The sequence below is a fragment of the Lissotriton vulgaris genome, chromosome 9, assembly GCF_964263255.1.
Source record: "Lissotriton vulgaris chromosome 9, aLisVul1.2, whole genome shotgun sequence".
NCBI classification, from domain to species: domain Eukaryota; kingdom Metazoa; phylum Chordata; class Amphibia; order Caudata; family Salamandridae; genus Lissotriton; species Lissotriton vulgaris.
This window is the reverse complement of record NC_141697.1, coordinates 985,572,140-985,644,228: the sequence shown is the minus strand read 5'-3', so window position 1 is coordinate 985,644,228 and position 72,089 is coordinate 985,572,140.

The following is a 72,089-nucleotide window of genomic DNA, read 5'->3' as shown; positions in this document are numbered from 1 at the left end:
CTTTTTTTTAAAATTTTTTTTAAAACCTTTATTGTAAGAAAGCACACAGCTATTCAGCCTAACATCCCGGAGGCAAGGCAGCAAAGTATCAGAACGGTCATAGTGCCTAACGATTCATGTCAGGACAATGCAGGTTGTTTTTTATTTATTCACACAGAAACTTAAACGAAGCGCCCGAGGGCGCGGAAAAGGCAATGGAGGAAAAGAAGACCACGAGTCGGTAGGAGGCGGCAGGGGCTAGAGAAGTTGTAGAAAGAACTGAGACAGAATGTAGCAAAAGCGGGGGGGGGAGGAAGAACAGGAGAATCAATACAAGAGTAACATAGCTGTAGTCAACGTCTATGGCGACAAGCGTTCATCCCGTGGCAACGGTGCAGGTGGTAGGCACAAATCCCCTCTATAGGCATTCCAGGCACCCCATACCTTGTTCCACGTCTGAGGCCGCCCCCTGGCATTATACACAGTCTTTTCGCGCAACATACACCAGTCCATGTTGGCCTTCCATTGTACCACCAGGGGGGCCACATCAGAACCCCACCTCTGTGCTATGTCCCGCTTAGCGACCATATTGCCCAGTGTGGCCCAGCGGGTCTGCGCCGTATCATAGTCATTAGGCTCCCAAACATTCAGGAGGCACCTACGCGCCTCCGCAGCTAACTCCACTCCAGTCACCTCCCGCATCACTCTATGGATCCTCTCCCAGTAAGGGGCAATAACGGGGCACTCCCACAATATATGCAGAAAGGTGGCAAGGGCTCCGCAGCCACGACGACAGAGGCCATCCGGCGAGAAGCCCATGTGCACAAGCCTGGGGCCGGTGACATACACTCGGTGGAGAATTTTAAACTGGACTAATCTCAGACGTGAGGAAATGGCTACCTCCTTAGGGGAGGACACAGCACTCTGCCAGTCCTCATCATCCAGTTCCAGCCCATCGGCCACCCACTGCTCTCGCAAGCGCTGGAGGAGGTCCACCTGAACGTTGATCAGCTTCTTGTAGGACAGAGAGATGGCGCTATCCGGCATATGCCCGTCCAACACCCTGTCCTCCAAAGGCGAGCTCTCGGGGATGTCACCCTCCTCCGGCCTGGCAGCAGCTATTGCGTGCTGCAGCTGGGCGTAGCGGAAAAACTCCGTACCACTCAATTTATACTCCGCCTGCAGCTGTGGGAAAGTCTTGACCACCCCCCTGGAGAGCATGTCCTCAACCCTCGAGATGCCTATGAGATCCCACTTCTCAAAGCCCTTGGTGTGCCAAAGCTTGCCCAAAATGTCGGAATCAAAGAGAGGGGTAAATCTCGTCAGTCTGCCCTGCCAGCCCTGTATCTTAGTGACCGTTCGCCACGTATGGACCGCCGCCTTGGTCGGGCCTGTGAGGTTCCGATCAAAGGATCTAGAATATAGGGCGCGGTAGTAATTGCCTCCGTGTAAAAGCCAGCGGTCCATGGCATAACCGGGGTTGTCCACGGGACCGTAAAAACCATGATTGATGGCGGTAAGTTGAGAGGCCCAGTAGTATCTCCGCACGTCCGGCAACGCAATGCCCCCATCATACCATGGCATGGTAAGCTTCCGGACAGCGACACGGGGTCGTCCATCCCAAAGAAGGGCACGCTGCAGGCTCTCAACCTCCCTAAAATAGCGGGCCGGGACAAGGTCCTGAGTATTCTGCAAGGCATACAGGAACCTGGGCAGGGACATCATTTTAAATAACGCCGCCCGGCCCAGCAACGAGAGAGGGAGCTTACGCCAACCCTCCACATCTCGCCGCAATCGGTGGAGCGGGGGGAGCAAGTTGTGGTCGTACCTTGCCTTAGGGTTGTGTGAAATGTAAATCCCCAAGTACTTAAAGCCTTGTCCCGCCAGTTGGATGTTGCAACCTCTAGGGAGGCGCGGCGTGTCACCCTTGAGGATGTAAAGGGAGGATTTGGCCCAGTTAATAATCAGGCCGGAGTAGCGCCCAAACTGCCTGAGCACATCGCACGCCACGATAAGCGACTTGCAAGGGGAGGTGAGATATAGCAGGATGTCGTCTGCGTACAGGGAGACCCTGTCCTCAAAGCCCGGGGACCAGGAGATCCCATGCAAGTCAGGGTGCGAGCGCAGCATCGCCGCGAGGGGCTCCAGAGCCAGCGCAAACAGGAGCGGAGACAAGGGACAGCCCTGTCTGGTGCCTCGTTGAAGCGCGAAGGGAGCAGACATGCGACCGTTCACCGTAACAGCAGCCAGGGGGCTAGCATAAAGGAGTTGCACCCAGCCCAGGAAACCCGGTCCAAATCCAAGTTTCGTCAAAACTGCCCACAAATAATTCCATTCCAAGGAATCAAAGGCCATTGTGGCATCAAGGGAGGCCAACACCGCCGGTTCCGTAAGGGCGTGAACCCTGGCCATAACGCCGTGCAAGCGTCTCAGGTTAAGGGCAGTATTACGGCGGGGTATAAAACCGGACTGGTCCGGGTGCACCAGGTCGCTAATAACCCCGATCAATCGATTAGCCAACAGTTTGGCCAGGATCTTGGGTTCAGCGTTGAGGAGGGAAATAGGGCGGTAGGACCTACAAACATCCCGCGGCTTGCCATCCTTGTGAATAACCACTATAGTGGCCAGTCGCTGGTCCAGGGGGAAGACGCCATCTTCACGGGCACGGAGGAACATGTCCTTCAAGTGAGGGGAGATCACGTCCGGCCGGATCTTGTATAGTTCAACCGGTATGCCATTGGGTCCGGTTGCTTTACCCGCACGCAGAGCGCGGATCGCCTGGGCGATCTCGTCCGCAGTGATGTCCCGGTCAATGTCCTCCCTGTCCTCCTCAGAGAGGCAAGGAAGGTCTATCGCCGAGAGGAATTCAGCCGAGTCAGCCTCGGAGCGATCTGAACCGGAGGTATAGACCCCCCGGAAATAGTCAGCAAAAGACTCGGCGATGGCGCTCGGATCAGTAACCACCACTCCGTCCTCACACAGGATCTCCGGAACCACTCGGCTTGCCATTTCCCGCCTGTCCAGCCAGGCCAGTAATTTACCAGCCTTGTCCCCGACGTCATAAATGCGGCCTTGCTGCTCCTTCGCTAAGATCAGAGCTGCGTTCGTGGCGAGATCGTGATACTCCGATTGCTTCAGAGAGAGTTCATGCAGGAGAGAGGGTTCGGGCTCGGGCCCCAGACGGGACTCGAGGTCCAAGACCTCCTCCTCAACCTGCATGAGATCCGCATCACGAGTTCGTTTGGCCGCCGCGATGAGAGTCAGGGCCTCACCCCGCAACACCGTTTTGAAGGCCTCCCAAAGGGTGACCGCAGAGCCCACTGAGCCAGTATTTTCCGTAAAATATAGGTCGATGGCTTTGGCCAAAAGTGCTCGCGTGTTGTGGTTGCGGAAATACCAGGGATTCACCGCTGCCGGGCGGCTGGACAAAAGGACACCGAAGTCAAATGAGATCCACAACGGCGAGTGGTCGGAAACGCCCCTCGCCAAAAAACGCGCCTCAGAGACGGCAGGCGATTGCGCCGCCGGGGTGAGGACATAGTCCAGGCGGGACAGACTTCCATGGGCACCGGAGAGGAACGAAAACTGGCGAAGCGCCGGATGTAATAGCCGCCAACAATCTACCAGACCCATAGAGTCAAGGAAGGTCGGCAGCCACGTTTGGGAACCCGGGAGGTCTCTCGGTGGCTGACGATCTAGAGCGCCAGAGCAGACTGAATTGAAATCACCCCCTAGGATCAGCAGGCCCGAGGGCAGGGACAAAATGGCGCCACCAAGGTCCCGGAAGGTGCTAGATTGGAGACCAGGGGGAACATAAACCGACAACAGGGCCAGGGAACGCCCCTCCCACCTCCCCGCCACAGCTGCGTAGCGCCCCCTATAATCTAGCAGGGTGACGTCTATCTCAAGCGGAAGGGACGCACGTACAAGGATGCCCGCCCCCCGGGAGCCCGAGGAGAACCCAGAGTGGGCGACCATTTTGTAGCCCTTACGGTTCAGGGCCCTACAAGAGTTACCCACTAAGTGCGTTTCCTGCAGTAACACAATATCAGGCATGTTCCTTTTTATCAGCTGGAGCACCACCCCTCTCTTAACCCTATCACCTAATCCATTGACATTCCAGCTAAGCACTTTTAGTTTCCTACCCCCCATCCCCGAGCAACCCGCCCCACCCGACTCCGTCCAACCCAAACGTCCATTGTACAGTAATACACACAGTCCATTGCCTCAAGGAAGAAAAAGAGATAGAACAAACAAACAACAAAACTCGCAAAATTGCACCCCCCACCCTGCACCCCTGCATGTGACTAAACAGCCCCCCCAACCAGCAGTGTGCCTGTCGCCCCATAACTACTCTACAAAAAGACACCCAGGGGAGTAATGAATCTCCGCGAACACCTCCCGCCACCCTCCATGTACTGACAGGAAAGATAGTACGGCATCTAAGAGCAACATTAGATAGCCACTGAGGCAAGCAAGAGAATCAATTAGTCACCCAATACAGAACCAAGTCTCATGGGTCCGGGCCGCCAGCCGCGCCACCCTCATGGTCCTCCTGTGCTTCTCGGCGCGGTGGTAGAGTGTCCAGCCAGTCACTGACGTTCTCAGCGAAGTCGAAGAACAGGGCACGGCCGTCGTATTCGATCCGGAGCTTAGCAGGGAACATCATAGAGTACTTGAGGCCTAGGTCCCGTAGTCGTCGCTTCACCCCAGAATAGCTTTGGCGCTGTCGCTGAACTGTCCTGGTGAAATCCGGGTAGAAATGGACATCAGCGTTTTGAAATTTAAGTGGGCCATGTCGCCTGGAAGCCTGCAGGACAGCATCCCTGTCGCGGAAGTTAAGCAGCCGGGCCACGATGGGTCTAGGTGCCACGCCAGTCTTCGGCGGGCCACCCGGTACCCGGTGGGCACGCTCCACCGAGAAAAAGTTGCTGAGGCCAGGCGGGGCCAGATGTGTTCTGATCAATTCTTCAACGAGGAGGTCCGTCGCCGCCTCCTCCGAACCCTCCGGTACGCCGGCAATGCGGACGTTCTGCCGCCTGGCCCGGCTTTCGAAATCATCCAGCCGCCTCGCGAAGTGCTCCGCTGTCCTGTGCAGGTTCCGGACCTCCGTTTGCAAATCCGAAACGTCTTCCGTGAGACTGGCCGTCTTTATGTCCAGATTCTTAACCCTGTCATTGGTTTTGCCCAAGTCGGCTCTGATGAGGGACAGATCAACGGCCATGCCATCCACCTTGTGCGTGAGGACTTCATGTTGTTGCTGCATGTCCCTCCGGAAACTAGTAATGGCTCCCAAAATGTCGGTCAGAGTGGGCTCAGAGCCGTCCGGCGAGCCCGAATGTGGGATGCCCTTGGCAGAGGGACCTGCAACAGGCGGTGTTTTCAGCTGAGTGTAGCGCTCAATTCGATTCTGTTGCTGTTGTTGCGATTTACTGCGCCCTCCTCTATTAGATGGCTTGTCGAGGTCCCCCTTGCCCGCCATGTTAGGTCTCAGAGAACAAAGGGCTATGCCAGGCAAGTCCAAGCCCAGAGACCCGGAATGATCTTCGGGACGTCAATGGGAGACAGTTCCAGGTGTGCCCCGCCGTCCAACCAGCACCGCTGTGAGGCACACTTCTCCGTTGACGAAGGCAGGCTGGCACTCCGCAGTTCAGCAAGACGTAGCAGCGGAGTCCGTAGAGACAATGGCACCGAGCTTGCACGGAGTCCCACTCGACGTAGCTCCGCGTAGGAGACACCGATTTGAAATCTGAAAACGGTGCTCGCCTCAGGGGGCCATCAGCAACGAGTATCCACCCTCGTGGATCAGGATTACGGGCAGGATTGTTGCGGAGGATCGGAAGGTCCGCGGAGCTCCGAGCTTACGCGGCCATCTTGGTTGCCCGCGAAGCTCCTCCTCTATATTTCCTTTTTCAAGATAAAGGGCGTTTCTTCCTTCCATGACGGAGCCGTTGAGTAAAAGAGATTCGGCCTGCTGTCTTAGTCGCCGATACGCCTGATTATCAGATTCTTATCGATCACTTTATGTTGCAGACATGAAAAACACAACTGCCCTTGACCATTTATCTTTACTGCGTTCCTACATATTATACCTTTTATCCGTCATGTAATTGGACTGCTTTATTTCACTTGCCTTTTACTGATTCGAAAACAGTGACTAAAAGTAAAAACTTTACCAATGTAAATACTACTACCGTGTTTTGTTTTAAAAACCTTTATTGTGAAAATGTCAGTATACAAATACGGGCCTATAACCACGTGGGCCGGCCACGGAGCAAACTGAAATCGTATATGATGAGGAGCAAATAAGCTTCAGACAGTCTTACAAGCACTGCTCAGAACTCTCAACTGAGGCACTCAACATCCAGGACTTGCCATTCGGATCTTGGCGCCTTGTGCTGGTTCCGACCTATTCACACATCGGTCCGCTACTGACATCACCTCATAAGCCAACGGGGCACCCCACGCCGACTTTCGGCGCAGCATTGTAGGATGGCCACACCAGTGCGGCAACTTGCTGGACACAACATCGGGGCCATCCAGATCTCAGCGCGTTCGACTCACTGTACCGCAACAGTGACCGCAACTCAGCTGGACACGCCGTCTTTCGGCGCAGGATTGTAGGATGGCCACACCAGTGCGGCAATTTGCTGGACACCACCTCGGTGCCATCCGGATCTCGGCGCGTTCGAGTCACTGTACCGCAACAGTGACCGCAACTCAGCTGGATACGCCGTCTTTCGGCGCAGCATTGTAGGATGGCCACACCAGTGCGGCAATTTGCTGGACACCACCTCGGTGCCATCCGGATCTCGGCGCGTTCGAGTCACTGTACCGCAACAGTGACCGCAACTCAGCTGGACACGCCGTCTTTCGGCGCAGCATTGTAGGATGGCCACACCAGTGCGGCAATTTGCTGGACACCACCTCGGTACCATCCGGATCTCGGCCCGTTGTGCTGCCTTCGGCCTATTCGCACATCGGTCCGCTACTGACGCCGCCTCACGTGCCAACGGATTTTCTACGCTTTTTGTAGCCCTATGCCGCATAACAGGTCATGTGACTTGTTTATAAAACTTTTCATTGGTTCATTTTACTTTTGGTTTCCTAAAGATGGAAGGCTTGGTCATATGACCTAAAACTAACACTTTTCATTGGTTTAGAACATTTTTTTTTCCCAAACGATGAAAGCCCCACCTTGTTTCTGGATCATTCAGACTGAAGCTGGCGTCAGCATGAGAGCACCACCATCTCGTGGCTCCGTCGTGGTCATTCCGCGAGCAATCATGGCAGCCGCTCCCCACCGGAAGCCTACGGGAGTCGGGGGCCCCCAAGACTTTTGTAGAATCTTCACGGCTGAAGGGACGCTTTTCGAGAATGCAGCCCAAGCCCTAGCAGGCAAGCGTCCGAGTTCCAAGGTGTCCCAGGGCCATTTCAGTGGACCAGGCCCAAAACCGAGGAGCCGTCCGCCATTTTGACAGCCATGTGGCAGCCGCCTATCGCTGCACTGCAAGAGTGGGAGCAACTCAACAACATGGTGAGCGAGACGCTGTAGCCGCAAGAGCGGGCGCAACTCAGCTAGATGGCCGCCACCTGGGGAGGCCCGTTCACGCCGCCTCCCCCACCCCCGGGCCGCCGCACGCCAATTTTTGGAGCAGCATTGTAGGATACCAAAACCAGTGCGGCAGTGTACTGGACATCACCTGGGTGCCTGTCGTACATGTTGTGTCAGCCATGTGACACTGGACACAGTCCCATCAACATCTCAACGCGTTCTGCTGCCTTGGGACTATTCGCACAACAGACCGCTACTGACGAGGCCTCCCCCCGCACCACCCGGGACGCCCCACGCTGTTTTTCTGTGCTGCATTGTAGGATCCCTAAACCAGTGCGGCACCCAGGCGACATCACCTGGGTGCCGTCCAGAACTCTGCACGTTGTGCTGCCTTGGGACTATTCGCACAAAAGACAGCTTCTAACCATTGTTGCTTTTTGTGTTGAAAAATGTTTAAATGTTTTTAGTTTTTGTTCCGTTCGTTAAAGTTAATAGTTAATAAAGTTTTATAATCTTACTTTGTTGGAGTGTTATCTATTTTTTTTAAAACGGGTGAATGGGGCCTTGAATCGGGTTATTGTCATGTGTGGGCTTTGGAAGTGTGCTGCTGCAGGATCGGGCATTTCAAACTCAAATGCACGTTCTTTTTCTTACCTTTCCGAAGCATGGAGCGCAATAGCAGGCAGAGAAAGGGTGATGCACGTGTTGAACACTACCTGACCTGGCAAGTTGCTGGCAGTGCCCCCCCGCCCGCTCCTGAAAGAGGGCACACACACACCCCCGCCCCGAGTACTTCACAAATCTTTAAAAGACCATGCGCTTGTTCATGAGGCTTAAATGGTTTATCACCTCTTCTAGAACCCCTGCATCGACCCTCTGACGTTTCCTGGAAAAATTACCATGTAACACAATACCAAGCCCTGTCAGCTGAAACCCCCAAGGAATCGTGGGGCATATTATCAAGGGGGTTTATCTCCGCTTTTTTGGCTTTAAAAGCCATGAAAGCGGAGATAAAATTATCTCCCTATTACCAAGCTGTCGCTAACACCAGTTAGTGACAGCTAAAAGGAGATAGCGACCATCTTGGGCCCCGCTTTGCATGTCAGTGATACTTATCACTAATGACATGCAAAGTGGCGTGCCAAGATGTTAGCGACTGGAAACAGTCCCTAACATCGCTATCTTCTATTACCAACTTTTGGAGATATTCGCGCTAAGCGCGAATATCTCCAAAATCTAACACCTGCACTGAGCAGTTCTTAGCCATGTTATCCAATGGGAGGTGGATAACATGGCTAAGAGCATTTGCTCGATAATACATGAATATCGCTGACTTTTCTGCGATAATAGCAAGGTTTATCTGCGATAAAAATCGCCGATGTGCGGCGATAATTTTTGTCTCTAAACAAGTTAGAGACAAAAATTATCGCTAGTTGTTCGTAATATGCCCCCGGGTTTTTGCTTGCAGAAATCGGGAGGCGGGAGACTAGCACTGAAATCAGTAGTCACACGCCTGAATCGGGAGGGTTGGCATGTCTGAATTCTCTACAGCTGGGGCCATAAACTACATCCGCAGGGGTAGGTGATAGCCTGGGACCAGCCTGGCATCTAAAATGGCTGCCGTGCACGACAAAATTGTGGCATTGGAAAAAAGGCAAGATGGCGCAGCCGCTGGAAGAGATGTATCAACATATATCAGCCTCCTCAGCCACCCTCAGGAAACATAGGGGATTAGGATACGTCTCCCGCACCCCCTTATACCTAGTAATTTAATTAACGAAGCACAAAATGGCGAATTCCCGTTTCGCTACCAGTTCGCGGCCCGTGAAGCGCTTCTACCATGAAAAATCTTTTTTTTTTCTTTTCCCCACGGAACCCTTTAATAACCCCAACAACATTCCTAGGGGGTCAAGAGGGGGATACCTTGCCCCCTTTCATTAAATTCCCCTTTCATTTTTCACCTCTTCTTCTCTCTCGATCCTACCGAGAGACAAGATGGCGGCCGCTCCGGACTGTCACGCAGCAAAAAAAAAAAAAGCTCACGCACAGCCGCTGGAAGAGATGTATCAACATATATCAGCCTCCTCAGCCACCCTCAGGAAACATAGGGGATTAGGATACGTCTCCCGCACCCCCTTATACCTAGTAATTTAATTAACGAAGCACAAAATGGCGAATTCCCGTTTCGCTACCAGTTTGCGGCCCAGTTCGCGGCCCGGGAAGCGCTTCTACCGTGAAAAATCATTTTTTTTTTCTTTTCCCCACGGGACCCTTTAATAACCCCAACAACATTCCTAGGGGGTCAAGAGGGGGATACCTTGCCCCCTTTCATTAAATTCCCCTTTCGTTTTTCACCTCTTCTTCTCTCTCGATCCTACCGAGAGACAAGATGGCGGCCGCTCCGGACTGTTTAGAATGTTGACAGACACCGGAGAGCCAATCAGCTTTCTGCGCGCAAAGTTCCGAAACGCGAAAAGTAAGCGGACCGGATCGCTGCCCGGAGCGCTGTTACAGATATATATCTTGATTTAAACGTTAATTTCTCAAAATCCACTGAAGCACATATATTGAGACCTAGCAAAGGCACATCGGGCTAACAGTCCCTACAATTTTGCCAAGTTTCGTGCAAATCCATTCAGCCGTTCGAGCTAAAAGTGAGTCCAACCGCCCTATGGAAAACTCAATGTAAAAAACGCGTTTTGGGACCCCCCTTTTTTCTCAGCCCCCCCTTGACGAAACCCCACCAAATTTTCAGGGGCTGCTCAGAAACAAAATGTGCCATTTTCCTGAAAATTTCAGCCGATTCCGTCCACAAACGCCAAAGTTATTAGACATAGAATTTTCAGAAATCCCATAGGGAATTAATCCTAACTATATATACCTACTGGCGATAGCCAGTAGGTAATATATATATATATATATATATATATATATATATATTTGTAATATATTGTGATGGTGTTGTATAGAAGGACGTCTGTATGATAATACATTACAGAAAAATTTCATGCATAGACTGCATCCAACCTCAACACTATTTTGAAAGTCCTAAATAAACAAGCATATGATACATAACACACAGTCACATGTAGTAACATAAGGACGTCCCCTTATTATGCATCCATTTCTTTTAAATACATAGTGATTTGGTTGATTGGACGCATAAGAAACATCCCTGACTTGATTTTTGAGTGTTAAAACAACAGTTTGTTACTCTTGCTTTAAAAGGGTTGCATTAACATGATATGCTTGGAGTCCTTTGTAAATACGTAATAATGTGATACCGCCCTACTTAGTAATAGTGGCCCTCTGTATAGTATAACAGAAATAAGTGCATTGTCATTGTGGCTTAGTTCCATATTCCATAATATGCACAAGTCAATGTGGTTGAAACCCATAATGAACTGTATGTAGTGTAAATGTAGGACATGCTACTGAAATGCCATTTTACAAATCATCTTGTTCGAACTTCTTAGAATAAAGCGGGCGCCATTGTGAAAATCCCAGAGTTAAAGAATAGTAAATACTATTTTTATGTAATGGTACATTCATGATAATATAATTATGTAGACAGGCATCTCAGATCATTGCGTATAATGATTATCTACATGCAACCCGTATAATGTGACTCTGACTATTAACTGTGACAAGAAAAGATTTAAAAAATAGCTAATGAAAGAATAAAATGCAAGATGTTTTGAAAAAACATCTGCCAGCAACAGTGTCTCCAACGCTATAAGTTCTCACTATGTAATTAAGAGCATACCATATTGAAAGATTCTTGGAGCGCTGAGTAATAGTACTCAATATTATGATTATGAAATAAATGTTGCACTACTAAGATATCGATTTCAGACCAGGGGGTTTAAGGATTACGCCGTACTACACAAACAGTCATGAAAGAAAAGCAACTTAAGAGAAGTAAAACTTTGAAAATACAAGATGTGCTAAACAATCGCCCTTAGCCTTTGTCTACATATTATAGATTAATAATGACCTCTTCAAAGCAATGAGAAGACATTTCCTCTTACTTAGTGAGGCACTGGGAATCACCATGAGATCTCAGGCAGCCTAGAATCTCTTATCGCACTACTATGAGAACAGCAAGAAGGAAGAATGACAATTGATTAGTATCCAAACTTAATGGACACTATATCAACTATCATAGCATGGTTACACTTTTTTTTCATGGTAGTAAACATGTAGGAACTAATGTAAGGGGTTGGAGACAAGGGGTAACATCTTGGATGAACTGAAACTAAATGGAGCAGCCGCATGAGATGGGTCATAATACAGATCACAAATTGCACTATTTTTTGTGCTATGTATTTTGAATATTCCCTTTTGTAGATATAGTAAAGCAAGGTTGTGTGCATAAAATCAATGTATTTTGTGTATAGTTTTATATAGTGTTTTTTGAGTATAGGAAGGCTTGTTAACATTTATTTTGCTTCCGCCCCCCCCCACCCCCCAACTGGTCATTTTAATGAATGACCAAAGAACAGCAGTCGGGGTAATGTACTTATTGTGAGGTTTTTTTCTAATGAGTGAATACCACAATTATAATGTTCTTTAAAAGATGATCTCAAGGTCTTTAATAGACATACAGATAATCGGTTTTATAGGAAATAGCTGATAACCATGCCTCCTCTATGGTGAGCAATCTTGCTGTTAGCAGTTTTAGTTTAATGAATTGTAGGGACTGTGTTTCCGTGCTTGTGTATTCTTTAATTCAAGGACATTTAAAGTAGCATCCTAGTTAAGTACCTAAATAAACTAATTTATATTATGAAGTTTCACTAGCCTGTCCCATACATACAACATATACAGCTCCATATTGTTTCCAAACAAAATTACTTGGTCATATTAGTGATTATGTCAGTAATCCACAATGACAATGTATATCCAATTTACCAAATCATTGTATATTTTAAATAAGGCGGCTTTTAAAATGGTGACTAGCTAGTACATCCCATACTTACTATACTGACACTCCGTTCGAATTTTCGTCCAACCACGTTTGTCTACATTCAATGATATGATTATTTTTTTTAAACAAATTTTATTGAAGTTCACAAATCGGTGCAAACACCAAGCATTCAAAGTTCCATGGGCATCAACATAACAATTAAGAAAACAACGATATGAGCATAAAGAAAAATGCTGCAATAAAGTATCCATTATTGATGTTCCCCCCCTCTTCCCGCCCCCTCACAAAATTAATAAAGCAAGAAAAACGAAACTGCTAACGTGTCATATTTACCCAGCACTCGTTTAAAATACATTTAATAATATGATGGATCAAATTAATAATGACAGCAATGTATTAACTTTTACTATGTTGTTTAGAGGGGATGTCATTATTTCATCACAAATTACTGTTATGTTGTTATTTATTATAATTCTTATCTATGCTTCTAACATGAGATTCTTACCTTGTGACTATTCCCTGTCAGACTGGTGCCGGAAACTTTAAAGCCGTACTTCTGTCTGCCATTAGGTAGCAACTGTCAACCTGTTCCGGAAGTGACAAACAGAGCTGTATATAACCACCACACATGCTCGCGGACATCAGTTTATTTCTTCTGCACCTTCACACGTGGGTTTATAGCTACTACTTCCCCTTTTGATGAACCAATTTCTTCTCATTTCGACTTTGTCCTATGCCCTATGGAATATGTCACCGCCTAACCATTCTCGTAGGGACTGTCAGAAACGTATGCCTATGACAGGTCCTCATGAGGTATACCTTTGGAGCCTGGGTTTGGAAGATGACTCCTGGGTCTGCGACCACTGCACCAGGATGAATCCTAAGGCTATATGAGATCTTCAGGCAAAACTTTACGTCGACAAACATCTAAAGACTCCATGTCATTACTGATCTAAAGGAAGATCCAATTCCCACTCCCAAAGTTGTTTCTGTTGCAGATCTCTGTCCAGAAGTCCAAGACGAAATATAGTTAGTCCAAGCAAGACTTGGCCCCTTCCTGCCAATCTCAAACTCTAAGGAAGTGCAAGGGCATCATCGGTCTCACTCCCAATCTCATTTTGAGCCGATTCTGAACCTGTTCCTGATGCACTCTAAATATTCAGGTCCTTTGATGATGCTGCAGCATGTTGAGGCCATTCTGCGGATATTGGGTCCTGTATTAGTTCCAGTTACTTGAGCCCCAAGGATTTTCAGGGTTCTCCAGTGAGATGTCCAGGAGTGTCCACTCCTGGCCCGTCTCTTCTCCCCGCTCCCGCCTCCCAGCTGACCCTCCCTCCCACAGATAGAGAAGGCTCGCCCCTTCCATAGTAACGCTGTGACCACCTGGGCTTGCCCCGAAGCGGTCGCTCCCCACGCTCCCTGACACAGCGCTTCGCCTCCTTGCTGCCTGATACCTTGCTGCCTGGATTTGTGATCGCTTGAATTTACATAGCGCCTGGTATCGTAGCCTGCTCATATCAAATAGTGCTCATTTGCGCAGCATTGCAGAGTCATAATAATCGTAGCCTGCTCATTTTAAAATTAAAATTGTGCCTGCTCATTTGTAATTGTGCTCATTTGCGCTGCATTGTCGTGATTTATTTATCGTAGCCTGCTAATTATTCTTCATTGCTTGTCCTTCGGCTGTGCCCCCGTTTTGCTTTCTGTTTATCAGCCATTTTGTTGTTGTGTCCACTCCTGGCCCGTCTCTCCTCCCCGCTCCCGCCTCCCAGCTGACCCTCCCTCGCCCCCGCCCCCTCCACTATCCATATATGACAGATGCCTTTGCACGCAGCGGTCGCGCCCCATGCGCGCCGAAGGTGCGCCAAAGGTAAGCCCGTCTACGCCCGTCCGCGCCCGGACCGCGCCCAGCGCCAGACCCCCTGGCCCCCACAAAAACCTCTCCACCCGCATAACGTACGTCGCCGATACCCTCCTTTCCCTCAACCCCGGACGCACACCACAATGCTGTGAAGCCACCCCAGGACACTCCCATGGACCATTCGCCTGCCACTCCTGCAAGTTTACCTGCATCAGGACACACACCAAATCCACTTCCTCCAAACACACCTCTGACTCTAACCACCTGAAGTGCATCCTGCTGAACACCCGCTCGGTCCACAGACACGCCACCGAACTCTGGGATCTACTCGACACTACATCACCGGACGTCGATTTCCTTACTGAAACATGGATGAATGCCTCATCAGCACCCGACATCGCCATAGCCATCCCGGACAATTACAAGATCATACGAAAAGACCGCCCCATCCAAACAGGAGGAGGTATCGCCATCGTCCATAAGAACACCATCCGAATCACGACCAGCTCCGACGTCAACCTTGCGGCCGCCGAACACCTTCACTTCCAGATCTACACCGACCCCAGGACCACACTTAGAGGCACCCTCATCTACAGACCACCAGGAACCCACACACAATTCAACGAAGACATCACTGACTTCATCAGCCCACATGCCCTCACATCCGAGAACTACATCCTACTGGGAGACCTCAACTTCCACCTGGAAAAGAAAAACAACAGCAACAGCAGCACCCTTCTGGACAACCTGGCCAATCTCGGACTCAAACAACTTGTTGACACTCCCACCCACCTAGCCGGACACACGCTCGACCCTATCTTCACCTCCAGCAAGCACATCTCCTTCGATCACACCACAGCTCGCCATTGGAAGGACCACAGCTGCGTCCACTTCAGCTACAAAAAGACCTCGACTCACAACCCCCCACAACCTATTCCTCGAAGATATTGGAACAAAATCACCACCGACCAACTCTTCACATCGCTTAACCAAAACACTCCTGCCATATCATCGGATCCAAACCAAGCTGCCACCAAACTCACACAATGGATCACCCACAGCGCTGACGAATTAGCACCCTTGAAAAACCACCAGATCAAACATGGTAGCAAAAATGCCCCCTAGTTCAACGATGACCTTAAGAAATCCAAAAAATTACGTTGTACCCTCGAGAAAACCTGGAGAAAAAACCCAACCATTGACAACCTGACCACCTTCAAGGACGCCACCCACAAACACCACCAATTGATCCGATCTCCAAGAAATCCGCATTCAAGGATCGACTCGACAACAACGCCCACAACAACAAGGAACTATTCAACATCGTCAAAGAATTTACCAACCCCATCACCGGCACCAACGACATCACTCCCTCCCAAGACCTCTGCAACTCTTTATCCTCTTTCTTCCACAACAAAATCGCCGACATACATAACCGCTTTGAAAACCAGACCGATCAACAGACCACTCCACCCACCTCCGAACCAAAACAGCACTCTCACAACCTTTACGCCTGGAACCCAATCACTACTGAAGACACCATCCGCCTGATGAACTCCATCCACTCAGGTTCACCAACCGACCCATGTCCCCACCACATTTTCAACAAAGCAGACTCCATCATCGCACCCAATCTCTGCGATGTCGTCAACTGCTCCCTCAACTCCGCAACCTTCCAGGAAAGCTGGAAACATGCCGAACTCAGCGCCCTCCTGAAGAAACCCACAGCAGACCCCTCGGAACTTAAGAACTACCGCCCCATCTCACTCCTCCCTTTCCCGGCCAAAGTCATTGAGAAAGCCGTCAATAGTCAGCTCGCCGCCTTCCTCGAATCCAACAAATTGCTCGACCCATCACAATCCGGTTTCCGAGCCAAACACAGCACCGAAACCGCCCTCATCGCAGCTAAAGACGACATCCGAACACTACTGGACAACGGAGAAACAGTTGCCCTCATCTTACTTGACTTCTCCGCAGCCTTCAACACAGTCTGTCATAGCACCCTCATACAACGCCTCAGCAACGTCAGAATACAAGGAAAAGCTCTGGACTGGATCATCTCGTTCCTCGCCGGAAGAACCCAGAGAGTCCGCCTCCCCCCATTCAAATCAGAGGCCACCGAAGTCATCTGCGGCGTACCTCAAGGATCATCACTCAGTCCCACCCTCTTCAACGTATACATGAGTCCCCTCGCATCCATCGCGCGCCAACACAACCTCAACATCATCTCCTACGTCAACGACACCCAGCTGATCCTCTCCCTCACCAGACACCGCCAAAACCAATCTACACGAAGGAATGAAACAAGTAGCCGATTGGATGAAGAACAGTCGCTTAAAACTAAACTCGGACAAAACGGAAGTCCTCATCTTAGGATCATCCCCCTCTGCCTGGGACGACTCATGGTGGCCACCGGCCCTGGGCACAGCACCCATACCTACAGATCACGCACGTAACCTGGGCTTCATCCTAGACTCCTCCCTCTCGATGACCAGACAAGTCAACGCCGTCTCATCTTCATGCTTCAACATCCTACGCATGCTCAAAAAAATATTCAGTTGGATCCCCACCGAAACAAGAAAGACAGTCACCCACGCACTGCTCACTAGTCGACTGGATTATGGAAATACCCTTTACGCCGGAACCACAGCCAAACTACAGAAAAAACTCCAACGCATCCAAAACGCCTCAGCCAGACTCATACTGGACATCCCTCGTCATACCCACATTTCCGGTCACCTGAAAGACCTCCACTGGCTTCCCGTAAACAAGAGAATCACATTCCGTCTCCTCACCCACGCACACAAAGCCCTCTACGACCTAGGACCAGAATGCCTCAACACACAACTATCCTTCTACACACCCACCCGCCAACTACGATCATCCAATCAAGCCCTCGCCGCAATTCCGCGCATCCATAGATCCACCATGGGAGGAAGATCCTTCTCCTACTTAGCGGCCAAGACTTGGAATTCTCTCCCCACTCACCTCTGTCTTACACAGAACCACCTCTCCTTCAGAAAACAGCTAAAAACCTGGCTTTTCGATAAGTAACGCACCGATCAATCAATCAATCAATCAATCAATGACATTTATAAAGCGCACTACATACCCGTAGGGTCTCAAGGCGCTGGGGGTGGGGGGGGTGCCGCTACTGCTCGAACAGCCAGGTCTTCAGCTTCTTCCTGAAGGAGAGGTGGTCTTGGGTCAGGCGCAGGTCGGTCGGGAGGGAGTTCCAGGTCTTGGCGGCCAGGTAGGAGAAGGACCTTCCTCCTGTAGTCGCTCGTCGGATGCGGGGGACGGCGGCGAGGGCGTGGTTGGCTGATCGGAGGTGGCGTTTGGGAGCGTAGAAGTTGATTCGGCTGTTGAGGTAGCTCGGGCCTTGGTCGTGTAGGGCTTTGTGTGCGTGGGTGAGGAGGCGGAAGGTGATTCTTTTGTTGACGGGGAGCCAGTGAAGGTCTCTCAGATGTCCGGATGTCTGGTTCGTGGGATGTCGAGGATGAGTCTGGCTGAGGCGTTCTGGATCCGCTGGAGTCTCTTCTGGAGCTTGGCGGTGGTACCGGCGTAGAGGGCGTTGCCGTAGTCCAGTCGGCTAGTGACGAGGGCCTGGGTGACGGTCTTCCTGGTCTCGGTGGGGATCCACCAGAAGATCTTCCGTAGCATGCGTAGGATGTTGAAGCACGCCGAGGAAACGTTGTTGACTTGCCTGGTCATGGAGAGGGAGGAGTCCAGGATGAAGCCCAGGTTGCGTGCATGGTCTGTCGGTTTGGGTGCGGTGCCCAGGGCGGGAGGCCACCAGGAGTCGTCCCAGGCGGAGGGTGAGGAGCCCAGGATGAGGACCTCCGTCTTGTCCGAGTTCAGTTTCAGGCGGCTGGTCGTCATCCACTCGGCTACCTCTTTCATCCCTTCGTGCAGGTTGGCTCTGGCGGCGGCGGGGTCGTTGGTCAGGGAGAGGATCAGCTGGGTGTCGTCGGCGTAGGAGATTATGTTGAGGTTGTGTTGGCGTGCGATGGCCGCGAGGGGGCTCATGTAGACGTTGAAGAGGGTGGGGCTCAGAGAGGATCCTTGAGGGACGCCGCAGATGACTTTGGTGGCTTCTGACTTGTACGGTGGTAGGCGGACTCTCTGTGTTCTTCCGTCGAGGAAGGAGATGACCCATTCCAGCGCCTTGTCCTGGATTCCGACGTTGCTGAGGCGCTGTACTAGGGTGCGGTGGCAGACAGTGTTGAATGCCGTGGAGAGGTCTAGGAGGATGAGGGCCGCTGTTTCTCCGTTGTCCATCAGGGCTCGGATGTCATCGGTGGCGGCGATGAGGGCGGTCTCGGTGCTGTGATTGGCTCGGAAGCCGGACTGTGAGGGGTCGAGGGATCCATTCGACTCAAGGAAGGCGGCCATCTGCTTGTTGACGGTCTTCTCGATGACTTTGGCTGGAAACGGGAGGAGCGAGATGGGGCGGTAGTTCTTGAGTTCGGTGGGGTCCGCTGTGGGTTTCTTGAGTAGAGCGCTGAGTTCGGCGTGCTTCCAGCTCTCAGGGAAGGTGGCGGTGTCGAAGGATGTGTTGATGATGTCTCGCAGGTGGGGTGCGATGACAGCGTCAGCCTTGTTGAAGACGTGGTGAGGGCAGGGGTCGGTCGGTGATCCGGAGTGGATGGAGTTCATCGTGCGGATGGTGTCTTCGGTGCTGATCGGGGTCCAGGCGTGGAGGGTGGTGGTGGGGGGTGGTTGTTCGGTCTTGGTGTGTGTTGGTTGGTTGTTGAAGCTGTTGTGTATGTCCGCGATCTTGTTGTGGAAGTATGAAGCGAGGGAGTTGCAGAGGTCTTGCGATGGGGTGATGTCGTTGTTTCCTGCGCTGGGGTTGGATAGCTCTTTCACGATGTTGAAGAGTTCCTTGCAGTTGTGTGCGTTGTTGTCCAGCCGGTCCTTGAATGCAGTTTTCTTGGCGGCACGGATAAGCTGGTGGTGCTTCCGGGTGGCCAGCTTGAAGGTGGTCCTGTTGTCCGGTGTAGGTTCCCTTCTCCAGACTTTCTCGAGGGCTCAGCAGTTCTTCTTGGAGCTCTTGAGTTCGTCGGTGAACCACGGGGCTTTCTTGCTGCCGGGTCTGCTGGGCGGGGTCCTCAGCGGGGCGAGTTCGTCCGCGCAGTTGCTGATCCACTTCGTGAGGTTGTCGGCGGCCTGGCTGGGGTTCGCTGAGCTGGCAGGAGGGTGCTGGCTCAGGGAGGTGGCGAGCTGGTCTGCTGTGATCTTGTTCCAGCTTCTGCGGGCGGCCTGTTGCTGGTGGTGGTGGGTCGTCGTTCTCTTGAAGGTGAAGTGGACGCAGCTGTGGTCCGTCCATTGAAGCTCTGTGGCGTGGCTGAAGTCGATGTCTGTGCTGGAAGAGAAGACTGCGTCGAGTGTGTGTCCGGCGAGGTGGGTGGGGGTGGACACCAGCTGCTTGAGTCCAAGATTGGCGAGGTTGTCGAGCAGGGTGCTGGTGTTGCGGTCGTTGTTGTTCTCCAGGTGGAAGTTGAGGTCCCCCAGGAGGATGTAGTCGGCGGAGGGGAGGGCATGCGGGCTGACGAAGTCGGCGATGTCCTCGCTGAATTGTGCGCGTGGTCCCGGGGGTCGGTAGATCAGGGTGCCTCTGAGGGTGGTGTTCGGGTCGGTGTGGATCTGGAAATGCAGGTGTTCGGCGGTGGTCAGGGTGTTGTCGGTGCTGGTCGTGAGACGGATGGTGTTCCTGTGGATGATGGCGATGCCTCCTCCCATCTGGTTGGCGTTGCGGTCCCTCCGGACGATCTTGTAGCCCTCTGGGATAGCGATGGCGATGTCGGGAGCTGAAGAGGCGTTCATCCAGGTCTCTGTGAGGAAGGCAACGTCTGGGGCTGTGGCGTCTAGGAGGTTCCAGAGTTCGATGGCGTGTCTGTGGACGGAGCGGGTGTTGAGCAGGATGCACTTGAGGTGGGTGCTGCTGGTGTTCGACTTGGCGGGTGCTGGTGCGAGGCAGGTCCGGATGCAGGTGAATTTGCAGGCGTGGCAGCTGAAAGGTCCGTGGGTGCGTCGTGGTGTGGCTTGGTGGCATTCTGGGAGTCGGCCGGTGTTGAGTGTGATGAGGGTGGCGGCGGAGTACGTCAGGCGGGTAGGTCGGGGTCTTCGTGGGCCAGGGGTCCTGGCGCTGGTCGCGATCCGGTCGCGGACGGGCGCAGACGGGCTTACCTTTGGCGCGCCTTCGGCGCACAATCGGCGCGCCCGCTGCGCGTGACCGCTGTGCGTTCGCACGGTCGCCATATAAGGCGAAGTGCGCGGGTGGGCGGAGCAGCTGGGAGGCGGGAGCGGGGAGGGAACAGAAGGAAAAAAGGGGCGGGGTCTGCGGTGGTGGCGGGAAGCGGGGAGGGAAGACGGAGGGCGGCGAGGTAGGCGGGCAAACAGGAAGGAAAACGCTGACACGGCAACAAAATAACAATAACAATACAAATGGAGATTAAGACGCTAACACGGGCACAAAAATAGAAAAACAGGCACAAATGAAGGTCAAAACAAGGCCAAAACAACCAACAGCGGAGTCAGCCGGCAGCCGGCAGCGAGGCAGGCAGCGAGGCAGAGGGCAAGGCAATGGGGCACACGCAGCAGCTGGTGGCCGTGCGGCGCGGGGGTGTCCCACAAGTGGGTCACCGATCATCCCCTCAAGCGCCTTGAGACCCTCTGGGTGAGTAGTGCGCTATACAAATTCCTGAACTTGAACTAGATTTCGGTTAGCCCTTAGACCTGTATGTGCACTGTGATCCCGCTTCAGGTTCTGCACTGGCTTGATGCCGACTTAACTCCCAGGTCCACTCCCTGTGCTGGTCGCTTTCTCATCTATTCTAGTGCCACCAATGCCTAAGCAGGAGACCCCATCCATCAAGATTTCAGTATCTGGTCAAAACTTGTCCCAAACTCAACCGTGGCTGCATTCTGCTCCTCTCTTCAGATTCTGATACTTTGCCTTTTCCATGTGGCAGAGCCCAGAAATTGAAAAATATTTTTGCCAGTGACTGGCAATAAAGGGGATACATTTACCCCCCTCTGTAATGAAGACAAATGGTATAAGAACTACTGGATGCCAATGGTCTACTCAGGCACTTCCCGAGGCACTGGCCGAGTTTCTCCTCTCAGCCCAGCAACCGAAGAAAGCACCTCCTTCACTGTTGTGATGTGGAAGGTGACATAATTACTAAACTTTCAGGTACCAACATTGGAGGTAAAGAATGTTATTACAGAAATACTTAAGCCTTGTCAAGCCTCTACGTAACCTCTATTCCCATTCACTGAAGCCCTGACAGACACCCAATCGGGCACTTGTGCGAAACCATGCTCTGATATCCGTTCAATAGGTCGGTCGCCAAAGACCAGCACCCGGCGACCCTGATTTTCTCATACAACATCCACGCTGGAGAGTTTGGTGGTACAGGCATCCATCACCAAGTTGATCCTAACTACTTCCACTCCGCCCCACCCGACTGTGTCTTACCATAGACTTTCTGTTACAGATATGGTGGTCCTAGACACAAATTTCACACACAATGTTTGATATTATTGCAAATGAACTTTCTTAATTCTTATTCCATGTGAGCAATCAATCCTGTATTGAAGAAAAAAGGAAAAAACACAATAGCCTAAAAACAGGTGTTCAGTAAGCACACAAAAGAGATATTCAATTGTTTTAAAAAGTAGAGGAGAAAAGACTCTACTGTTTATTTTCAATAAAATTCCTCCTCAACATTACTATACAAAAATATACCGTTATCTCAAATCAAAAAAGAGAGGGGGTTCCCAGGAAAGAGTAAAGTGCATAGTGTGAGAGGTTTTGTGCTCGTGTAAAAGAAAGAAAAGACCAAGAGGTCAGGGGATAGCGAGTTCCACAATTGTCTTTGAGTCCAAGGCTGAGATAGTCCTTGGTTTTGTTCAACAAGAGCCTGCCCTCAATGGTTAATGCAAAGAAAAGTCAATCTTTTTGTCTTTGCGGCGGTCAATTCGCTCGGAGTTTCGTGTCTTCAGAGGGGGTGAGTGGGCAGGGGCACAGGAGATGCAGGCTCAATGCAGGGGAGATTGTCGACGTTTCGACCCAAGGATACGACGGGCAGTTTATATCCTCATGGACGGGTCTTCATCAGGACGTGAAGGGGAGGGCTAAGTTACATATATTCTCATGTAACCCCAGTGGTGTGGGCTGACACCTGTAACAAAAAATGTAAGGGCTAAGTATTGCAAACCTACAACATGAAGGTTTTGGACTGAGAAACAGTACTCCACAGGCACTCACCCTTTAATGGTGTGCCATTATGCGAAAGGATCAATTTGATTTACGAAAGCCGTCCAAACGTGCTCTCGAGTACTGGAGAAAAAATGAAAACACAATGGCCATCAATGCTGTGCTTTCCTCAAGTACAAATGGACATGAAATACAAGGACTAGACTGTGACAATACTACAGATAATGACATAAAGAGCGTTGGAGAACGCTAGTTACACTCACCCTCGCTGTGTTGGGCGACAGATGGTGATTGATTAGTCGGTCGAGCAGTATATACGCTTTGTCTGTGGGCAAGAATGAATGATTAGCTAAAGGGATCAATAGTCCAAAGAGGGGAAGTGAGCTCAAGGGTGCCCATTGCTGTAACATATCTCCTCAGTAGAACTGCGTGGCCTATCAGTGGGGCTCTGTCTGTTGGCGACTGCTGGGAGATGCTCAGTCGGCGCCAAATTAAGTAGTAGACGTGACGGCAACGTGCACGCCACTCAAAATCACGTTATGGTCAGGGCTGTTGCCTAGCAACATGCGTGGGTTGGAGAGAAGACAGACTCAAGGCGTCTTAGAGGTTCCGGAAAACATAGTAAACAATGGAAGACAGATGTATGTAGAAGAATTTTACATGATCTGTGTCATACAGTACATAATTACGAGATACAGAAATAATTATATACATGCCGGTCACATGTTTACATATAGTCTCCAATGGCTGCCTGTGAACAGAAATTAAACCAGCACGATTACATCAACCATTATACAGGATAGCCATTTGCCTTGTTGTTTCCTCATATTCATTCAGACCCCGGTTGACTGTGTCAAATATATGCATCCATTTACATTCTCGGAGGCTTAGGGTATTTGCAAAATTCCCACCCCTTACATTCACCTGGACTTTTTCCAGAACCCACCAACGGATGCTTTCTGGTGGGTGACCGAAGGTCAGAAAGTGTTCCACCAGGGGAGCGCCCTGCACTTTGCAGCGTATTCTGCTTACATGTTGCAGAATGCGAGCTTTAACCTTCTGTATGGTCTGCCCAACATATAGGAAGCCACACGGGCATCTGATCGCATAAATAACACCGGCTGTATTACAGTTGGTTTGTTGGCGCATAGTGTGGGTATAGTTGTTGTGCGTACATTGTTTAATTTCCAGGGTCATGGGGCAGGCTTTACACGAGCCACATTTATAGTGGCCGATCACAGGCGGAGTATTCCAAAGGGTTGTTTGCGTGTTGCTGGGTTTGCCGAGAAGCAAGGATCGGACTACATGGTCCCTCACGCTTTTCCCTTTCCTAAACACATGCATAGGAGGTTCTGGGATCCCTATCTTGTCTGCGACTAAATGCCAGTGACCGTTTATGATTTTCTTAATGTCACTACTCCTGGTGTTAAAGGTAGTAACACAGGTCATTCTGTTGTTGGTATCTTTCTCTCTCGATCTGGGTTCGAGAAGGACTTCCCTGTGGCAGAACCATGCTTTTTTACGGGCCTTTTTGAGCAGCCTACGTGGATAACCCCTGTCTGCCAGGCGCTCAATCAATAGCGATGATTCATTGAAGAAATCCACCTTCCGGCTACAATTCCTACGCAACCTCAAACTGCCCATAGGGTCAGGTCCCGACGACTTTCATTCTTGATCTCCTTGAAATTGCCATGAAGAAGAATTTCTTCTACTTTGATGGTGACTACTATGTTCAAACGAAGGGCGTAGCCATGGGGGCCAGTTTCGCCCCGGACCTGGCCATAATCTTCATGAACTCCTATGAACATACCTTTGTACTGAATGAGACCAACCCTTTCCATGCCAACATCGTACTATGGCTTCGTTACATAGACGATGTGTTGATGATATGGCAGGGTAGTGAGGAACATCTGAGACACTTTCACACGTGGCTCAACAGCCAATCCAATGACATTCAATTCTCCCTTGAATTTAGTGACAATAAGATCAATTTTCTGGACATCAGTATAGTCGAAGATGAGGGACACCTACGAACCACACTCTATAGAAAACCTAGCGAAAGGAATACTTTGCTTCGCTACTCTAGTCATCATCCTCGCAACCTCAGGGATAACCTACCCTATGGCCAGTTTCTGAGGTTGCATAGGAATTGTAGCCGGAAGGTGGATTTCTTCAATGAATCATCGCTATTGATTGAGCGCCTGGCAGACAGGGGTTATCCACGTAGGCTGCTCAAAAAGGCCTGTAAAAAAGCATGGTTCTGCCACAGGGAAGTCCTTCTCGAACCCAGATCGAGAGAGAAAGATACCAATAACAGAATGGCCTGTGTTACTACCTTTAACACCAGGAGTAGTGACATTAAGAAAATCATAAACGGTCACTGGCATTTAGTCGCAGATGAGATAGTGATCCCAGAACCTCCTATGCATGCGTTTAGGAAAGGGAAAAGCGTGAGGGGCCATGTAGTCCGATCCTTGCTTCTCGGCAAACCCAGCAACACGCAAACAACCCTTTGGAATACTCCGCCTGTGATCGGCCACTATAAATGTGGCTCATGTAAAGCCTGCCCCATGACCCTGGAAATTAAACAATGTACGCACAACAACTATACCCACACTATGCGCCAACAAACCAACTGTAATACAGCCGGTGTTATTTATGCGATCAGATGCCCGTGTGGCTTCCTATATGTTGGGCAGACCATACAGAAGGTTAAAGCTCGCATTCTGCAACATGTAAGCAGAATACGCTGCAAAGTGCAGGGCGCTCCCCTGGTGGAACACTTTCTGACCTTCGGTCACCCACCAGAAAGCATCCGTTGGTGGGTTCTGGAAAAAGTCCAGGTGAATGTAAGGGGTGGGAATTTTGCAAATACCCTAAGCCTCCGAGAATGTAAATGGATGCATATATTTGACACAGTCAAGCGGGGTCTGAATGAATATGAGGAAACAACAAGGCAAATGGCTATCCTGTATAATGGTTGATGTAATCGTGCTGGTTTAATTTCTGTTCACAGGCAGCCATTGGAGACTATATGTAAACATGTGACCGGCATGTATATAATTATTTCTGTATCTCGTAATTATGTACTGTATGACACAGATCATGTAAAATTCTTCTACATACATCTGTCTTCCATTGTTTACTATGTTTTCCGGAACCTCTAAGACGCCTTGAGTCTGTCTTCTCTCCAACCCACGCATGTTGCTAGGCAACAGCCCTGACCATAACGTGATTTTGAGTGGCGTGCACGTTGCCGTCACGTCTACTACTTAATTTGGCGCCGACTGAGCATCTCCCAGCAGTCGCCAACAGACAGAGCCCCACTGAAAGGCCACGCAGTTCTACTGAGGAGGTATGTTACAGCAATGGGCACCCTTGAGCTCACTTCCCCTCTTTGGACTATTGATCCCTTTAGCTAATCATTCATTCTTGCCCACAGACAAAGCGTATATACTGCTCGACCGACTAATCAATCACCATCCGTCGCCCAACACAGCGAGGGTGAGTGTAACTAGCGTTCTCCAACGCTCTTTATGTCATTATGTGTAGTATTGTCACAGTCTAGTCCTTGTATTTCATGTCCATTTGTACTTGAGGAAAGCACAGCATTGATGGCCATTGTGTTTTCATTTTTTCTCCAGTACTCGAGAGCACGTTTGGACGGCTTTCGTAAATCAAATTGATCCTTTCGCATAATGGCACACCATTAAAGGGTGAGTGCCTGTGGAGTACTGTTTCTCAGTCCAAAACCTTCATGTTGTAGGTTTGCAATACTTAGCCCTTACATTTTTTGTTACAGGTGTCAGCCCACACCACTGGGGTTACATGAGAATATATGTAACTTAGCCCTCCCCTTCACGTCCTGATGAAGACCCGTCCATGAGGATATAAACTGCCCGTCGTATCCTTGGGTCGAAACGTCGACAATCTCCCCTGCATTGAGCCTGCATCTCCTGTGCCCCTGCCCACTCACCCCCTCTGAAGACACGAAACTCCGAGCGAATTGACCGCCGCAAAGACAAAAAGATTGACTTTTCTTTGCATTAACCATTGAGGGCAGGCTCTTGTTGAACAAAACCAAGGACTATCTCAGCCTTGGACTCAAAGACAATTGTGGAACTCGCTATCCCCTGACCTCTTGGTCTTTTCTTTCTTTTACACGAGCACAAAACCTCTCACACTATGCACTTTACTCTTTCCTGGTAACCCCCTCTCTTTTTTGATTTGAGATCACGGTATATTTTTGTATAGTAATGTTGAGGAGGAATTTTATTGAAAATAAACAGTAGAGTCTTTTCTCCTCTACTTTTTAAAACAATTGAATATCTCTTTTGTGTGCTTACTGAACACCTGTTTTTGGGCTATTGTGTTTTTACCTTTTTTCTTCAATACAGGATTGATTGCTCACATGGAATAAGAATTAACAAAGTTCATTTGCAATAATATCAAACATTGTGTGTGAAATTTGTGTCTAGGACCACCATATCTGTAACATTTAATACCCAGGTCCTAGGACTTGCTTTGGGTTACCCCGTATGTAATAACGTTACCATAGACTTTCGGCAGACATATTTTCTCCCCTACGAACCTTGTTTTCCAGTCTGTTAATGTCAGCCTTCCCCGTGGCTGACACAGCCATGCATTATACAGTGGTCCAAATTTTGCAAGCGCTTCCAAATGACCTTCAGGCATCCCAAATACAAGCTATCCAAGTTGGGCGTAATGCGGCTAAGTATGTTGTACACTCTACCTTAGACACCACTAACTTATGTCAGGTGAATGACATTAGCGTGGTACTTCAGTGTCATGCCTGGATGAGGTCTATAGGCTTCCCCTGGGATCTCCATTTGATGACTCATATTCTTGATGGCCTGGAATGCTTTAAGAAGAAAGATAGAGGCCTATGGCCTATTTTAGATTCACTCCCTCTCGACACCTTCCTCTGAATTCACGAATTCAGGATGCTCACACTAGCTTACGTCATGTGTGCTCTATACCCCGCAAACTGGATGATGGGATTGCACCTGCAGGGCACTTATTTTCACAACCTGTTCCGGCAGGCCCACAGACATTGTTCTGCATTCTGTCCATCAACTGTGTTTTTGCAATTTTCACCCCGAGTGGGCTGGTATGCTCAGACGTGAGTCCCAGGCTCTCCACATCACTGGAGTCAAGCTATCCAGGCTGAAGAAGGCTGATAGCCAGAAACCGGTCCTTGGATGCTTGATTCCGGTCTAGGAAAGACATGGCTTTGTAGTTCGGGCTGGACTGTTCCCATGAGGCACAGGGTCAAGGCTGATTTGCATATAGCCATTGTCTGACCCAGGGTGGTGTGGAGTGCAAAAAAATGATGGATTTTGGCCCAGATCCTTGTACTGGGGTTAATGTAAGACATTGTTCTGCATTCTGTCCATCAACTGTGTTTTTTGCAATTTTCACCCCGAGTGGGCTGGGTATGCTCAGACGTGAGTCCCAGGCTCTCCACATCACTGGAGTAAAGCTATCCAGGCTGAAGAAGGCTGATAGCCAGAAACCGGTCCTTGGATGCTTGATTCCGGTCTAGGAAAGACATGGCTTTGTAGTTCGGGCTGGACTGTTCCCATGAGGCACAGGGTCAAGGCTGATTTACATATAGCCATTGTCTGACCTAGGGTGGTGTGGAGTGCAAAAAAATGATGGATTTTGGTCCAGATCCTTGTACTGGGGTGAATGTAAGACATTGTTCTGCATTCTGTCCATCAACTGTGTTTTTTGCAATTAAGGAAAAGAAAGCCACAGCGCATTCCATGATTCTGTCTCCCCTCCCCCCACCGACCTCCCCTCCTAGCCGATGGTGGAGTTTTCAAATATCACCAGCATATGATCCCACAACCAGCTCAGCAGGTCTTCAACCGATTTCATGACAGAGGCCACAGCTCCCAAAGACAATTTTCAGGGCATCACAAACTGTGTGCATCTCAGTCTACTGTCTCCCTAGCTGCGGCAGATGTGAAACCCCTTTAGTGTGCCATTGAAGCACAGCCATCAATTCAGAGGGAAGATCCAACATTTTCTTCAAGGGTGGCAAACCATTACTTCTGATGGGGGGGGGGGGGTCCTCCAAATCTCCTCTCTGGGCTAAGCTTTCCATTTCTTTCTACCATGTCCATTTTCCACCACCATCGGGGCAGGTGACGGAGGACCACATGTCCATCTTGCAGGAGGAATTGCAGGTCCCTTTGGCCAAAGGGGACATAGGGTTCCCTTTCGGAAGTAGGAGCTGGGTGCTACTCCTGCATCTTCCTGGTGCTGAAGAAAGATAGAGGCCTATGGCCTATTTTAGATTCACACTCTCTTGACACCTTCCTCTGAATTCACAAATTCAGGATGCTCACACTAGCTTAGGCCATGTGTGCTCTATACCCCGCAAACTGGATGATGGGATTACACCTGCAGGGCACTTATTTTCACAACCTGTTCCAGCAGGCCCACAGACACTATCTGTGGTTTATGGGAGGCAGGAGTATTTTCAGTTTGTGGTGCACCCTTTTGGCCTCACCAGTGCCCCTCGGCTGTTTACAAAAGTAATGGCGGTGGTCTCAGCACACATTCAGAGGTTGTGATTCCCAGTATTTCCTTACCTTGATGACTGGCTGTTGTAGGTAAGTTCCATGAATTTGTCAACCACCTCTGGACTTAGGCAAACCTACTAACATCATTGGAGTTCACTGATAACATGCCAAAGTCACACCTGACTCACAGATGCTTCAGTTCATCTGAGTCATTAGGATATGGTACAGTTTTTTGTTTTTCACCTGGTGAGGAGAGTTGAGGACTTCAGGCTATGATCCTGATGTTTCAGCCTCTTACTTAGATGTTGGTGCAGATGACTCTGAGGCTGCTGGGACTGCCATCCTATTGGTGCGGTATGCTCTCTGTCATGTGCAGGCTTTGCAGTGGAATTTGAACTTCCAGTGGCCACAGTATCATTGGAATCAGATGAAGTCTGATTGTATCCAGATTTAGGAGAAGACTGCAAAAGACCTTCAGTGGTGGCTGCTGGACAGTGGTTAGATGAGTGGTAGGGTGCTATCCTTACCCCACTTGATTTGTCAGTACAGATTGATGTATTGCTTCTGGACTGGGGGTGGTATGTGGGAGAGGTGGAGATGAGAGGGAACTAGTCTCTAGCAATAGCTTTACTCCACATCAATTTGTTGATCTTGAAGGTGGTTCACTTGGTGTTAAAAGCCTTAGTACCAGGACTGACTGGCTGTAGCAGGCACCTGGCGTTTTCTTGTGGGCCGGAAGGTGGTGGGGCGGTTTTGGACTGGTGGGGGCTGTTTTTGGAACAGGGGGCCGGTTTTGCAGCGGTGCTGCAATATCGCCCCTGTAACAAAAGCAGCAGCGGTGTTTCGCACCAGCACACCCCCCTCTGTGGCCAGTCAGCCAGGGCTGGTTTGCATTCCCAGTCCAGTCCTGCTTAGTGACCCACCATAGGAGGGAGGCTAATGTAGGCACTCACAGACACCATCACCACTTTGTGGTACTGGAACAAGCAGGGCGGGTGAAGTCAGGTCCTGTGCCAGGAGGCTCTACTCATCTGGAAGTGGCTAGACTTCCAGGGTATTTCTCTGGCGGTGAACCACCTGCCAGGATCTTTAATTGACCAGGTAGATGTCTAGCAGATCATGAATGGCATTTGCACCCAGAGATGGTCAGGACATCACCAGAGTTATACGGATCCTACTAACCTAGTAGGACTGTTTATTAGAACAACACAAATTCGTAATATGGAGACTGAGTCTTCATATGTAATCAGTAAATGTTGGTCTGTTTCACTATCTCACAGTACCACATCCAAACTCCTAAACCTCCAGAGTTATAGATGTTGTCAGTAACCTATAATATGATTCTCAGAGTTTCAACGACATTGTTGAAACAGATCTAACCCTTTTGTTTGTCACTCATACATGCCCAAAGTGTCACAAAGAAAAGATACCATATTGCATTTTCAAAACATTTATTGAAAAATTCTAATCTTTGCAAATAGAAGAACTGCGATTGTAAGAAAGATGAGATATTTTTGCAATGAGCATTATTAGAATAGTGAAAGTTACAAACAGTTCAATCATGGTAATTGTTCATAATTGTTCATAATATTGCTAATGTTACTACCCATCTGCATGGTTTGTTGGTATGCCCTAACCCCATACCATGAGAGTGTATGTTGGGATCAGTGCTTCCTCAGATGCACCTCCGAGTGTACAGCTAACTTTTTCCTCAGGATGAAGATTGGAGGGAGCAGGACCTCATCTTCCTGCAGCGTTCTGTGATGACTGGCAACATTGCACCTCTCAGCAACTTCAACATGGATTAGATTTTAATAATAAAAGCTAATCAAACTGTCAAAGGTACAGGACAGTGTATTAATTAGACTGTAGCAGAAGTCTCATCTCTTCGAGCACAGAAAAAAATCCAATTAATTTGGTCCTGGAACTAACTTTGCAGAATACAGGGCGTCTATGCTTATCAGGAAGAAATGTGTGTGTAAGGGCCATTCTCGCAATAGAAAAACATGTACAAAACAAATGGAAGCTAAATGCAAACCACATAACACCCTCCCTTGGTTGATAAGGAGGCGACTCGAAGAAAAATAAACACTAACAAATAAAACATGTAAAAGCAATGCAAAAAAAAGGCTTGCATTTCACATAAAACTTTAACACAAGGAGATGCTGAAAGCAAAACAAAAACAAAAAAAGAATTATGAAACGGGTAAATGCGTAATAGAATTTTTTTTTTACAGAAAAAAGCCAATCAAAGAGTCTAAGAGGCATCCAAATTGAAAGGTGGCATTTCCAACAAGTCCAGGACATCCAAATCTGGAATGTTGTCAGGGCCCAGAACTTAACCCGAATCCGCAGAGACCACAATAATAGAGGGTGGTTGAACAAGGGGAGAGGATGTGGCCGAACAGCTAGGGCGGTCGACCTCAAATCTGGGGAATCTGGTTCGAGTCCCGACAAGGATGCGCAACATTCTGTGATTCTGGGCAAATCACTTAATCTCTTATGTCTAACAAAAATGAATGTGTTGTCATGTAACAAACTGGTGCTTGTGTAAAGCTCTCTGATATCTGATACCTTCGGGTCAAGTTTGCGCTATATAAAACTCTGGGGAAAAAAGATCCAAAAACAAAGAGCCATCTCCAACCCTGTCAACAGAAGTCAAAGGTAACTGTGTTAGGAGTGCGGCCACATAGAGGAACCAGAAGCCAAAGGTGTGTCCGGCACAGGCTCATAGTTGGCATCTTGCAGCAAAGGGAGCAGAATCGCAGGACAATACAAGTGTGGCTCACTGGTTAGAGCAGGCAGACCCTGAAGCAGAGGTCAGACCCGGGACCAGGGTTCAATTCCCGACGCGGCAGGGTCTTGAGCTCAAATGTCCACGGACTCGATAATTCTCGCTTCGGTTCCTGACCTAATCATGGGTTCACACTCTGCAACTCTGGGCATTAAGCTTGCTTAATCTCCACAACCGACCCCCGCGGTGTGATGCCTGGCTTTCACCTTGGGGATGCCCTGTAGGGGCTATCTCACAGGGAAAAGCCAGGACGGGTTCCCAAGGCAACGCTTAGAGACCCCTGGGTGATAAGCACTATATAAATCCAATATACAATACAATACAATACAACCACAAAGGACACACAAGCTGATTTAAGTCCGGAAACTGGGACAATTGCATGGCAAGACTTAAATCTATGAACATAATTCACAGCAACCTGTGTTATGGGAAGCACTATTCACTGACTCACTACACGTGATAATTTCTTCTTTCGTCTTAGTACATTAATAGTCAAATTTCAACATATGAAATCTATCCCAAAGCAAATTCATGCGAATCTTCTATCCGCAGTCTCAAAAATCAGACTGCTGATGTGACCATCATACAAAACATACAAAGCAAAGTGTGAAAATAACATATGAATAACTCTCATCAAACCAATGGGTGTACTTCTTTTCTTCAGAATTGCTTTTATTCTTCTTAATTATCAGAAGAAGTGCCAATCAGAATTCTTCAATCAACTCTCCATCATTACACAAGTGAAGTCATATCCCAATGCATTTCGGTATGCACCTTCATCAGGGGAATGTACTACAAATAACAAAGAATTCATCAAATCATAACCACAAGATATATTACTATTTACAATCACAATTATGTTTGATTAAAGTATTACACAGAAACAAAAGATCTCATGATATTTAAAACACACTCTGTGCGTGATTGACCCTCATGCTCTCAAAAGTCCATCAAATATTCTCCATTAACCTTATAATCCAAACAAAAAACCTAGTGAGCAACCCCATGTGACCTACACCTCTTGCTAGGTGCCTGCATGCAAACCCAAACCATCAGACTATACATAATCTGCCTTGTGTCTAAGAATACCATGTCCATGTCCGCTTACCTTCATAAACTACAATAGAAGCGGCATTAATCAAAGTTCATGTTCTTCTTTTCTGTAACAACATGCAAACCAAACACTGAACTTGCTGCTAAGGTAGGAAAATTGATAGAGCAAGATATATCTCAGCACGACTCCACTTACTTATATATATCTCTCTCCTGCTCCCCCTCTCAACACGGTGCTACTTATGCGCTGTTAATAGGTCTGTGCGATGAAGGAGGAAAACCTCCTCAACACGAAGCCACTTTATCGCTGTTAATCTGTAAAACGAAAGAGGAAAACCTCCTCAGTCTCCTCGTGTGTGACATACAAATAGCCACAATTACTTTGTTAAACAGAGATTCTTTCCTACCTCGCTCGAACTTGGTAATAGCTTCTCCACCCGTGTCTTGCTCTCCCGCTCTATCATTAGACCGGCTCGTTTACACGGAGCTGGTATATGGCGTCTGACGTCAACGTCAATAGACATAGAGAACGGACCCTAACCTGCGCCTACCTATCCAAGATGGCGGGCGCAAATATGCCGGTAAATCACCAAAAGTGATAAAGAACTCGAATTAGATAGTGTTTGCCCACCTTTAAAAGGGAAAATACCTGATTATACAAAAAGAGTGTAACTACCACTAAATTATGCGTTAAGAAAATATATGCGTTAAAAAAATATATGTGATACACAAAAGAGCGAGGTAGGAAAGAATCTCTGTTTAACAAAGTAATTGTGGCTATTTGTATGTCACACACGAGGAGACTGAGGAGGTTTTCCTCTTTCCTTTTACAGATTAACAGCGATAAAGTGGCTTCGTGTTGAGGAGGTTTTCCTCCTTCATCGCACAGACCTATTAACAGCGTATAAGTAGCACCGTGTTGAGAGGGGGAGCAGGAGAGAGATATATATAAGTAAGTGGAGTCGTGCTGAGATATATCTTGCTCTATCAATTTTCCTACCTTAGCAGCAAGTTCAGTGTTTGGTTTGCATGTTGTTACAGAAAAGAAGAACATGAACTTTGATTAATGCCGCTTCTATTGTAGTTTATGAAGGTAAGCGGACATGGACATGGTATTCTTAGACACAAGGCAGATTATGTATAGTCTGATGGTTTGGGTTTGCATGCAGGCACCTAGCAAGAGGTGTAGGTCACATGGGGTTGCTCACTAGGTTTTTTGTTTGGATTATAAGGTTAATGGAGAATATTTGATGGACTTTTGAGAGCATGAGGGTCAATCACGCACAGAGTGTGTTTTAAATATCATGAGATCTTTTGTTTCTGTGTAATACTTTAATCAAACATAATTGTGATTGTAAATAGTAATATATCTTGTGGTTATGATTTGATGAATTCTTTGTTATTTGTAGTACATTCCCCTGATGAAGGTGCATACCGAAATGCATTGGGATATGACTTCACTTGTGTAATGATGGAGAGTTGATTGAAGAATTCTGATTGGCACTTCTTCTGATAATTAAGAAGAATAAAAGCAATTCTGAAGAAAAGAAGTACACCCATTGGTTTGATGAGAGTTATTCATATGTTATTTTCACACTTTGCTTTGTATGTTTTGTATGATGGTCACATCAGCAGTCTGATTTTTGAGACTGCGGATAGAAGATTCGCATGAATTTGCTTTGGGATAGATTTCATATGTTGAAATTTGACTATTAATGTACTAAGACGAAAGAAGAAATTATCACGTGTAGTGAGTCAGTGAATAGTGCTTCCCATAACACAGGTTGCTGTGAATTATGTTCATTTTGTACTAACTTGACTGGGGCTAGTCAAGATATGGGTAAGCACCGGTTTTAAATAATGAAAAAAGGACACAAACTTGTTTAAATAAGGAGTGCATATTACATATTATTGTTTGCATAGTAAGACTTAAATCTATAACACCCTCAAAAGAGCACCATAGACAGTGAAATATAGGCTGCTTTTTCTGAAACGACATGGGCTGGAAGGACAGAGATCAGTTCTCATTTACTTTCAATAACAAGGAATCTTTGAAACACTCTATCATGCATTCACAACACATTAGGACGTGTGGTAGTTCCATTACCATCAGGTCTTGATGTGGGAGAACCATAGCAAGTAAACAAAAATAGAATCAAAACAGTGACCAAAAGAAACAGAACAATTTGCAACGCTTTAATGTATAAGCTACAATGTAAGGAGATATAACAGCATGCTTAATAAAATTTGTTTAAAAAAAACAGAACAATTGGGATGCCTCCAAAAACACTTGAAAATAATGCAGGACTAAAAGACTGAAAAGCTCTAAGCACAGTTTGAAATGTAGAGACAAGTCCAGACTCAATCACTTTTAAAAAGTGTGCCACTCCAGCGGTGTTAGAATCATTAAAAATACATTGTATTAGTTCACCGAAATGCTGTGGTAACTGAGTGCATAGCAGTGATTGTACTTCAGCCGAGAAATTGGCAACTTGGATATCAAGCATTTCTCTGGCAGGTATTCGTGCCACACCCTTTTGAAACAATAGCCAACTTCAGCCTGCTCAATTTATCAAAGTTAATTTGTGAAAGAGGGACTGTTGGCCATAAGGAAATTTCCCCAAGAGAATGTGTAGGAGGAAATAAGACATTCATACAACAAGTCACAATCTTGTAAACAGTGACTACATAAGGGACACCTGGTTTCATCCCACAGCAGCTCTGATTATTTAGTATTAAAGAGCTGCCATTGAAAAGTGACAAAAACTCAATGACACAGCAATACCCTTTAAATACCCCCCAAGGTTACCAGCTGAAGCATTACAGACACAGTGAAGTGTTATCTCCCCGCAAACGTAGCAGTGTCCTAAAGAAGTTCCACAGTCTTGTAGACTTACCAAGGCTTCTTTGTCATCATGCATTCATTTGTACGTGAAGGGCAAAAACCATGCCTCGTGTAAAATGTGCAACGACTTCTTCATACCTGCCCATAGAAAAGTGTTTTTGACATGAGGTGAATTGAAAAGTTGATATAGGTAAAGAAATAAACCCATTTATTAACCAGGTTGCTGACAGGGTTTCCGGGACAGTAAAAGGCAATGTCATAACTTTTCTATATTAAGCATCTTGTTAGTGAATTATTTTTTCACTATGATTTTCTACGTACATGTCAAATTATAAGGCAAAAACAATTCAACAGCATTCAAATATTTCCATAAAGGGGAAAAATCCTAGACAAGTGTACACAATATAAGGTATATGCAGGCAAACCAGCAGTTACACTAAGCATGTAAATTTGAAGTGCTTAGAGATGTTCTACATGACACTTTTGTATTTTGATACAAGAAATGTTTTTTTTAATTATTGTTCTATTTATCCAAAATAAACCATAGTGAATAATTTACAATATTAAAACCATCGATGCATTTTCATACATTATCCAACTTTGCTGTGTCCATGAAAAGCGATATATTTTCATTACACATTTATTAATTTGCTTTTAATATCATACAATGCATATATATGTAACCATACCACAGTTAGAATTGTTTTAACTTTAAATATTTCCATGACACTTGATGTGATTTTACACCCTACAATGTCCAACTTAACTGTAATATCAATCTCAACTGACTTTGGCCATGGTAAAGCATAGACATGTCATTCTGTATAATAGCAAACGCAGATGAAACAATAATTTTCAAAGAATAAATGCAAGTGGGCAATGTGATCATTCCATTATCGACAACTGCCAATGCCTTTTCAAGATTTTCCTTATCAATTTGCCTCAGCTTTTCAGCTGCTTCTATTTGAGAACATTTCCAAAGTTCAATGTATGCAGCATAAACAAAACATTTAAAACTAGGCGTTCTGGGATCTAACAGAAAAACCTGCAAATCTATATTATCAGGAAGAAGTAATAAATAATCGTTCACTGCAAACAAGGTGAAATGTTATAACCACTGCTGACATAATTTGCCTATGCTATATGTAGTAATCACTGCCGAGATTTGTGAATGAATATACAGGGGTTTGCCCTGCTTTCAGTAAACCCGTCAGAAGAGTTTAAAAATGGGCTTTGCACCTATTGGTGCAAATAGGCCATAATAACCACCCACCTGAACGAGAAAGGGATCAATTGTATATACCATTCTGCACCATCTAATTGAGCTGTGTATCCATGAGATTAATAAACTGTTACCAATCATCAAGTTTGCAACAGAGGGGAGGAGCCAAGCTGGCGACCATGATGGCCGCTTAGACTCTCAGCTCCGCCGACCTTCTTGCTTTGTGCATACATCCTGTAACTCATCCTGAATTCGAGCCGCGTCTTGTTAAGGGAGAAATGAGGCTGCCTTCGTTGGCGTGTTCCCGGGATCTCTACTAGCTGTAAAACCGATGAAACGTCCTCGCCTAACCTCAGGCCCTTACCGTCCACGAGACCGGGGCTTTGAGTGTGGGGGACGGCCAGCCCCTAATGGAATAACAACGGCCATCTGTGTCGGGGAGGAGTCGGCCAGACGAAGTGAACCTTCTGAACTGCCCATCCCTTGCTGCAGCCATCCAGCCCACTAAGCGGTGCCGTGTGTCTGCGGGACATCGCGGATCTGGGGGATTACATTGTATCTGGTTCTCCGCCGGTAAGCCACCCGGACAACTTCTTCATCTTTCCCGAGGCTCTTTTGGGCGACATCCTGAGCGTCACATAATCGGCGCTTGACACCGAGGGCTCTGGGTCGCGATTGCGGGACCGGCGACTGCTGAGTCCGCATTCGCGCCACCGATCGCGACGCTATGGGGTCCGCTGGTCCCGACCCAATTGTACACCGGTGAGTGGCAGTGTGGTGACCGGTTGGACGCATGTGAGAGCAACGTTCGGGCTCGTGAATCCCGATCTGCCGGGGAGCCTCGTGTGAGGAGGAGTGCTGGAGCCTATGCTTCTGGGGCAACGCAGGGGATCAGTGATGTTCTGGTTGCTCTAGGTGCTTTGCGCATTGCCCTGGACAGTCGTGCCAGAGATCTGGGGAGTAAGCTAGACGCCATTGCTCCCGCTGTGTACTACGCTGAATGTGACTGCTCTCGATTGCGGGGCACTGCGCCACATCCTGCACCCGAACGCGGTCCAATGCTTTCCCCGGTGGATATGGGGACTTCGGAGGACCGGGATCTCGTGCCATCCACGGGGCTGATTGCTGCCGTTGGGGAGTGGTCCAGTGATGGTGGCCCAGCGCTGTGTGTGGAGAATCGGTTCCGGACGCTGCGTCCGGCTATTCAGCTGTGGACTAACGGGGTGACTCTCCCTCTTCTCCTGGAACTGATACTATCGGGCTGGTTAACAGACTTTGGTGGATTATTGTTGCGCTTGGATCCTTCCCAAATTGTCTCTGATCACACACTGTTGCTTTTGACTGGCTTTGGTGGGCAGCCCAACGGTTTATCATGGACACCCCGTTCACCCACTGCATCCAATATGGCGGCTGGCCGGCTGGACTCCGTTGCTACAATTGATCGCATGGGGCAAGGCTGAGGATGTTCTTTTGAGTACTGTTGCACGGACGGTTGGTGACTACGCGGGACAGGCTGTACAATGACTGAATCAAATGTTTGCTCTGTATTGGTTTGAGGGTCTCGGCTCGGAGGGTGGGTGGCTGGAAGCTCGTATAATAATTTCTTCTCCTCCTCCGCTTTTCTTACTTTCTTCTCACTACATTTCGGGTCTCTTATTTAGGGCGACAGGCACACTGCTGGGGGGGGGAGGTAGGCCGTAGCCTTCTGCAGGGGTGCAGGGTGGGGGGTTGGAGGTTTTTTTTTTCTCTCTTTTCTCTTTTTCTTTCTTGTTTCCTCATTGGTTCTATGGCCCTTTTTCTTTCTTCTCTTTTTCGACGTCATCGTCTTCTGTGGTTCCTGCAGCATACTCAGTTCAGAGCGGTGGGGCGATGGTTCGTTATGAAACATGCTTGTGCTGATGTCTATCCTGATTCGCGTACTTCGCTTCCACCACTCCTACTGTAATTGTGTTGCCCGCTGATTTCCGATATATGTTTGTAAACTGCAGGACCTGGTACGATCGTATGGCACTGATCCTGTTATTTTTTATGGCAAAATGAACCTTCTTTAATCCTGACTGCCGTCATTGATATATGTTACATCCTGAACCTTAGTTATAAATCCTGGCATTGGACTGCCACGTCTGTTTGCTCTATACATGCTTTGTGATAATCATGATGTGCTTAGTGGCCGGCCAGGATGGTTGTAGGCCTCTGCCTGTAACTGCTTGACAGTACAATAAAGGTTCCCAAAAATTAAAAAAAAAAAAAAAAAAGTTTGCAACAGAGGAAATGCTTACCATATTTAGATTTTTTTAATATTACCATAGCCAGGACATGTAGTCTGTTCTACTGTTTTGTTTAAAAAATAATTTGACAAGGGATGAGACTAGCCCGAAATAAAGCATCAATACCCTCTACCTGCCAGTCCTGTGTTCCCACACAGATTTAAGCTCAACATTTTCCTTCCTTTATTCATAACCATGCACAGCTAGTTGTGAAATAAATTAATTGAAATAGATTAATTTTGTTTGTGTGAGCAAATTTTACTTCGCAGGCAAAGATGCAAGTTTAAAATAATAAGAAACAGGATCTGTAGGGACATGACCAGAAAAAGAAGGGCATTTTTTTTCACATATGTTTAAGGACTACCACAGATCGTGTCAAAGAATGTTCCCACTGTGAATGGTTAAAAACAGCACATGGAGTACTAGCTCTGTGTAAATGGTGATCTACATATTGCTGGTAACAAAATATTTCACCATAATTTGCAGAATTCAAATAAAAATCCTATTTTTCAAATACAGTGATTCTAATTCAGATACCATGTTAGAAACAGTTTCAACATTCCACTCATTGGAAACAGAACCTGGAAATAGAGAGTCACCCATAGCAATTATAAAAACATGGAATTTGCAAAGTTTCAGTTGGTCCAAAAATGTCACATGGATTTTTATCCCAAACAATACTATCACGTAAAGGAATTGAAGTAATGTTTACCAGGGGACAAGTCTCTTCGGACCTTATGTGAGGGAGACATAAGCACAAGTAAAGGTGAAACACGATCTGGAGGCAGTGTCCCTTCAAAAGCAAAAATAAAACTGTAATAAATACAATCCAGAGAATAAGGAAACGTAATGAAATAAAAATCCAACAATAGGACCATGGAGGAATCAAATAAGACTGTTTCATCTAAAGGAAAAAAGCATGTGTACCCCTAAAAGAGGTATGTGAAGAATCAGAAGAAAAATCATCAATGTCAATAAAATAACCAGAGGCATTGTAAGGAAAACCGGAACCTAAGAGGGCAAAGGAGAGCAGGTGAATACCTCAAAAGGTGTTTGATAATAGATCACTTCATTTCAAGGAGAAGAAGTGGAAAATGGTAAACTCTCATTAGAAACACACCCTGTGTTATCATTATAAGCTGGTATGATGGAGTGTTAAGCTTCTGTAGACCCCAGCCAGGGTACATAAAGATTTGGCCTGCTTAGTGCATGTAAAAAAAAATTGGGCAGGGTAGGTAGAGGTGTGAAGGAGCTACCCCAAAACCCCTGTGGCCTGCTGTGTAGGACTGGCCACATGGTGGAGCTTAATCAAATCGATTATAATAAGTCTGTTGTGTTTTCAACCAGCGAGGGGTGGCAAAATCATAGTTGAGTACCTTTAAGAGCAAAGACAAGCACCCATGCATGATAGAACAGGCCAAATTATTTCTTGTCTGTAATCGTGTCTCTAACTAGGGGCCCAGTTTTGGGAATCCAGCCAGAAGTCACTGGTTGCTCCTTCATGTCGTCAGTGGCAGGACGTTTAGAATTAAAATTGGAATGCTCATCTCAGAATTCATGTAATTCCTGTAAGACAGGAAAACGTCCATTAACGACAAAAGGTGCATTGCCAGCCACTCTATCCGAGTTATTCTGTTTGGGGTCCAAATGTGGTACACACATTTGGACCCCAAAGAGAATATTGTACGGGGTCCGGTCAGCCAAAAATCTTCTGGGCAAATTATTTAATTCTCTCTTGACTCCGTACAGGTGATGGATCCAACTACGGCCAGAACCTAAAACTTTAGCGGTTAATGAGAGCTTTAAATCATGATTTTTCCGTTCCACTATCACATTTCCCTCAAGTTGATATGGAGCGAAACAGCCAGGGTGCCCATAGTATCCCAGTAAGTTTTAGAGGCAAAAACTGGACCGAACGAAATGCTGCTACCACGTATGTGCCGACAAAAACTTGCAAATCTACAAAAACAGTTTGAACATCAGCTGATCGCTTTGGCCACACCCAAAGAAATTTAGAACAAGAATCAACTGCCACTAGAATAAATGTAATGACACCATCCGAATGGAGTGGTTTGCAATGATCCATATAGACACATTGCAAGCGCTTGTTGGAAACTAAAAAAGGTGTCTGCGCTGAGCATACAGCAGTGAAGGTTTTAATTTGTGGACAAATGTTACAACTAATGACATCATTTTTTGTTTGTTTGTAAAGACCCTGCCACCAGTGTGTTTCTGTAGTAACGAAACGGTAGCAGCCGCACCAGCATGGGCAGACCCTAATCCCTCACGAGCTGCTATGATTAATTATAGCCTGTGGACCCTGTTGGGTATCACTCACCGCAGGAATGTGGGATAAGGGAATATTTTGAGGACTCAATATATAGAAGTATTTTGCTGAATAGCCTTTCAGCAAGGGCTTGCCATTTGCCGAAGCAGTGACCGCAGCAACAAAGTCAACATCAATCTTCGATCCTGAACTAGGAATCACCCATACTAAAACTGTCTGAACAGCCTCCTTAGCAGCTTCATCAGCCAATGAATTCCCCGCAACATGCATACCAACATGTTGATAACTCGAAGTATGAATAACAAGCTCATGGCAGAGCATCTTTAAGCATTGCCACCTAGCTGCAAAGCAATTTATGTTTGATAGATTTTCCTTTAGAATCAGTGTATCCATTCAAGCACGAGTATAGTAAATTATCATTAAAGGCCTGGACACGGTAATTCAAATCCCGCACTCTCCAGGTGTAGGGAATTCAGGATACATATTCTGTGGTGCCAGAACCAGTGCTTTCAATTCAGCCAGGTGAGTGGTACAGACACATAAAGTTTCTGTTTTTTTGTGCCTGAAATGCACCATCTTTCATGACACTCTTCACCACAGCACATGCTGCTGAATATTTGTACTTAGTACCAACCTCGGGCTGGGCTGAACCATCAGTATAGATTATAAAGTCATATTAATCTAGAGGCAAAATTTCATTAGACACTGGGCATTCTCGTTCATACTGAAGGTATTCCTGTGTTTCTATGGTAGAATCAATACCACAATCTACGGAGGAGCTTCGCGGGCAAACAAGATGGCCGCGTAAGCTCGGAGCTCCGAAGACCCTCCGATCCTACGTATTGATCCTGCTAACTATCCTGTCCCACGACGGTGGGAATCAACGGCGGTGTTGATGCTGACGCGGCGCCCGATCTCAGATTGAAAATCCGAGTTTCCTGGACCGAGTTGCGCCGTCGTGAAGCCGACTGGCGACGACGCCATAGTAGCCTGGCATTGTTGGGGCTGTGACGGGGCCCGCTTCGGTGCACTTTGAGCTGATCTGGCATAATTGCTGGACCCGGTGGCCCTGTTGGTCTCCCTGGCAGCTTGCTTTTTACTGCGGGAGGTGGAATGAACTGTTTGCTCTGATCGAGTGGTGGTGGCGTAGTTGGCTTGCCCCCTTCTGGATTGCATTGACCCCGTTGCCCAACATGGCGGGCAGAGGAGATCCAGACAAAGGGAAGCCCCCGAGGGTCAGCAGAAAACCCATCCATTCACAATCCACCATCCCTGAGCGATTCTCCCACTCCAGGGGATCGCCGGGATCATCGGGCCATACCAAGGATCCGCAACGGGACGTGTCCCCAGAAGATACGGAACCCACCCTCCGGGACGTGATGGGAGCCATTGCTGGCGTGAAGGCCGAGATGCATAGCCAACACGAAGTGCTGTCCAGCAAGGTGGATACCCTCAAGATTGAGCTTAACCTCATCAGGGCCGACCTCGGCAAAACCAACGACAGGGTTAAGTCACTCGACATTAAGACGTCGAGTTTGACTTCTGATGTGTCGGACATGCAGACCGAGGAACGGGACCTGAAGGCGGCTAATGTGGCACTTGCTCGCCGGCTTGACGATTTTGAGGGACGTCCGTATTACAGGTGTGCCGGAGGGAGCGGAGGAGGAGGCTGTGGACTTGTTCGTGGAGGACTTGGTGGAGAAGCACTTGGGGCCGGGTGGCTTGAGTAAATTCTTTTCGGTTGAGAGAGCTCACAGACTGCCTGGTGGCCAACCGAAGTTGGGTGCGTCCCCGCGCCCCATCATTGCTAGACTATTCAATTACCGGGACCGGGACGCCATTTTGCAAGCGTCGAGAAGAAGCGGCCCGCTGCGGTTTCAGAACGCGGACATCAACTTCTTCCCCGACTTCACCCAGGCAGTCCACAAACGCCGTCAGAGTTTTATGGGCGTGAAACGGAGGCTGAGGGAGATGGGGTTAAGGTACTCTATGCTTTACCCGGCGAAACTGCGCATCGAACATGGCGATCGGACGGTGTTTTTCGATTTACCAGATGCTGCAGAGGACTGGTTGGACTCTTTGCCTCAGCGACGGACCACTCCAGAGGACCAGTCGGAGGGGGCGTCAGGAGGTCCAGGTTCTCAGGAATAAACTTTATAATGTTAGCTTCTCTCTGGGAGGGATGCTGAGGACGGCATCATTCACTGACATTTATTTCTTCTTTACATCTTCTGTTTTCTCATTTGGAGGGTAACGGGGGGTGATAGGATGTCTCCTTTCTCCTCTGGGGGCTTTTTGTAGGTTAGTTCTAAGGGGCGACAGGCACACTGCTGGTTGGGGTGGCTTCTAGTCTAATGCAGGGGTGCAGGGTGGGGGGTAGTTGGGTTGTGTGCTTTCCTTTTGCTCTTTTTTCCCTACTTTTCTCATGGCTAAGGTATTACTGTTTTGCTTTCATCATTTCGGTGGCTGCTTTCTGGGTGGGATGGCTGGGACGGGACATCATTGATGATGGGGGGTTAGACTTTAAATGTACTAAGCTGGAACGTGAATGGGTTGGGGGATCGTATTAAACGTGGTGTTGTGATACAAATGCTTAAACGTTGTGTTCCGGACATTGTTCTCCTGCAAGAAACTCATTTTATTGGCAACACTTGTAAGGCTCTGAATAGGAAGGGGTTCAAAATGGTGGCCCATTCCGGGTTCTCTACCGGGTCCCGAGGGGTGGGGATAATGGTGCGCATGTCTCTCCCCCTGGAGGTGGAGTCCATGCTGGTGGATGATAGGGGCCGATATGTAGCCATGGTGAGCAGATGGGAGGGGCGCACCTTGGTTTTGGTTTCGGTTTATGTCCCCCCGGGGTTGCAAGCGGCTACCTTCCAAGATCTTGATGGTGCCATTTTGGGTCTCCCGGAGGGGCTGTTGATACTGGGTGGGGATCTAAATTCTGTGGTTTCAGGCACATTGGATCATTTCCCGTCCAGAGATCTTCGCAGTGCACAATCATGGCTTCCGGACTTCATGAGCACCATAGGCCTCATTGATTGCTGGCGACTTCTACATCCCGCACAGCGACAATATACTTTCCATTCTGGGGCTCATGGCAGTCTCTCTCGTATTGATTACATTCTGACGCCCTCGGCTCAGGCACAGTCTGTCTCTAGTGCTCGTCTCATGGCCAGGGGTATCTCGGATCACTCTCCGGTTTGGGTGTCGTTTGACTTTGGCATCGTGGCGGCGACTAGGGTGGCGCCGGTCAACCCCTGGTATTTCCGCAACCCCAAGACTCGAGACCTCCTTGCTAAAGCTATCGATCTGTATTTCACCGAAAATACGAGCTCGGTGGCGTTGGCCGTTTCCCTTTGGGAGGCCTTCAAGACTGTCCTTAGGGGGGAGGCTTTCTCCTTGATAGCCGAGGTGCGCAGACGACTGGATGAGGACTTGGTGCGGCTGGAGTCCGAAATTGCGGACTTGAATTCTCGGTTAGTGCCGGGACCGACACCAGAGCTGCTCCATGCTCTCTCCCTGAAGCAGTCGGAATACAGGGCCACTGCCACGGATGCGGCCAAGGCGATGGGCAGGGAACAGCAAGGGAGGATATACGACGCTGGAGACAAGGCGGGCAAGCTTTTTGCCTGGTTAGACAAGAAGGAACTGGCTTCTCGGGTGGTGCCTGAGATCCTGGGCGATGATGGACTGGTGGTTACTGACCCTCCTGCTATTGCCACAGCGTTTGCCGACTACTTTGAGACGGTTTATACATCAGTCTCCGCTCTGACCGAATCCGACTCGGCCTCCTTCTTGGAGGAGGTTGAGCTACCTTGTTTGTCTGACATTGAGCGTGATGACATGGACTGTGGCATAACGGTTGACGAGGTGGCGTTGGCGATAAGATCGTTGCGCTCCGGGGCCCAATGGTCTCCCAGTGGAGCTGTACAAAATTAAGGCGGACACTGTCGCCGCGCCCCTGCGGAATATGTTCCTGGCAGCTCGGGACGCCGGTGAACTCCCGCTTGATCAACGCCTGGCCACCATAGTGGTCATACACAAGGAGGGGAAGCCCCGAGACCTTTGTAGGTCGTACCGTCCTATTTCCTTATTAAACGCCGAGCCCAAAATTCTGGCAAAGCTGCTGGCCAATCGGCTCGTGGGCGTGATTGCGGACTTGGTCCGTCCGGACCAGTCTGGTTTCATCCCTCATCGGAACACCGCCCTTAATCTACGACGGCTTCACGCTGTTGTGGCGCGAGCGCACATGCTCAGTGAACCAACAGTCCTTGCTTCGCTTGATGCGACGATGGCGTTCGACTCGCTCGAGTGGAACTACCTCTGGGCGGTGCTTTCTACATTTGGATTCGGCCCTGACTTCATTAGTTGGGTTCGGCTCCTTTATTCCTCCCCGATGGCCAATGTGACGGTCAACGGCCGCTTGTCAGCCTCCTTCGCTTTACGCAGAGGTACTAGACAGGGTTGTCCATTATCGCCGCTCCTTTTTGCCCTAGCGCTGGAGCCGCTGGCCGCTTGGATCCGCACTCACCCCGATATTACTGGTATCAAGTGGTCGCCCGGCTTTGAAGATCGCGTCTCGCTCTATGCAGACGATATTCTTTTGTATCTCACCTCCCCTTGTCGGTCCTTAATTGTGACATTTGACGTGCTGGGTACCTTTGGTAGATACTCGGGCCTGGTCATTAATTGGTCTAAGTCCTACTTATATGTGCTGCGCGGAGACACTCCGCGTCTCCCTAGAGGTTGTTCCATACAGGTCTCGCAACAGGGCTTCAAGTACCTGGGCATCTATATTTCAACGGATGCCCGGGCACGGTACGCGAACAACTTGCTCCCCCCTCTGGCACGCCTTCGGCGGGACGTGGTGGGTTGGAAGAGACTGCCGCTGTCCCTATTGGGCCGTGCGGCGCTGTTCAAGATGATGTCCTGCCGAGGTTCCTCTATGCGCTTCAAAACACACACTTCGGGGAGATTGAGAGCCTGCAGCGCACCTTGTTGTGGGAAGGTAGACCGCACATTGCCGTCGTCAAACTGACCATTCCGTGGTACGACGTTGGTATTGCTTTGCCGGACATACGCCGCTACTATTGGGCGTCTCAGTTAGCTGCCATTAATCATGGCTTCTATGAGCCGGCGGTCAATCCGGGATACGCCATGGATCGCTGGCTCATGAACGACGGGATGTACTACAGAGCGCTGTACTCCAGATCTCTGGACCGGAAATTGACTGGTCCCACCAGAACTGCGGTACACTTGTGGAGTGTGGTGACTAAGGCTCTGGGGTGGAAAGGTAGGCTCACCATGGCTACTCCCCTTTATGATTCTGACTTATTGGGGAACTTGTGGCACTCTAAGGGGTTTGACCGGTGGGACCTCATTGGTATCTCCAAGGTGGCGGATGTGATGTCCAAGGGGGATATCAAAACGTTTGCTGTTCTACAGGTGGAATTTCAATTGGGGGCCACGGAGTATTTCCGTTATGCACAACTGAGACACGCCCTCACGTCTTCCTTGCCTGTGGGTGAAAAAGTTCCCGAGTCATCCCCGCTTGAGGACAGAGTGCTGGACGGCCACATGCCGGATAGTGCCATCTCTCTGACTTATAAGAAACTTATTAATGTACGGACGGATTTGTTGGTGAAAGTGCGAGACCTCTGGGTGAATGATGGGATTGAGTTGGATGACGAGGACTGGCAGTCAGCGGTCTCCTCCCCTAAGGAGGTGGCCATTTCGGCCAGGTTGCATTTGGTCCAGCTGAAGGTGCTCCACAGGGTGTATGTCACTGGCCCCAGGCTGATTCGTATGGGGCTATCCCAGGATGGCCTCTGCAGGAGAGGATGTGGTGCGACGACCACTTTCATGCACATTATTTGGGAGTGCCATGTCATCGCCTCCTACTGGGAGCGAGTACATGCGGTTATGAGGGTTGTGACTGGTGTGACGTTGCCTGCGGAGGCTCGACGCTGCCTGCTGAATGTGTGGGGTCCGAATGACTATAATACTGCTCAGACCCGCTGGGTCACCCTGGGTAACATGGTTGCTAAGAGGGACATCGCCCAGAGATGGGGTGCCCCGACCCCCCCACGGTTAGCCTTTGGAAAACCAACATGGACTGGTGCATGCTCCGGGAGAAAACTATTTATGTAGCCCGGGGTAAGCCCAAGATGTGGGGTCTGGTATGGGGTGCCTGGAATTCGTATAGAGGAGACATCTGTGTGCCCCCAGAGACAATTCAACCGGAGGTCCATCTCTCTCCATAGCTTCCCCTTTACCCAAGTTTCACGTGGATTGATCCTGATTTTTGCTCCCCTTTCATATGTTTGCTTTCATGTAATGGTTATTTCGTGATGCTATTGCTCCCGCCTCTCCCCCTGGATATGTGCCTTACCGTTTTTCTATTCTCCTTTGCCTTGCCACCTTTATCTTCTTCTTCCTCTCTCCTTCTTTCTTCCCCTTTCTCTCTTTTTCTTGTTTTTCTCAGATTCTTCTTGTTCATTGAGTTCATCTTCAACATTTATAAAATTAAACCTGATTGCTCCTTTCTCTGTTTTGTACACATTCTCGAACTGCTTTACCATGCTGCCTAGCCTCCGGGATGTACGGCTGAATAGCGGTGTACTTTGTTTCAGTAAATAAAGGTTTTCCAAAAAAAAAAAAAATAATAACACAATCTACATCAGTAGTCGTTAAGGAAGTCACCTACTTGATCCATCTTGGATGTAAGATTGTAGAGCTAGAAAAACTAGCTGTGGTGACAGCCTCTGGCGTTGGAACTGGAAATACCACAATTAAGCGTTTCCCCTGAACCATTGCATGTTCCTTCAAGACTGCTGGTTGAACTGCAGAAAAAAAATTGGTTGATCCAAAAACTTGTTTCCGAATTGGAATATAAATGTGATTTATAAGCAATTGGCACTGTTTCACCTTCACTGAAAAAAATGTGTGTGTCCAGTGGAACTCGAAATATTAATATGGATTACCGAGTTGGTTGCATTACCATGAGTGTTTAAATGTCTAGACTCAAGCATGTCAGTCTGTACATTTCTTAGAGTTCAATAGTCTAATGTTTACTAGCAAAATCTGGACAAATTAAATCAAACAACAGTTTAACCTGCTGCGCATAGTTTGGTATGTATTTTCTACCAAAGTTTAGAAAGCCCAAAAGAGATTGAAGCTTCTTTAATGTATGTTGTGGTTGTAGTTCAAACAACTTCTATTTTTATTAAAAGTACATATTTATAGGATTTTGTTCTGTTAAGTTAAAATAATAAATGATGTACAAAATGTACATTAAAAAATCAGCATCAACAGTACAATGCTTAAAGAAAAAAAAATAATGATAAATGTTCATTCCAACATCAAAATGTAAGCCCAGTCTTGCCACATACGAATCATAGTGCTAGGAAATATTTGCATGCACTAAAAATTATATATGGCGTTGTATCATGTTTCATTACTTTAAGGGCATCTTAATACTTCCTAAACCCTAACTTTTTGCATAGTGGGCGAATCCATTTCTTCCTCGTCCTATTGTATGCCGGGCAAAAGAAGAAAATATGTGCAATATCTTCAGTGTGGCCTGAGGGGCATAATGTGCAAAATATTTCTCCCTGCGGTTTCCAATTCACAGTCTAGTCATACCGAAATTTCATGTACAGAATTCTTGCCAGGTGTGGTTGGATTGCATCAGGAAGTTCTTCCTAACTTGGGTTTGGTTTAGCAGTAAGGAATTGTGTTGTCAATCTAACTAGGTTGGAATTACTATGAAGAGCATTCAGAACCTATTCTCGTTAGGTTTGTTTCAGATTTTTCTTTGAACTTCGCATCACTAATTGTGGTTCCATCCAGTAGGAATGGAGGCAAAGTCCATTGAACCATTTCTGAGCATGTCTAAGCCAAGGGAAAGTTACCTTCCTATCACGTTTTAAAATGTCCTTAATGCCCTCTCTGTAGTCCACCAACTCCGGGATTGTCTGAATCTAATCCAATAAAGCAGTGTGCGTAGAATTCCGATAAGCTCTATCCACTTTATATTTAGATCATGAAACATCGGGACAAGTGATGTTGCCAATGGTAGTCCCAATATCCTTCTCATAAATGTATTCTCACTGGAAGCAAGTTGTTTAATATTACCAGTGTCCCACAGTTCAGACCCATATAAGGCAGCCGCCTGTGCTTTATTTTTATTGATCTCTAAGGCTGGTGTGATCGCTTTGGTCATAGATTAATTTTATGTGTTAAAAATAGCTCTGGACCCTTGTGTGAGGACCATTGTGGAATTACTTGTTAACAGCCTTGAATCAAGTGTGATACCTAGGTACACAAAATGTAATACATGTTCTAGTTTTTGTTTATCTCAAAAACAAGAGAGGGGTCCAACAACCCAAAGGGACAGGACACCGCAAATACGCTTAAGTCTAAAAAAGATTTCCTTTAGGATATTCTATTGGCATACAATTTACACATACAACACTTCAGCACACATTCATACATTCAGTTACCAGAAAGTCAAAATATAAGCAATAAAAAAAAATTGTTAGACAAATTTATTTGTAGGAGATGGGACCGATATAATCCTCCGAAACGCGTTGCTGTCTTTTGCTTACATATGTAAAAATATATTTGTACACTATTTTGTAACATATGCCAATAATGATATATGAATGTGAAGGTTGTCATTATAACTATTTTGTATTTTTGTGATTTGGTTTCTCTTATGTTTTTATTGTGTATACTGATGTGCTATTTTTAGTGCTTTTTAATGATTTAACATGAATTAGTTCAATACATTTTTCTAACAATTTTTTTTTATTGCTTATATTTTGACTTTCTGGTAACTGACGGTATTGACACACTGTATGTTTAACAATATTGTTGAACAGTGAAGTATGAATGTGTGCTGAAGTGTTCTATGTGTAAATAGTATGCCAATAGAATATCCCAAAGGGAATCTTTTTTAGACTTAAGCTAGTTTTTGTTTAGCCACACTGATGTTTCTCATAAAGTCCGGTGGGGTTTTAGAGCCATATATATATTTTTCTGATATTTATTTCTAGACCTTTTTCCTTACAGTATATATTAAAATCATCCAGTAGGTTTTGGAGACCCTTTGGCGTCTGTGACATCAAGATGGTGAATGGTAGCGCAGGGATAGGAGTGCAGCGAAGTTCCGGGGAGTCATTTTTAGATTTTTTGAGGCAGTTGACCACATCATGGATGTAGAGTGAGAACAGGGTGGGTGCAAGCATGCATCCCTGCCTCATTCTCTGTCAGTGGTGGTTCTAATCTGCCACATTACTCTTAGAAATGTGGTTCTAGGTTTTTTGCGTTCATTAGACAACTATTATCCCAAAAACATGACACTGAGAGAAACAATTTTAGAAAACTGAATTAATTCCCAATATTACGCGATCCACACTGGCCAGATATGTGTTTAAATCATCATCTGTAAGATATGTCATCAAAGTATGATAAAGCTTCTGAATCGACTTTCTTGTGGAATTGATGTAATCTGTGCAGAAAGCAGACCTGGACTGTTCTTATACCCTTGTGGAAGCCTACAGAACCTTCTCTTTGACCTGCGTGCTGTGAAGGATGTTAGGTCATGGCTTTCAGGCACTCTATTTCGATAGAAAAAGCTATTGAAAATGTCCACTGTAGTTTTCAATTTTTACAAACAATGTTGTTAAACCTCTGGTATGTGCATTTTGCACCTCAAAAGTGCCTGTGTGACTGTTTAATTGTCTGTAGTCAAAGACTGTACAATAGGAATGATCTGGTTTAAGCATAGGAAACCATGTATTATTCAATGGAGAAACACAAGGTTTAATAACACTTTGATATTCTAATTGGGATAACATCTCCTTAACAGGGCATTTAGCCTCATGTCTAATAGGGTATTGTGCTTGTGGGCTGGACCCTGTAGGTATAATATGATAAGGAGAGTCCCTATCCCAGCCTGCCTGGTTGCGATATAATGCAGGGGTTTGAACAAGAGCTCATTCTGTAGCATATACCTTTTTACCTTCCTGTGGAACCATAACAGAAAAGGAAGGCATGATTACATCCTCTGCATGTGGGACTTTTATAGCAAACTTTGGGGGCGTGGCCAAGATGGCGGCGAGGTAGGACGCATTCTCTGGAGCTGGACACGCATCACGAACCTTATGCCGACTGGGCCCGGCGGCGCTCGCGCTGAGGCGGTCCACGACAGTGGTGGGGAGGCTCTACAGGCCTGCTGAACCTGGACTGGACCTGGTGAGGTGGCTGGAGGCTGCTCGAGGAGCAGCAGAGGCAGGGGAGTGAGTGTTGGCACCCGGGTGGAGGCTGCGGTGAGACGGGGACCCTTGGAACACACCGGCTCGGGCTTGTGGCCTTCATCGCTGATGTGCTGAGCTCTGGGCCTAGTTAGCCACGGTAGGACTTCTCGACCAGTGGGGTCGTGCCTCTTGCCACCCGGGGGCCTCCGCGGTTAGGGGCGGCCCCTTTCCGGGGTGGTTGCCTCGGCCGGGTTCTGGTCAGTGGCGCCTTATGCAAACTTGCCCATGGCGGGGGGGGTGCTTTGAAGGTGCAGAGCCGTGCGACACCCCTAAAGGGAGGTCCGACCGTCATTTGCAGACTGCTTTCAGACAGCGGGGTGTACGACAGTGGTGCCCTCTGTTGGCTTCATATTGGCGACCCCACGACTATGTCCTCGGCCAGAATGAGGAAACACATTCCTCATTTTTTGGAAGAATGCAGTCCAACCCTGATTTGCCAACCACGTCTTCTCAGATGGCGACCCCCCGGGCTCAACCCGTTGCCTGAGGCGAATTCATTACTAAAGCGTTCCTGGAATCGCTTTTCAATACCCTCCGGGCAGATATACAAACTGTGAAAACGGATCTCACTGCTGAAATAAGGGAAATCTGCAAAGATGTAGACAGTGTCAGCGAGCGTGTCGCAACCCTGGAGGACAAAAGGGACACCGTGACGACAGACGTGGCCATGCTCCAACAAGAGGTCCTCCACTTGCAGGATCAGCACCTAGACGTCCAAACCCACCTGGAAGTCTTGGAAAACAGGTCACGTCGCCATAACATCAGCATTCATGGGGTGAAGGTCTCGAATGACACCAAAGATCTATTTGCTTTTACGGAGGGTCTCTTTCACCACATCTTGGCTGCTCCTGCTGGCAATCCCATCATCCTGGACAGGGTGCACAGAGTTGGTCCTCCTTGGGCGCCCAACGCCCCACCTGCCGATATCCTTGTTTGTTTGCAAGACTTTAAAACCAAAGAAGCGATCCTCTCCAAGTCCCGGTCCCTTCATCCCAATTCCTACCAAGCACACTCCCCGGTGTTTTACCAGGACCTTGCTCTGTCTGTGTGTGTGCGCGCGGCTCTGTGTGTGTGTGCACGCGCAGCTCTGTCTGTGTTTGTGCGTGCGCACAGCTCTATCTGTGTGTGTGCGGGCGGCTCTGTCTGTGTGTGTGTGCGCGGCTCTGTCTGTGTGTGCGCGTGGCTCTGTGTGTGCACGCGCAGCTCTGTGTGTGTGTGTGTGCGTGGCTCTGTCTGTGTGTGTGTGCGCGTGGCTCAGTCTGTGTGTGCCCGGCTCTGTCTGTGTGTGTGGGTGGCTTTGTGTGTGTGGCTCTGTGTATGGGCGCAAATGCAATAGGTCTCGCATTTGCGAGCGATTAAGCTATTGGCATTGTAAATGACAAAGCCATTTCTTTATATGTTTTAAAAACAAAAACATAAATAAAAATAATGTCATGAGCAATGCCAATAGCTCTAACTTTAAAAATGCTGAGACCATTGCATTGTAAATGCTTGTTAATGAATGGTATTCAAAGAAAGGAAAATACTATAGAGGGCAATCCTTTTTAACTAATAAAGCGTGATTAACCTAAAGACATAAATAGGTGCTTCCTATGAAGCTGAAGGAGGATTACAAAAAATTTATGACCATGAACGACTCTGTATAGAGGTAATAAACGTTCTTTGGGAACACACAAGTAAACTATTTAGGAGACCCATTAATTAGATACCAGAGCTAGAATGTTGGTGGCGCCATATTATACTGTTCCTACGAATCTAGTAGGACTGTGTATTATAGCAACACAACGTTATAGGTCTTCCTTCATAATCAGCAAACGTTGGTCTGTTTGGCTAGCTCACGGTACCGCAGATGTTGTTAGTAACCTAGAAAATGACTCGGAAATCATGGAAACAAATCTAAACCTTTTGTTTGTCACTCATGTATGCTCAAAGTGTCACAAAGAAAAGATACCTTATTGCACTTTCAAATCAATTATTGAAAAGCTCTAATATTTTGTAACTAGAACATGAACTGCGATTGTAAGAAACATGAGACATATTATTGCAGTAAGCATTATTATAATAGTTACAAATACAAACAATTCCATAATGGTAATTGTTAATACCAATGCTAATGTCACTTATCTTACTCCTATCTATTGCTAGCCTATATGCTAAAGAGAGCATATCGGGAGTTCCCATCTGCACGGTCTGTTGGAATGTCCTAACCCCATACTTGACAATGTGTGTCAGAAAGCCAATGTGTGTCAGAAAGCCAGGATCAGTGCATCCACAGATTCACCTCAAAGTGTACTGCTATACTCCTTCTCAGGATGAAGATCTGGGAACGTGGGACCATTTCTCACTTTTGTTGGATTCTGTCTTTTTTTACTGTTATGTTTCCCAGTCTTTCTTAAGGTCTGGAGCACAAAGCGCCGGGACACTCCTTTGGAGTAGCCGTTGCGCTATAAAAGTCCCATACAACATAACATACCATAACATAACATGTCTTATTGCAGCGTTCCGTGATGACTTTGGCAGAAGTGCACCTCTCACCAACTTCAGCACGGACGTGATTTTTATTATAAAACAGCAAGCTAATCAAACTGTGTTGAAGTTGCAGGACAGCGTTTTAATTAGACAGAAGCAGAAGAGCCATCTCTTAACGAACCCAGAAATTAAAACATTTACTTTGACCCTGGGACTAATTGTGCAGACTACAGGGCATCAATGCCTATTAGGAGGAAATGTTTGTAAGGGCTGTTCTCACAATAGAAAAAGTATGCACAAAGAACCATTAGAAAATGACGCTAAGTTAACACGAGATCTAAAATGGAAGCTAAATGCAAACCGCATTACACCAGCAAGTAGGAGAAGCCTGCCTCAATCTTTTCTCCACTTTTGGGAGCGTGCAATGTCGACTTTTTTGCATGTAGGAATTTCCAAGAAGGCTGTCTTTTGGAGAAGCATTCTGCCGAAAGTAGTACATGGGACTCCAGGACGCCTTCCCGCCATTACATCTCCTGTCTCAAGATCTGAAGACGATCAGTAACTTTAAGGCCCAAATCATCCTAGTGGCACTGGACTGGGCCAGGAAACAGTGGTACCTGGAACTGCTCAGAATAACTGTCTGTCCTCCAATCAAGCTTCCTCTTCTGGAGCTCCTTCTGCTGCAATAGCATGGGAGGGTCTAACACCCAGGCTGGCAAAATCTGCATCTACAAGCATGGAGATGGAGCGATTGCAGGTAACTGCAACTGACTTTCCTTCTGAGGTTGTTGATATCATCTTTGTAGCAAAGTGTCCATCGTCAAAAAGTGTATACACCAATTATTGGGAAACCTTTGTGGCTTGGTGCGACACCTGCCAAATTGACCCACTACAATCCAAACTGTCTGAAGTATTGTTGTATGTTCTGTTCCTCATGCAGCAAAGAGTCGCTTTCATCACTGTTAAGGGCTGTATGTTGACTCTTTCGGGTGTTTATTGCGGTTGCCAGATCCGGCTTCTTCATTTAAATCGCCGCTTGTGATGCTTGAAAGGCTTGCAACACTTGTTTCCCTCAAAACATTTTTTGGTCCCACACTGGAACTTGAATTTAGTTCTCACTTTTTTATGTTCACCACCTATGAGCTGCAGCACAGTTGTCCCCTAAGGCCCCTGACATTGAAAGCAGTCTTTCTTATCGCCATTACATCAGCTTGGTCTGTGAGCGAGTTTCTTGCTCTCTCTGTCAACCCACCTTACACTACATGGTTCCCATATATGTAAATTGATGCTTGTATAGCGCACTACTCACCCGCAAGGGTCTCAAGGCACTTGTACGAATACCGCTGTGGAACCCATCCTGGCTTTCCCTGTGAGGCGTCCACTCCTGGGCACCCCCAAGGTGGAGCCAGGCATCCTTAGTGTTGTGGGGGCCGTTGTGGAGATTAAGCAAGCTATTGCCCAGAGTTGCAGAGTGGGACTCCCTGATTGGAATAGGCACCGAGGCGAGAATTATCGGGTCCGTGGAATTTTTGAGCCCAGGGTCTGCCGCTCTAATCATTGAGCCACACTTCTCCTGGTGCTGGGAACCAAGCTTTCTTTCTACAGAAAATAGTCACTTATTTTATATCGAACTGGTTATCACCCTTCCAACATTTTTGCTCTGCCTTATTCCTTGAAAGAAGAAGACTCCACTGCTATGGTATTGATGAAGCACACTTTTGAAAAAAGTTTAGAAATAAGTACGCTGATTTAAAACTCCCATAATTTTTAATTCACTAATGAGTGTTGCATGTTTTTGTACTAATTCAACCTAGAATAATGTGCACCGACATAAACATTTGGGTTTAATTATATGTGCTCTTGTCGTGTTTGTCATTTCGTTTTAAATAATATACTTACCTTGTCTTTCATTTTGTCAAACATTAATTGCGGCTGTTTCAAATAATAGCATGTGCATTCTTTTAAATGTGCTTTTGTTTATGTCGTGTCTTTTTATATGACTGAGGTATGTTTGTCTTTTGTATGCAAAGCTAGGTAACATTGACTAATGGGTTAACATTAGCAAAGGGGGTGGGTAACAGAATAATTATCATTTCCTGAATTAATTGTTGTCTTGTGTTTCCTTGCATACTAGAGTCATGCTAAAAGAGGCCTGTGGCCAATTTCTAAAATGGATGTCCGAAGTCCTGTCAAAGTTGGGCCTTGCACAGCAGCGTATGAAAAGGAAAATATTTTCTTCTATAATTCTTTGAAAGACGCTCGTAAAAGCAAGGCTGTGTGGAGCATTGAAATGAACATTGATAAAACTTTCATTGCCAAGGACAGGATGTGTAGCGGCGGAAAGGCTTGGAGGAAGCAACGGATGATTTTGCTTAATGTTGCGATTCTCGGAAGAGCCTGTGACACACAATCAATGAACAATGCCGCTCTTGAGGAAACGTGATTTTTGCTATGCGAAAGGCAAATGACTTCATCGAGTGACATTCCTTAACCAATCGTGCTTCGTGTCGCTCAGATATTTGTATTCTTTTAGTTAGTTTTAGATAGGAAAAAGGTATAAAAATTGCCCCCTTAGAAAGAGCACTGTTGGCTCGTTCCTGTGCTCCAGAGATGCTGTCAGACTTTTGACTCACGTAAGATCCATCGAACTTTACTTTTTCCCTTTAGGTTTTTCTTTAGTTAAGTTAGGGAAATAGGGTCTAGGGAAACATTTCCTAATGTTTGAGCACTTCTCATGCTGATTTTGATTTGAGCTGACAGTCAAATGTGCCTTTCTAATAAATAATTTTGCTTAATAAAATTGCTAATAAAAGAATTTAAGCTTTAAAATGCATTTTGCTTTATAATAAAGTTAATAAAATAGATTTTGAAATGACAAGCTGGACTTGTTTGTTTCCATGAGTTACCATTAGTTAATCCATTGCCTATGATTCCGACTTAATTAAATGTTTATAAAGTGTTTCAGATTAATTAGGTCATATGATTTAGTTGGTCAATTCATGTCTCAGTCATTTATGGGCCTAGTGTTAGATTTATGAAATATGGTGAGTATCATGGTGTAGAGTTGTTCATATGAGACTGAATTTCCTTTGGCCCGCTGGATCAAATCTTTGGTAGCAGAGTTCGGTTACTATGGTAACTGACATGTTACATGGTAATTACATAGGATACATGTTTAACACATGTTAAGTTTTGTCTAGTTGTTATTTGTTGTCGAAAGGTTTGGACGTACAACACAAGTTTAGGGATTTTTTAGGTATGACAGGTTGCATGAATAGTGAGGTTTGCCTATGAAATTGTAGCTCTGAGTATAGGGACTAGGAGCCCGTTTTAAAACCTGTTGCGAAAAGAGTAGTAGGATTTTTCCGAGCTTGTGTGAAGAGTGAGGTAGCATAGTCTATTCTTACTGGCGTTTCTGGATTTCTATTGGTTGGTTAAAGTCCTGCCGAAGATTTCATGTATGCATGAATGGGTTATCCTTATGGAAGTGTAAAGCTGTTTTTGTGAAAATAGCATTGTCTATTTCACGAGAGTGGAATCTTGAATGTCTGGTAAAACAATCACTTTATTTAGCGGAACGGACAAATGGTTTGTTTTTCTGTAGTTATTAACTGAAATCCATTGAAAGGGATTGTTTTAAAATGGCGCTGTGAAAATATTTTGTAAAGAAGGGGCGAGTTTACGGAGTGACACTGACATGCGCAGCTTCGCTGCAGCGGCAGTATACGTCACAGGGTTCGCGCTGCGATTGGTCGACCTACGTCACAGCGAGCGCGCTGATTGGTTCACGTGACCAAAACGAGCTGTTAGCTGATTGGTCATTTCTGAAAACAGGTTTCTCATTGGTTGAGCAAGGTAATGACGTGGCTTAACCTGATTGGCTTGTTGGTGAGTTTCGCGCACAGATTTGACAGAGTAGCGGAACAACAGGAAAATATTTACGATCTTTTCTAAATTGTACGGAATAGTTTAAAAACGTGAGTTATTGGTATAAAGAAGAGAAGAAGCCTTCATGGTTTCAGAAAATGAAAAATGTATTCAATCCTGACAAGAAAATTGAAGCGCGCGGTGGAAAATTACTTCATAAGTACAAGACACCCGCAGCATATATGGAAGGTGAATATGGTTATCATACTGTTCTCTGGTTTGAAAATTGGATGCTTTATACCAAAGATGATGGTGTTTTAGCCTGGCCAGAAGATGGATCATTTAATGTTAAAGTTTTAAGAAACCTAAGAGATAAAATGATGGCTCTTTCACCAAGACCCAGACCCACTCAATTTGAGGCTTTAGTTGAATGGGAAGTTGAAATGATGGAACTTGAGCGAGAAAATTGGGGAACTCCGAGAGGCATAGATAGGGAAACCCACCAAGATAAAGTGCATCGTTGGAAGAAAGGAGACATGTATGAAGGATTGTATCCAGTTTTAGAAATGGTTATAGAAACATCAGGTCAAAAGAATTCCCAGAAAAAAGGTAATCTTGATCAAGAATTAGATGATGCAGTTTTAGAAGATATTTTAAATAGTCCTCCACCTTATCTACCAGGTTGTTCACATTCTACCCAAGGAGTCTTCCAGGAATTTCTCCTAGTGCACCTAGGGAGATTGAAGATTCACCCAGATTTATGAGATTACCTGAAAGAGCGAGATCGAGAAGCAAAACAAATACCCCAAGAGAAATAATTTCCCGAAAAATGATAAAAAGACAGAGTTGCCTGGAGATATACCAAATATTACAGAATATTTAAAAGCAAAGGGAGAATTAATTCAACAGTTAACAAAAGGCATGGAAGCAGTGACAGTTCCAGTTACAATTGGTCCTATTGTACCAGTTTTTGACCAGAGTGAAAATAGACATTCTGTTGTAGCAAATCCTTTAAATGCAGAAATTCAAAAGGTGTCTGAAAATTTTTATTCTGAGTTAACAGAAATCCACAAAGATAAAACAATGCCAAATTTAACTTTAAATCAAAGTTTGTCAAATGTCACACCATCAGCTGCAGAATCAGATTCTGGTTCCATAAATAAAACAGATTTATCACAGATTCCTCAACAAGTCTAAACAACTTGATGTTGCAAAATTAAAAGCAGATTTAGAAGAATTAATTATTGGCACAATTGGCACGGACTGTTTAAAGCAATATCAGGATGATGTATTGTTATTCATTTGCAGAAGCATTCAGTGGAAAACTAAAAATAAATATGAATAATTTGAAGAGGTGGCTGCTGAATTGGAAATAGATTTGACTCGCCAGAAACAATTTCAAAAGCATTACAATAGTGGATTTTCTGAGAAAGATATAGAGAACCTAAATACTACAGGCAGAATAACCCATATAAAAGAATTAATTGTGTTTCTAAAAAGATTAGGTGATTTAACACCTTGGCTGCTAGGGGTTTTCCCGCTGGGTGCTGCCATTCTATAAATCCCACTTTACATGACAAAGCCAGCTCGTCATAAGCACAGGGCAGGTAAAGCCCATGACGAGCTGGCTTTGTCATCAGCACTGAAAGGGTTAAGTAAATGGAGAGTTAAATGGACAAAGAAAAGAGAAGAAGAACAGAGAGAAAGAGGAGAAGTCTTTGGTGAATTTCCTATGAGAGAAATAGCTGGTGGGGGTTATGTTCATGTTCCATGGACAAGACAGGATATTCTTCTCTTTACAAATGATTTTCCTCGGCTGAGAGAAAAGCCGGTGGAATGGTATTGTCAGGTTGACAGATTCATTAAAGTCTCAAAAGTTCTGTGGATTGATCTTGATGGTTTCTTTGACATTGTTGTCCCGTCAGATCTTTGGACAGAATGTAAAATTTCTGTTAGTTGGCCCAAAGAGGAACCGCCTCGACATAAAGTACAGGCGCTCCTTCAGACATTGTCATGGATATCTATGATAAAGTAATTGTCTGGCTGAAAGACAAGATTCCTGCTAAGGAAGTACATTGGGTTAAAATAGACAGAACGAATCAAGAACCAAAAGAACCAGTTTATTCCTTTTATGAAAGGTTACTCCTGGTATTTAAACAATACAGTGGCTATGAAAAATTAAGTGAAAGTGACATGAGCCACTTTATTTACAGGTTTGTTTATGGCCTGAGACCCGAGATTGGGGAAATGATTAGAAACGGAATTGTCGGTTGGCAATCACTCTCAGTTGATGACATCCTGAGAAAGGCAAAATACTGCAGTGATTAGTTAGATGCAAAACAGAAGAAACTCAAGGAAAAGGCAATGTGGGCACAAGTGAAGGTAGCTGGACAGCAGATAGCAACCTTAGAAAATAAAAATTTTCAGCAGAATCCAGGGAAGTTCAAAGGGAACTTTACAAATAAGCCAAAACGTAATATAAATATTGAAGAGCTAAAACAAAAGCTACCTTGTTTTAATTGCGGCGAAATTGGACACTGGAAGCGTGAGTGTAAAAATCCGCCCAGAAATTAAAAAAATTCATCATTAAATCCACAGATGCAGAGTGAGATAAATCAGCAGCAACAGCTACAGCGACAGTTAAATTAGATAGTTCAGCAGCAACAGCTACAGCGACAGTTAGCGAATCAGCAGAACCAATTGAATCAACAGAACCAAATTCCACAGTCACCCTTGCCAAATTGCATGAATACGCAGAGATACAGTCCAGAAACAGGTTTCTGCTGAGCTGAACAGGTAAAAAGATCACAAAAAGTAAATGTGTCAAATGTCTCTCAGCAATTTTGGCTAAAAGAAAATGAGAGCAGTGACTCAGAGGATTTCTCATGACGGTGCCTGAGAGAGGAAGAAGAGTGTGTGCTTGGAGCCACTCTTGAGGTAGATCAGTCAGGTCCATTTGTAAATGGTAAAGGAATGACAAAGATATCACTTTTCTTGTGGACACTGGTGCTACCCGTTCTACTGTTAGATCAGTTGAAATTGAAAATCTTCCTCTCTCGGGTGAATCCATCCAGGTAGTTGGTGTAGCTAATCAGCAGATCAAAACAAACTTGACAAAGCCAGTTGATGTTGAAATTGGAAATTACAAAGACAAGCACAGATTTGTTGTCTGTAACAGCAGTCCTGTTAATCTTCTAGGACGTGATCTGCTATGCAAGATGAATTGCAAAATTTATTGTTCACCGAAAAGTATTGAGCTTCAGACTTTAGAAAAAGATGGTCTGTACAAATTGACACTGCTAATGGTTGACGAAGAAAATAAAATGTTCCCTGCTTTTGATAAAAATAACTTACCTGAGGAATTGAAAGAGACAGTAAATCCGAAAATTTGGGATCTAACTGGTGATGAAATGAGTTTAATGAAACATGTGGACCCAGTAAAAATTACTGTGAGACAGGGAATAGACTTTCCAAACATTCCCCAGTACAAAATGAAACCTGAAACTATTGAGGGTGTCATTCCTGTGATTGAAAAATTCATTAAGCAAGGTGTTTAGAGAGAAATTGAAAGCAGCCTATGTAATTCACCGATTATGGGAATTAAAAAGCCAAACGGAACGCACAGAATAGTTCAGGACCTGAGAAAAGTTAATAAGATAGTTGTTCCTTGCTGTCCAGTTGTACCAAACCCAGCAGTAATTCTATATCAGATTCCACATGATGCAGAATGGTACATGTTCATTGACCTATGTAACGCCTTCTTTACAGTTCCATTGCATCCAGATAGCCAGCAAATTTTTGCATTCCGATTCCAGCATTGCATATTAGCATGGTGTCGTATTCCTCAAGGGTATACTGAGAGTCAGTCAATCTTTAATCAGTCGTTAAAGAAATCCCTGGAAGATTTAAAATTACCTGGAGAGTCAACATTGGTCCAGTACATACATGACATCCTTATTGCAGGAAAACAAGAGAAAATTGTGTAACTGACACCATTACACTTTTGAATCGATTGGCAGATGAGGGACATAAAGTGTCACCTGCAAAACTACAGTTTTGCAAACAAGAGGTTACATACCTTGGTCGCAGAATTGCAAAGGGAATCAGACAAGTGACAATTGAGAGAATAAAAATTATTTGAGCAATACAACCACCGACAACACAAAGACAGATCAGGATGTTTCTAGGAATGGTTGGTTATTGTCGCCAATGAATTTGTGGGTATTCAGTAATTGCAAAACCTTTGCAAAGATTAACAAAGGCAGACATATAAGACCCAATTGTTTTGACAAAAACAGAAATGGAGGCTTTTGAAAAGCTAAATAAAAGTCTCTGTGAAGCACCAGCATTGGGAATGCCTGATTACGACAAGGAATTTGAGCTGTACTCTAGCAAAAGGGAAGGTTGTGCATTATCAGTTCTCATTCAGAAACATGGAAAAATTAGAAAACCTATAGCATACTTTTCAGCTGTTCTTGATCCTGTTGCAAAAGCATTGCCAGGTTGCTTAAAAGCAGTGGCTGCAACAAGTGTAAGCCGTGAGCAAAGTGAAGAAATCATAATGGGATTTCCTGTAAAAGTGTATGTACCTCATTCAGTTGAGACACTTCTTACCAGAAGTAAAACACAGCACCTGTCAAGTAACAGATTGACCAAATATGAAAAAGTTATTCTGGGATCAGATAATGTATCCATTGCAAGATGTGTTAATCTCAATCCAGCTACACTTTTACCAGATAGTGTGGTTTCTGAAAATGACAATGAAGCTGATGATGTTGATCATGAGTGTTTGGATGTTTTGGAATACTGTACTAAACCCAGAAAAGACATCAAAGATGTGCCTTTACCAGAGTCAGACATTGTTTACTTTGTTGATGGCTCCTGTTTAAGAACAGATGAAGGCATTCTAAGAGCAGCATATTCAGTTTGTACAGTTTCTGAAATAGTTGAGAGTTCAACTCTTGAAGGAATTCGTTCAGCGCAAGTGGCAAAATTAGTTGCTTTAATTTGTGCCTGTGAAAAAGCAGCAGGGAAAAAGGTTACCATAGTGACTGATAGTCAGTATGGATATGGCGTAGTCCATGACTATGGCCAGCTCTGGTCTCTGAGAGGTTATTTAACCTCTGCGGGAACACCAATCAGGAATGCAAAATTGATCAAAAGACTGATCGATGGCATTCAGTTACCAGAGAAGATAGCTGTTGTTAAATGCGGAGCGCACAAAAAAGGACAAGATTACATAACTAAAGGAAATGCCTTTGCAGATGAAACTGCACGATACTGTGCGAAAAATGATCTCTCACTTAATCGGGAAAAGGATAACGACCATATAATGAACTCTCTCATGCTAATATCTGTGGTAGAAACATGGCAGGGAGTAAAGGACTTACAGGATGAGGCAGACGATGAGGAGAAAAACACATGGCTCAAAGAAGGTTGCAGACAGCAAGAGGAAGATGGATTTCGGGTTTACAAAGATGGCAGACCTGTTATGCTCAATTGCATGATTGCTGACATGGCACGGATGTACCATGGACCAGGTCACTTAGGGATAGACACTATGATGAGACAGTTCAGGGAGACTTGGTATAATCCAAAATTTAGGGTTATTGCAGAGTCACTTTGCCAGCGTTGTTTGATCTGCCAACAAATCAATCCAAACAGGAAAACAGTTGTAAGCATGGGAACCATAGGACGGGAGGGTGGTCCTTTTACTAGGTTGCAAATGGATTTCATTGACATGCCACAACATAACAAGCTGAGGTACGTTCTTGTTATTGTCTGTTTGTTTTCAAGATGGGTGGAAGCGTTCCCAACACGTCACAATGATTCAATTACTGTGGCAAAATTGCTTTTAAGGGAGATCATACCTAGATATGGATTTCCAGTAACTATTGAAAGTGATCGTGGCACACACTTTGAAAACAGACTGATTGAATTAATTTGTGAGGCCTTTGGCATTAAACAAAAGTTGCACTGTGCTTACAGACCAGAAGCATCAGGTGTTGTTGAACAGATCAATGGCACAATTAAAAACAGAATTTCAAAAATTTGTCTAGCTACAGGAATAAAATGGACTGATGCACTTCCACTTCCTTTGATGTCTTTGAGAAGCACTCCAGATAAAAGAACAGGTCTTAGCCCTCATGGCATACTCATGGAAAGGGTAATGAGACAGGCTTTTGTTCCAGTTGGAAAATTGTTAGCAATAAATGATAGTGCAATTTTAGACTATTGTAAGCAGCTCTCTGACGTCGTAACTTCTGTATTCCATCAGGTGGGAACAGATGTGATTTCAAAGGAAATGGAGCAGGCTCATGATCTATTGCCAGGAGACTGGGTCAGGACAAAGGTTCATTGGAGGAGGAACTGTTTGGTACCAGGTGGCAAAAAGCAAGACAGGTGATTCTAGTCACAACAAATGCAGTAAAGTGTAGGGGTTTGAAAAGGTGGGTGCATGCTAGCCACACCATTCGTGTACCAGCACCTGATAACCCTGATGAAGATAGTGACGACACCACAGCTGATTCAGATTCAGAAGGAGAACCTGAAGATTCAGATTCTGAAGATCGACAGGGAAGTCGAGATCTGGAGAATTCAGAAGCAGATCAAGAATCAAATGAAAAAGATCTAGACATCGTTGTTGTTGATTCAGAGAATGATGAAGATGTTCTAGAAAAAAGAACTGAAAAAGAAACTGTGTCAGAAGAGATTCAAGATTAGGAGAGTATTGAAAAGCAGATTGGAAGTTCTGAAAGCAGGAACGGAAATTCTGGAACTGGGAAGTTAGAAGTAATTCCGGAAGAGGAGGACTAATTGCCAAGTACCAGCTACAGAGATGTTGTTCCTAACGGAGTGAAGCTGCCGAGTAAAGAGGTTCCTAGATACAGTATTGAAATCTCTGAAACTGACTCGGATGACAGTGATGAAGAGTCTGAAATAAGAAAATTCAGAAAAAGAGCTTGGAAAGCTGAATGTAATGAAATTGAGCCTAAGAAGAAACTCTTGAGAAAAGGTGATGTCTGGCCAAAAGAAGACTTGAAATTCAAATTGGTGAATAGATCGAAAAAACAGGTTAATGAGATATCAAGTCAGAAAAGTGATTCAGACAGAAAAAGAGCAAGCTGAAAGAAGATTGAAGTAATTACTTGAAAAAGCAAGAGACCATTGAAGCCAAATCACAAGTACAAATCTCCAGAGTGGGCCTATATATTAATTCCACCAGTAGTTGGGGTTAGCAGTAGCAGCCTGGAAGATTTGGAAGAAAATAGTGACAACGATTAGGTTTAGCTTTGAGGTTTGCTTTTGGCATAAGGCTGAAGAAATTGTGTTAGGTGACACAAGGTCGAAGAAATTGTGTTAGCTGGATACACTTTATGGACGCAAGGTCGAAGAAAAGCTGTTAGAGGGTTACTAAAAAAAAAATTAAAAAGGGGAGGGTGTTATTTTAATTAATTAGATACTAATTTTAATTTTTAATTTTAAAATTTTGTTTTTAGTAGAGCTGAGTAAAAATGCCTAATACTGACAATTCAAGGTGTGCAAATCTTAGAAGATGTTGTAAAATGTCTTCCATTTGTGTGATTCTAATCGTTCTAGTTTGGTTAATTTTGGCAGTCATCTTTCCTCTTGGCATAGACAAAGAGGATTACAAGGTGAACATGACCAGCAAAGCTGATTCTAAACAAGCTGTTCATGATGTTGCAGGAAAAACTAACATAAACATAAGCATAAACCAGACATCCATCAGGACAGATCTGTTGGAGATTTTTCTACTAATTCTTTTTCAAGACTCTTATCGGAGTACGTTAGAGTCATGGATGTTAAAGACTGTTATGTGTGCGTTAAGCTTCCTACTTCAGTTTATGAAGGGGTCAAGTATAATATGCTTACCCTTACTTATGGAATAACGTGCAGTGTTATATCAAGTTTGTTTTATCAAACAGGACGACTGGAGTACTATTACTCAGACTTCGATGAAATTTTTGCTAACTTAAAAGTTGTGCATAGTCTTAACAAAGTTAGGCCCGCTACACAGATGAGGGAATTCTTCCTGGTAACTAATGAAGTCACTTACGAGTATGCTTACAAGAATAATTTAACTTGCAAAATGAGAGATGAAGAAAGATCTTTCCTCGATCAGGATGAGGAGAGGAGGGCGATTTACAAAAGGAATGAGATGCTGAAACAGACTAAATCTAAGTTTTGGCAGCTTGAGGACGAGAAGCTTAGTGGTGAAAATAGATATGCTGCTATTCACGTAGATGATCCAGTTAGTGGAAAGTTCTGCATTAGAAGAGATAACACGCTTTACGACAATTATTTTGTCGGTGGTAGCCAATGTGAGGACACTTATCGAATTGTTGGGGGTTGGGGATTTAAAGGTGGTAAAGACCCAATTTTCCCAGGAATCTATTTTGTCTGTGGGAACAAAGCATATTTCAGTCTCCCAGACCAGTGGTATGGTACATGTTACCTTGGTCTTGTCTTTCCTAAAGTTTTCCATGTGTACAGAAATGGGGAAGGTTCATTTGAAATTGGCAAACACCTGAATAGATATAAAAGAGAAAGCTTTTCTGAGATATTGGGAGATATATTTGGTGCAATAATTCCTATTGTAGGAATTACCCTGAATGCAATCAAAATCAGAAAGGTTTCCACAATTGTTGACAGGTTGTCCACTGATACTGCAAGTGGTTTTCAGTTGGTTAATACTGAGCTCATTGCCACCAGAAGCATGGTTATTGTTGGACCCGGCCCGTTGGGCAGGTTCACCCCTAGACTTTTTGCTTTTTCCTAGCCTGTTTATGGAACCTGGTGTTGGTGATTTTAGGCCTCTGCGCACTTTTTCACTGTGGTACAGTGTAAAGTGCTTGAGCTCTCTGTGAATGAGTGGTGAGTGACCTGCCCTCCCATAGGAATGAATGGGGAATATGTATGCCCATGGTAGTTCCTGATGTGTGGGGAGTGCAGGGGCGAGTTTGGTATGTATGAACTCGTGAGAACGAATGCTGCAAAATGATATATGCGGCATGACTGTGTCTAGTCTAGAAGTGCTACTTTTGGAAGTTGGCATATTTGTGTAAGTTGGTGCTGGCGTGTGATTGGCTGGTGAGCCTGGCCCAGAGTGCCTGGGCCTGCTTGTGGATTGACTGTCTGGTTTGAGGATGACAGGGGCTAGAGAGCCCAGGAGGTTGTCTGAAGTCAGCCCATGGATGAAAGGCAGCATCTGCTGCCAGGGAAGTGGGAGGAGATGGCACCTGATAGTGAAGGGCTGTGCCTGCCAAACTACAAAGCTGGCTCCACCTCCCGCTGGGCGACTGACACCTCTGTCCCTGATACTGAAGGGACTTCCCTATAACCAGTTCTAGCTAGTTCTCACACTGCCTGCTTCAAAGGACTTCAAAGGACTTCAAAGGTTTTTCTGTGTATAAGAAGGGGCTGTGTCCCCATCCAAAATGTTCTTGTTTCTGACTTGAATCTACCAGGGGCGGGCGCTGCCCAGCCCCTGGATGCCTGGAAGACTTCTGGGGGACCCCTCTGCCTTGCCTTGGCTGAGGGGGGGACTTTGCTGGACTTTCCTGGATGTCCTCCCCCTGGATACTGGAGGATTTTCCTGCTGGGGGCACTCTGCCTGTTTTCTAGCGCTTGGGAGCGCTTTTTGTTTTAGATTAGCGTGTCTCTGCCCCGCATTTTGCGTGGGGAATTGCAGGTGCCACCCTGCTTTTTGCCCGACATCGTTATATTGGTATTTATGGGTGCCACCCCATTTATTTTATTGACCTAGCGAGTGCCCACCTCGCTTATTTGCTATTTCTTTATTTTCCTTGAGGGAGCCCACTCCTCGGGAAACTCAGCCCCGCCTGCCTGCCTAGCAAGGGCCGCCGCGCTGCCCGCGGCAACCCGGAAGTGACTGGCCGGCCGGCCAATCCGAATGCGGCCGACCGGAAGGGCTCGCCTCCGCAGCCCGGGAAGAGAGGAGGAGTGTGGCCAGCTTCTGGGGCTCCCGTGTGCAGAGGGAGCCCCGAGTGAGGAGAGGAGCGGCAGGCGGAGACTTGCGGCGGGGGCGCGAGGCACATTGTCGGTGCCTGCCCCCACCACGAGCGAAGAAGAGCCGCCGCCGCTTGAGAGCCCCACAGAGAAGAGCCGACGCCGCCTCCCAAGGTACCGGTGAGTGCGGGCGTGCAGGGGACAGTGCTGCTTCTGCTCCAGGAGGGAACTCGGGGGTATTGCATGCCGGCCGGGCAGAGTGGGGCAGAGCAGGGGAGGGGTGCCAGGACACATTGTCGGTGTCCGCCCCCCCGCAGTAGCGCGAGCTCGCGCTCAATGTGGAGAAGCCAGGAGGGCTTCAAGGGCGGCCCCAGATGGCAGTGGGCCGCCCCAACGTCGCGCAGAGCCTGTGGGGCTCCCACAACCCGGGGGCAGTATTTGTGCCAGAGTCCCCCGTGAGGGACTCCAACGGAGCGAGGACGCTTTGGGCGGCCCCGCTTGGCAGTGGGTCGCCCCAACATGTATGAGCCCAGAAAGGCTCAGAGGGGCCCTAATTTGTTTGAGAGCCTGTTTGGCTCCAGAGAGGGCCACATTAGATAGAGGGGGCGTCGGGGCATATTGCCGGTGCCCGCCCCCTCCTGCCTCAGAGTGTGAGGGTTAGAGTCCGGTGAGGCTCATGGGGGCACCCTTGTTTTTAGAGCCTGAGAGCTCCAACGTTTGGCTATTTACAGTAGCAGAGCCTGTGTGGCTCCAACGTCTGGGGCATGTGCGATATGCCCAGAGCCTGTGTGGCTCCAGCAGTGGCGCAGTTGGCGCCTAAGGGCCAGTGAGGGCCTTGGCGCAGTTTTGTTGTTTCCCAGCTGTCCAGCACTTTGTGGGCAGCTGCCACGTTTAGGTTTTTGTACTTTGGAAACTGGCGCTGCATGGCAGCGCACCCTGACTTTGGACTCAGGGCATCTTTGCCCCACAAGGCCAGTTGGCCTAGGGACTGCCACAGGTGGTGGCTTATGTAAGTCATGCGCAATGTGATTTCTATGGTTTTAATAGTAATTGCCTACTGTGTGTTTTGTTTGCGCTATTGACTTCTGTTCTGGCACCTCTGAATGTGTAGGTTTATGCATTATGTGTCTTTCTTTTCATGCGCTGCACCTCTGAATGTTTAGTCATCATGTGTCTTCTTGCGCTGCACCCCTGAATGTATTTTATTGCATCATGTGCTTTATTCTTAACACCTCTGAATGTCTTAGGCATCATGTGTTTCTCTTTATTACTCCTCTGAATGTAGGTTATTGCATCATGGGTAATGTGTTCTTTTCCTAGACCCCTAAACGCTGAGTGATACTTAGGTGGTTGTCTTTTCTACTCCTCTGAATGTAGGTTTATTGCATCATGAGTAATGTATTCTTTCTTAGACCCCTAAATGCTGTGTGATACTTAGGTGGTTCTTCTTTCTTAGTACAGGTGGTCCTAGTAAGGTCCTGGTTCCTGTTACCAGTGGTTACTGGTTGTTATCTGTGATTATTATTTTATGTTACATTTATTCTTTATTCTAGATGTGACTTTATATTCTACATTTTATCTAGAAGTACTATATCTGATTCTGACAGGCGCCCATGTGGCCCTGTCTTGTGGAAATAATCTCTGTGAATATTGCCCGTGCCAGTTGGCACCATGTATATGTGTGATTTTATCTGATGTGTTTTTACAATACAAAAGTTATTTTTATAATAACCTTGTGTGGAGTCTCTTTTGTGGTGTGCCTAGTATGTTGTTGCTGTTGTGTGCTGTGCAAATGCTTTACACATTGCCTCCGAGTTTAGCCTTACTGCTTGTGCCAAGCTACCAAGGGGGTGAGCAGGGGTTATCTTGGAGTGTGACTTCCTTGCCCTGACTAGAATGGTGGTTTCTGCCTGGCTTTGGCATCAGCCTTAGCCTACCAGAAATAGCCAGTTCTAACAGTTATGCAGAACCGGCTTGTGTTAGATATTCTCCTAGCAAAAGAGGGAGGAGTCTGTGGGATTTTGCATGTTCAGCACTGCTGCACATATATCCCAGACAAGAGTCAGAACATAGAATTGTTGATCAAGAATATCACTGAATTTCACTCAGAAATAGAACCCATGGAAAGTGATAATTTTTCAGAGCGTTTGGCTAAAATATTTGGGGCAATTAGAGAATGGTTTGCTGAAATTGGCAGTTCAATCATTGGCAAAGTGCTTTATCCTGTAATAATCATTGTTAGTGACACTTTTGTTAAAAATCAGTTGCATGATTCACAAGAGAAAGAAGCATTTGAGGGAAAAGAAACAAATTTATAAACTCAGAAAGGCTCAGGAGAAGGAGATAGAAATGGATGAATTTCGCAGGGCTCAATATGAGAGTTCCAGACAGACTGATGAAACAGGAGTTTAGATCTACTAATACAGAGAGAGATCATTATATGACATTACTAAAAGTAAATTTAGAATACATTTTTGGGTTTTGTTTGGTGATTTATAAATCACCAGATGAGGGAGTTGATGAAGCGGACTTTTGAAATAAGTTTCACTGATTTAAAACTCCCATAATGTTTAATTCACTAATGAGTGTTGCATGTTTTTGTACTAATTCAACCTAGAATAATTTGCACCGACATAAACATTTGGGTTTAATTATATGTGCTCTTGTCGTGTTTGTCATTTCGTTTTAAATAATATACTTACCTTGTCTTTCGTTTTGTCAAACATTAATTGCGGCTGTTTCAAATAATAGCATGTGCATTCTTATAAATGTGCTTTTGTTTATGTTGTGTCTTTTTATGTGACTCTGCTATGTTTGTCTTTTGTATGCAAAGCTAGGTAACATAGACTAATGGGTTAACATTAGCAAAGGGGCTGGGTAACAGAATAATTATCATTTCCTGAATTAATTGTTGTCTTGTGTTTCCTTGCATACTAGAGTCATGCTAAAAGAGGCCCGTGGCCTATTTCTAAAATGGATGTCCGAAGTCCTGTCAAAGTTGGACCTTGCACAGCAGCGTATGAAAAGGAAAATATTTTCTTCAATAATTCTTTGAAAGACGCTCGTAAAAGCAAGGCTGTGTGGAGCATTGAAATGAACATTGATAAAACTTTCATTGCCAATGACAGGATGTGTAGAGGCGGAAAGGCTTGGAGGAAGCAACGGATGATTTTGCTTAATGTTGCGAGTCTCGGAAGAGCCTGTGACACACATAATCAATGAACAATGCCGCTCTTGAGGAAACGTGAGTTTTGCTATGCGAAAGGCAAATGACTTCATCAAGTGACATTTCTTGACCAATCGTGCTTCGTGTCGCTCAGATATTTGTATTCTTTTAGTTCCTTTTAGATAGTAAAAAGGTATAAAAATTGCCCCCTTGGAAAGAGCACTGTTGGCTCGTTCCTGTGCTCCAGAGATGCTGTTGGACTTTTGACTCACGTAAGATCCATCGAACTTTACTTTTTCCCTTTAGGTTTTTCTTTAGTTAAGTTAGGGAAATAGGGTCTATGGAAACATTTCCTAATGTTTGAGCACTTCTCATGCTGATTTTGATTTGAGCTGACAGTCAAATGTGCCTTTCTAATAAATAATTTTGCTTAATAAAATTGCTAATAAAAGAATTTAAGCTTTAAAATGCATTTTGCTTTATAAAAAAGTTAATAAAATAGATTTTGGAATGACAAGCTGGACTTGTTTGTTTCCATGAGTTACCATTAGTTAATCCATTGCCTATGATTCCGACTTAATTAAATGTTTATAAAGTGTTTCAGAATAATTAGGTCTTATGATTCAGTTGGTCAATTCATGTCTCAGTCATTTATGCGCCTAGTGTTAGATTTATGAAATATGGTGAGTATCATGGTG